This window comes from Gymnoscopelus braueri (assembly GCF_963280865.1).
Source record: "Gymnoscopelus braueri genome assembly, chromosome: 13".
NCBI lineage: Eukaryota > Metazoa > Chordata > Actinopteri > Myctophiformes > Myctophidae > Gymnoscopelus > Gymnoscopelus braueri.
In genome coordinates, this window is record NC_137615.1 from 43908181 (window position 1) to 43979116 (window position 70936).

At 40.6% G+C, this 70936-nt stretch overlaps 8 protein-coding genes across 13 annotated transcripts in view; 2 read left to right on the forward strand and 6 right to left on the reverse strand.

Annotated features, from left to right (window-relative positions):
* Positions 1-3184, forward strand: part of ift70 (intraflagellar transport 70) — a 34514-nt gene extending 31330 nt beyond the window's left edge. Inside the window, exon 19 of the mRNA XM_080448349.1 lies at positions 3041-3184. Within this exon, the coding sequence (XP_080304475.1) occupies positions 3041-3177 (137 nt within the window). The 3' untranslated portion in view covers positions 3178-3184. The remainder of the gene's footprint in view (positions 1-3040) is intronic.
* The window catches only part of cUnh16orf89 (chromosome Un C16orf89 homolog), a 30786-nt gene extending 9104 nt beyond the window's left edge, over positions 1-21682 (reverse strand). Inside the window, exons 1-8 of the mRNA XM_080447977.1 lie at positions 21407-21682; positions 19337-19489; positions 17837-17987; positions 11044-11161; positions 9785-9947; positions 8277-8381; positions 7689-7778; positions 6740-6873 (exon numbers count right to left, since the gene is read on the reverse strand). Of these exons, the coding sequence (XP_080304103.1) occupies positions 6770-6873; positions 7689-7778; positions 8277-8381; positions 9785-9947; positions 11044-11161; positions 17837-17987; positions 19337-19489; positions 21407-21593 (1071 nt within the window). The 5' untranslated portion in view covers positions 21594-21682 and the 3' untranslated portion in view covers positions 6740-6769. The remainder of the gene's footprint in view (positions 1-6739; positions 6874-7688; positions 7779-8276; positions 8382-9784; positions 9948-11043; positions 11162-17836; positions 17988-19336; positions 19490-21406) is intronic.
* On the reverse strand, positions 445-1339 carry LOC308098627 (beta-1,3-galactosyltransferase 2-like; the record flags this gene model as incomplete). Its single annotated transcript, XM_080447036.1, has 1 exon — positions 445-1339. One exon carries the CDS (start codon positions 1337-1339, stop codon positions 554-556), a length of 786 nt encoding a protein of 261 aa, XP_080303162.1. The 3' UTR covers positions 445-553.
* An 8142-nt stretch (positions 21683-29824) lies between the features above and the next one.
* On the reverse strand, positions 29825-34851 carry LOC308098186 (uncharacterized protein). Its single transcript, XM_080446438.1, has 2 exons — positions 34606-34851; positions 29825-33692 (listed from the first exon to the last, which is right to left on the reverse strand). The coding sequence occupies exons 1-2, from the start codon at positions 34799-34801 to the stop codon at positions 31741-31743; spliced, it is 2148 nt and encodes a 715-aa protein (XP_080302564.1). The 5' UTR covers positions 34802-34851; the 3' UTR covers positions 29825-31740.
* Positions 34852-36825: 1974 nt separating this feature from the next.
* LOC308098047 (uncharacterized protein) lies at positions 36826-41414 on the reverse strand. Its single transcript, XM_080446268.1, has 2 exons — positions 41170-41414; positions 36826-39094 (listed from the first exon to the last, which is right to left on the reverse strand). Exons 1-2 carry the CDS (start codon positions 41342-41344, stop codon positions 38196-38198), a joined length of 1074 nt encoding a protein of 357 aa, XP_080302394.1. The 5' UTR covers positions 41345-41414; the 3' UTR covers positions 36826-38195.
* An 11264-nt stretch (positions 41415-52678) lies between these two features.
* On the reverse strand, positions 52679-59913 carry LOC308099614 (uncharacterized protein; the record flags this gene model as incomplete). Its single annotated transcript, XM_080448352.1, has 3 exons — positions 52679-54372; positions 56349-56630; positions 59736-59913. 3 exons carry the CDS (start codon positions 59911-59913, stop codon positions 52736-52738), a joined length of 2097 nt encoding a protein of 698 aa, XP_080304478.1. The 3' UTR covers positions 52679-52735.
* A 3151-nt stretch (positions 59914-63064) lies between these two features.
* On the reverse strand, positions 63065-67758 carry LOC308098246 (uncharacterized protein). Of its 6 annotated transcripts, XM_080446531.1 has the most exons (4): positions 67522-67758; positions 66421-66702; positions 64384-64668; positions 63065-64353 (listed from the first exon to the last, which is right to left on the reverse strand). In XM_080446531.1, exons 1-4 carry the CDS (start codon positions 67703-67705, stop codon positions 63245-63247), a joined length of 1860 nt encoding a protein of 619 aa, XP_080302657.1. In that variant the 5' UTR covers positions 67706-67758; the 3' UTR covers positions 63065-63244. The 6 variants fall into 6 exon arrangements, with proteins under 6 accessions (XP_080302657.1, XP_080302659.1, XP_080302656.1 ...); XM_080446533.1 differs by having other exon boundaries at positions 63065-64470; positions 66427-66702; XM_080446530.1 differs by having other exon boundaries at positions 63065-64668; positions 66427-66702.
* Positions 67759-70467: 2709 nt separating this feature from the next.
* Positions 70468-70936, forward strand: part of LOC308098901 (uncharacterized protein) — a 4564-nt gene continuing 4095 nt past the window's right edge. Inside the window, exon 1 of the mRNA XM_080447367.1 lies at positions 70468-70599. The gene's annotated coding sequence lies outside the window, so the exon portion shown is untranslated. The remainder of the gene's footprint in view (positions 70600-70936) is intronic.

Below are 70936 nucleotides of genomic sequence, written 5' to 3' on the forward strand. Positions count from 1 at the left end.
AATCACCGGGCAGGGATCCACCACTCCACCACATATATAAGGAAATCGCTTCAAAAGTCCCCTCCCAAAATCTGACTAGTGAGTTGCACGACCAAAACATGTGACCCAGCGTGGCTGGTCTGTGCTGACATCTCGGACACCCAGCATCAAAGCCAGGGTAAACCTTGGCTAACTTATCATTAGAATAGTGAAGTCTATGTGTACTCAGAGATTTTAAATTCTTCAGAAAACATTACAAATGTCTAGCAGATCTACAAGCTCACAACGCCTCGCGTTGCGAGGCATTGTGCATTGATGAAAATCTTTGCTAAATCCGGTGTATTTACGTTCATGTGACGTTCATTAATATGCTCTGTCCTGTCTAAATAAACAAATAAAGTAAAGTGAGCTTGCTATTTTCACAATGTTTATCTCTGGAACAGAGTCAAACTAAATTGAATGCCTCAGCAACTCCTACAACTCCAAGTGCTTGTCAGGGTGGGGGGTCCCCAGTTCAAATATGATTATTGTGGGGGGTCGCAGCTACTGGTGGAATTGCAGTCTTCCTGCAGGTCTAACCTTCATGCTGCAGGCGGGTCCAGAACTCCAGCATGTCGTTGGGAGAAACCCCGTGGGAGGTGACCAGGCGACTGTACCTGTCGACTGACCAGGGCACTCGTGCATCGTTGAACTCGTTTGGCAGGGGCGTCGTGGGCTCGATCCCCAGCTTGGCCAGGCACATGCCCACGTACACGTCCTCGAAGCGGAAGCGCGGAACGCTCAGAGAGGCGCCGTAGATCTTCACCGCCAGGTCTCCAGAGAACACATAACCGGTCCCTGAGGGGTAGGCAGGGTACGCGTGGCCCGGGTACTCCTCTTTGGAAACGTAGTGTTTGTATCTTTTGTCTCGTAACGGCCCTGTGCCCCTGCGGAGGCGGCCCGTGTAGGTCATCTCCCCGGGCTTCAGACTGCGCAGCTTGTGGACGAGGTACTCGGTGTTGACAAACACGTCGCTGTCGGTCTTCATGACGAAGCTGGCCCGCGGGCAACGCGTGGCCACCCAGTGCAGGCCCAACAGGGTCTTTATGCTCAGGTTGTTGTAGGTGTCCAAAAAGTCCTGCTGAAGGATATCGTGGTGCCTCAGGCTCTCGGACTCCAGGGCCTTCTGCTGCTCGCCTGCCTTCGCCCCCAGCAGGAATAGCCGGACGACTCCCTCCTTGTTGCCCCATGTCCGTCGTATGGCGTCCCGGCGATCCACCTGATGAGCCTCGGCGGTTATCAGAAACACCAGGAACGGCGCCGCTTTCCCCGCCGGGCATTTGTTCGCCTCGTCAATGATGTAAGGGAACGCTGGAGCCATCATTGAGCCCTCTTCACCTTGGCCCGGCGATGGGGCGAAGATCGCCAGCAGCGAGAGGAGACACGCGAGTGAAGCGCCAAGCGTACAGTGCCGGCGGGGTCTTCCCCACCCCGGGGGCGCGGCGGCTGGACCGCGAGTCACGTTGTTGAGGTCTGCCAATTTCAAAGGAGTGGCTTAAGTTCGAGCAGCTGCAGCTTGATGTATGGATCTATCTGGCTGGAAAAGTGTTGAGAAGATATTCTAGGATCTACAGGACCCTACAATATATATCTTTAATGGCAGAATCTCTGAGAATCTTAATATATAAAGACTCTCATGCACTCATCACACACTCGTCAAGAAAGACCGTATATAATAATATATATATACTATATAATATATACGGTCTTTCTTGACAAGTGTTCTTATCATCCTGATGACGTCACTATGAGTCGACCATATTAGGGTTGCAACTATCGATTATTTTCCTTATCCTATTGATATAATTATGATTTGATCATTTGGTTTATATCTCTATATTAAAAAGGCTTTAATTGTCCGAGTTTGTTCCAGTGCCTTCCTTCTTCATACTTGCCAGTCCCGCTGCTGAGATGCACCGGACCAGCCTGAATTTGGCTTGAGGCCGCGGTGGAACCCCCTTTGTTCTCCACTCAGAATGTTGGATTTGTAAAATAGTGTTTGGGGAAGATCGCAGAACTCAAAAGTAAAACCAAAGCCAGCCAAACCATTGTTTTCCTATGGCGTCCGCTCCTCTCTTCTGTCATCATCATGTTTTACTGGCCGTTTTCTAGACATGCATAAGAGTTCAAATATTCTCAACTTTTCAGCTCAAGGAGCGGATTCGCACCGCATGACTCTATGGGAGAATGGCAAATATTTGGTATTAGACTCAAGACTCAGTGCTTTAATCCATCTTTTTCCCCTTACTTAATGATTTGCTCTGGTGACGCTAGAGGAAAGACTATTGACTGGAGTCACTAAAACCAGTAGGGCTCATCGTGCAGGCTACCTAATAGATGATTAGATAATCGGATAGTTCTTGATATTGGCTGTAAAGTTTACATTTTGACCTGAGGATGGCGCTAAAGGAAAGGTCACTGGGTAACTCAAACGGTTGGGTTTCATTCTCTAGGGAAATTGATTGAACTCATCACACAGCACATTTCTTGGCAATCTGCCTATTAGTATTATTTGGGGAATTGGATGTTTAAGACCCATTTTGACTCAGGTATTCAGTTTATTATATATATATATATCATTTTAATGGCTGCAACTGCTTTACTATGGCAGTGTTGTTTACATAATTCTAATGCCAGCAATTCTTTTTAAATTAATTGAGAATTGAACATTGGGTAGGGTGTCTGACTCTGTAGTCTGTAGTATATGATACGTTGATTTTATGTTGATTGATTGATATCAATCAATATTGGTCTTGAAAAAACATACTGTATGTAACAGTAACATATACATGACCCACCATAATCAAAAGGATAAAAACGCAAAATAAAAAAGCCATTGTGGTCCTTTAAAATTTGGTGTGTGTGAAGTTATGCAGTAAGGGGTGAGTGAGTGTGTAAAGTGTAAAGTGTAAAGTGTAAAACATATGAATGTTTAAAGGCTTTGAGTCAATGTGCATGCGTGCCTCTCTCTCTCGCTCTCTGTAGTGTATGTTAAGGTGTCTCTCTCTCTTCCTCTCTATAGTGTATGGTAAGGAGGAACCGGCCATCATTGAACAGCCTTTGGAAGAAGACCGCATCCACATCGGTAAGAACACGGTCACCTACGAGGCACGCCTGCTCAAAGCCCTCTTCTACGAGGTGATTGGCTGGAACCAGTGATGATGTCGTCCCATGAGATCGCATGAAGGACACTGTGACGTTGTTGGCCGGACTCAGTGACCACATCAGACTGACATCGTTGAGTTGACCACCAGTGATGTCACTTATTGGGTCACCTCCAGGGAAGGCAGTGACCTTCACATTGTCATTCCGTCCCTGTCGGGCGGAAATCTTGTATCTCCATATTTCATCTTTTTACGTGTTTTCATAAATGAATGCCTATTTTGTACTTCATTGTATGACAGTGTCACATGCAAAAGTTAGGAAAATAGCCAATCTACAAGCTCAGAAAGTTTTGTAATATATGTATATGTATATGTATATGTATATGTATATGTATATGTATATGTATATGTATATGTATATGTGTGTATGTATGCTAGGATGAAAGTGGTTAAGTCTTTCTGCTGGATTCCATAAATATTTAACCAATGAAAGGTATTACGAGCCTGTAATAATAAATAATAACTACAGGTTATTTTTTGCATTCCCTGAAAAGTAACGGTTTTGGATATACAATGTTTCCGCCCGACAGCGATTAATTTCAAACGTGATTATTTACACTTTTTATTTATTAAAACCCTGAAACATCTTATGCTGGCCTTGACGGCTTTCAAGCATATTTTCGGACACGCACACACGCTGGGAGCTCGTTATTTTGAATCTTAGTACAGCTGGGGAGCGGTTTTGGCAGAGTCATACTGTAATTGCATGTGTTCCAAAATAAATTATATAACGTTGTTTCCTTTTGCTTTTGGGAGAGGATATGGCCATACTGTTGCATTCCAACCCCGGAACATTTCACGTGTTTGTTAGTTTGCATGTTTACAGGAATTGTTTAAGTTTTTAATGAGCCTGTCTGTTTTCTCTCGAGTCTGCCCCAAAAGCCATTCATGCTGTGCTTTGAGTGTGTGGTGTTGGAAACGGAAATTGTGAGCATTCTTAAAGGACGACTTCACCCATTTTCAACCTATCTTTATACAGTTGGTCCTCACTAATGCTCATTATACTGTAATATGGTAACATTTTTGTATAACCCTTCTGTGTCTCAGAGGAGGGCTGTGGACAGTTCAGAAACCTGCCTACCAGTGACATCATCAATGGGGAATCCAAGCTGCAGGCTTTCTATTCTTGGAAAGTTAGCATGCTATAATGGAAGCCATTGTTCTCGCGTTAATAAAAATACAAATTGAAATCTTGTTTTTTTTTTACCATTTTATCATGAGCATTAGTGAGGACCATTTATATGAAGATTGGTTGAGAATGGGTGAAATCGTCCTTTAAGTAGGGCTGGGCAATATATCGATATTATATTGATAGGATTTTGTGACATGACATAAGTGTTGTTTTTCTGTCTTTTCCTTGATTATTCATTTTATACTTTGAAAAATATTAAAACAATTGTGAAAATAGCTAATCTACAAGCTCACAAGGCATCGCATTGCAACACATTGAGAGCTTGTAGGTCAGCTAGTTTAGCTATTGGAAACCTTTGGGGAAAGAATTATACAATATCGTCACAATATTGATATCGAGGTGTTGATAAATTATTGATTGATTTTGCCCATATTGCCCAGCACAATTCTCTAGTGATACTTGTTTACTTACTTATTTCACCCCACTGACTTCAACTATCATTAATGATAAAGGTCAACATTCTCTGCTTCCAATATCTTGAAAACCTAAATGCTAGGGTTCCTTGGATGGGTGTTCAAAGAAACTGAACTCTGTTCCTGTTTTTGGTATTTCTAGAACCCATGTTTCTTTGTCTATTTTATTGACATAATTTATTTTTCTACAAAATAAAAAAACTCCAATATACAATAGTACATATTGAGTTTGAGTCGTGTGTACATCTTCAAACCATTGCTTTGATTTGTCATGCAAATATTGCTTGTTCAGTACAGGGTGTATAGAGGATGGGAACAGATTATGACCAAGCAGAATGCAAAACAAAAACACATTTATAACCATTTAAGGCACAAAAATCAAGCCTGGAAGAACTATGTGAATACTAGGGCTGCAACTTAGTGATTATTCTATCGATGACTTTTTAGATGAATCGAATAATTGAGAAGTACAGTCTTTATAAACAAAAAACGTTATTTGATATTAATGTATAGTATTATACTGTATATATATATATATATACATACACATACGTAAATATACATATACATATATACTGTATAATACTATACATTAATATATCAAAGAAATATATTTTTTTATTATCTACTAATTGATTAGTCTATTAACCTCTTAAAGTGGCACTATGTAACTTTTTTTCATGAATAAAATATAATTTTGTCCAATCTGTATGGAAGGGTATGTTGGTTTATTTTTTTTAATATATTTCTGCCTATTGGACAGTACAGTGAAGAGTGACAGGAAATGGGGAGAGAGAGACAGGGAGAGACGCAGCAAAGGCTGTCAGGCTTTAGAGCCTATGTGGTATGTGCTTTAACCACTAGTTAATACAATATAACTTTACAATTGGGTTGGTTGTATTTTGTCTCCCTGCTCTTCTATTGAGATATTTAGATTGTGTCAAAGGTCATGTCTCACCTAGACACAGGATCTGACACAAATTTTGACCTGATGGTCAAGATTCAATTCATCCCCTGAGCAAGCAGGCAGGCTCTATTATCTCTGTGGTAAAAATGTCAGCACTTGTGCAGGAAACCGTGTTTAAATCCGGGGTAGAAGATGAAGTTACATAGTGCAGCTTTAAGCCCTATTTTGTCCATAAAAACAGTGAATCTACACGCTCACAATTAACGGTTGCACCCCTATGAATTTCACACGTTCACAGTTTTGCCACTGATATCCTACTTTAAGCACTGTTGTTTCTAAGATAATAGCCCCGATAACTTTCAAGGGTTGGATTCAGTTGGAAAGAAACTTCAAATGTAAATATAAATACACATTCCTATTTCAACGGATGTTTGGGATTCTGAAAAAAAAAACTTCAGAATTGTACCCAAGTACAGCACTTGAGTAAATATACTTAGTTACTTTCCACCACTGCTACTAACGTACTACATACTACACAGTATGCTATTTTCAGCCTACTATTTAGTATCTACTGAGCAGTAGAGTTTCACTTCGGACATACTAAAAAGTAATTTGGCGTGCAAAATAGTATGTTCGTATGTCCAAAATCACATACTATTTAGTATGCCAAATAACTTTTTAGTATGTTCAAAGTGAAATCCTTGGACGGGGGCCGTTGTGTCCGAAATCACATACTAACATACTATTTAGTTTGCCAAATGACTCTTTAGTATGTCCGAAGTGACATTACGAGTATATTTATAGCGCATTATAGACATACGATGCATACAGTAGCAAGTGTTACCGACTTTTTGATTGGGTAGAAGGTGGTGGAGCACATTGGCCAATCAACCACAACAACTCAAATGAGAAAATGTGTGATTTGTCTTTGAGGGTCACTTTTTTTGTACCTACAGTAGCACAACACAATTCAGCATTTTCAAGTGTCCAACGTGTTATTAATCACTGTGTTCATGAAGTAACCTTGTGTGTCGGAAATAATCACCGGTACAGTTGCAAAAGCGCGAGCAAACATTCAGGAGAGTGGTCTCTTGGTGATGTCCTGTTCCGTTAGGTAGTAGTTGAGGTAGCCTCCCAACGCACTCACCGCCACACCGGTCATGTGGCTGGAGCAGCCGTCTGGAAGAAGACCACAGAATAGAATAAGGTTATTATGATTGAAGGGGAACTTTGGTAATGTTTAACCTATTAAGACCGTGAACGCATCTGTGTCATTCTAGATTTCTTTGGCTATTCAAAAATAGCAGATCTAAAAGCTCATAGCGCGGCACCGAGTGCCGCGCTACGAGCTTGTAGATCTGCTATTTTGGAAAAATCGTGAACATTTGTGCAAATCTTTGAATATATATATATTTTTAAGCGAACATTTGTAACTCAAATCTTTGCTTCTGGGGGTCCCTGGAACAAATTGTTTTGAGATGGGGGTCCGCGGCCAAATACATATCATTTTGGGGGTCCTTGACATGAAAAAGTTTGAGCACCACTGATATAGAAACATGAGTATTTTCAGAAAACTGTGGATTTAGAAGACATTTGTAGAATCGGTCTCAGGCCTTAATGGGTTAACGTGAATCCTATCATTTTATTATGCTGGCTGAAAGATGTTATGTCAGAGTTGCACATGTCGTCACAAGGGAATGTTAAGAGCCATGTTAGATTCTGTACTAGCAGAGTTCCCCTGAAGCTAAAGTTAAATGGTGAATTGTTTAGCCTACATCCAAAGTGTTTCACAATGTAAATCGGGTGCTGTTGTTATTACCGTATTATTATTAGTATCGCAACACACACACGCACGCACGCACGCACACGCGTGTGTGTGTGCGCGCACACACACACACACACACACACACACACACACACACACACACACACACACACACACACACACACACACACACACACACACACACACACACACACACACACACACAGACCTCGCAGAGTCTTCTCCTTCCTCTTCACTCTCCGGTGGGGCTGCAGTTGTTCCAGCAGCTCATCTCCAATGATCTGAGAGATGACTCTCTCTAAATAAGAAAATAATAATAAGAATCTCTCTGCAGGGAGACCAGCAGGAGAGATCAGTACAATACACTACTACTGCATGCATACTCAACATGTTCACAAGCACTGTTTCACTGTCTTCTATGGTGCTTCCTATGGTGCTTCCCTGTCTTCTATGGTGCTTCCTATGGCGCTTCCCTGTCTTCTATGGTGCTTCCTATGGTGCTTCCCTGTCTTCTATGGTGCTTCCCTGTCTTCTATGGTGCTTCCTATGGAGCTTTCCTGTGTTCTATGGTGCTTCCTATGGTGCTTCCCTGTCTTCTATGGTGCTTCCTATGGCGCTTCCCTGTCTTCTATGGTGCTTCCTATGGTGCTTTCCTGTGTTCTATGTTGCTTCCTATGGTGCTTCCTTGTCTCCTATGGTGCTTCCTATGGTGCTTCCCCGTCTTCTATGGTGCTTCCCTGTCTTTTATGGTGCTTCCTGTGGTGCTTACACTTGGACTCTTTATTACAACACTCACCATCTCTCCCGAAACATCCAACCTCCCGGTCCTGTGACCGCAGAATGTGCTGCAGCCAATCGGATTTGTAGAAGTCAGAGAAGCCAGCCAATCCACACAGAAGTACTGTCAACGCAGAGGGGACAGGTCTTTCATTAAGTCATATATATTTCATATCGTTTTCAGTAGGGCTGGGCAATATGGACAAAATCAAATACCTCGATATTGATATTGTGACGATATTGTGAGGATGACTACTGGTGCTTTCACAATTCATTTGATAAATAATCATCAGTAACTAAGTAGTCTCGTTTAGCCAGGCAATCAGAGCTCTCTGCCCACTGATATGTCTGGTGACATCTCAGTGGGTAAAGGCCAGTGTTGTGTATGAGCACTCGTTTGCTATCAAACGTTTGCAAATTGTTGCTGTCGGGCAGACACCTCCTATTCTAACTTTTTGTGTTATTTCGTAAATTAATGCCCAAGTTGATCATACTACAGCGTTACACAAAAGCATCAAAAGTAGCAGATCTACAAGCTCAAAACGCGAAGCTTTGCGTCACATTTTGAGCTTGTAGATCTGCTACTCTTGATATTTTTTTATTTTAATCCTGAAAAGTAACAGTTTTGGACATGAAGTTTCCACCCGACAGCAACGAAATAATGAAAGTACGCGAGTGTCATAAAACCCCCACGAGAGTTAGCGATGCTTGTATAAAGACAGATTGTGATTGTTTCTCACTACCAAGAATGCAAAGAACAAACTTGCGTCCTTGGAAAGTAATGTAATCATCATGTGACCAGAGAATGTCTCTTTCTAGTTTGAGACAGACTTGTCCTTGAGGTCACGTGACCACACACTGTCTGCAGCTCTGTTCTCTTATCAGCTGGGTTTCTTCCAGTCAAAACAGAAGGATCTCACATCTGGAAACCTTGTCCACAGCCGTTCATTTTGTATTATTGCTTTTAAAACATTTTAAAATGTGTGAAAATAGATAACCAACAAGCACGTTGCAAGCTTGTAGATCGGCTATTTTCACAAGTTTTATGTGACACTCTTGTATGATGAAGTAGGGCATTCATTTCAGAAAAAAATTAAGGTTGAAATATGGAGATATACGGTTTCTGCCCGACTACAACAAGGAAATGGTGATATATTGCCCAGCTCTGCCCCTTGAGTGATGTAAGAGCTAAATGGCCACAATATGGGAGTCAAGAGAGCCGCAAACTAGCAGTAACTACCAAAAGTGTTGCTCTGTAAAGTTTTTACCAGTGTCCCGAGATTCCCAGGAATGGAGTCACAGGTTCCAAGGTTAAGGGCACGCGTACGGTGACACCTACTCTAACTTTGTGTCTGCCTACAGTACGTATGTGGCCATGGTTTTCAATGGGAACGGAGAGTTTTGTTGGCATTGCACAGCTATCCACGTGTTGCCCACACCTTGCATTTATGCGTTCTATGCGCCAGGGCCTAATACCTGAATATTGCACATTGCCTGAACATTAACGATTGACAAAATACCACTAACCGTTTTCCACAAAGATGTCCTGCGTCTGTCCTGTGAAGCCGTTCTTGAACGCCTCCTGGTTGCTCTTCATCATGTTGGAACAGAAGATCTTCTGGTAGCTTCTCTCCGTCAGGTTGGAGCGCGACGCTCTCATGTCCCCCTTCAGCATGTTGGAACAGCCCTTCTGCAAACACCAGGAATATAAACATCAGGAGGTTTTCATGACCAAACCATCCACATGGTCCTACATGTGGAACTCAATGAGATTCCAGGACTGTTCGATATTGATTGAGTACAGTCTTCATTTGCTAAATGAAAGCAAAGGCAAATGTCCATGTGGGGACAACATTCTAGTTGTTGTCATACTGCAATACAGTCATGAAACCAACAACTGTATTTGATAGTGAAATGATTCTGAAGTAGCCCAGTGCATCTATGAAGTCCCAGAAGGACTTCGGAGTGCTGGCTATTACTTTCCTACAGTGAATCTTCGTGAGCCATGCACCCGGCAAACTGCATTATACTGAGTGTGCTTGTTTTTGTTTTCAACTGTACTTTCTTTTTCCACTGTACTTTAAAGTTAGCCTGCCATGTTTTTACCATGCTGTAATCTTTCAAACAAACTACAAAATTAGCCATCAAGCAATATATTATACTTTGGCTGACAATGCACACAACGCATTGCACTGCAATGTGTTGTGAGCTTGCACCCATACAGCTATTTGGCTATAAACATTTTTGGAAAAACAATTGTGAAAAGCTTGACAAGTTTAATCTATAATGACGTACCCCAAATAGTGACACCAGGGTTAATGTGGTTAACAGTTAGCCTACTTAGTGCAGTGGTTCCCAAAGTGGGGTTTGAGGACCCCCAGGGGTCCTTGGGGGTGTTATAGGGGGTCCCCAGCAAAAAATTGTTAATGTAGCATCACAATCATTTAAACCCCTTTATCCATTTATATGTTGGCTATTCAAAAATAGCAGACAGGTCAATCTCACAGCGCATCACTCCATGCCGCCCTGCGAGCTTGTACATCTACTATTTTTGAGCATTTTTGAAAGATTTTGAAAAAAATAATCTTTGTTCTTCTTTCCTTTTCTCCCCTTTTTTTCCCCAAAAATCTTGTTTTCTGGGGTCCCCTGGCAGGCTTGCACAAAGCATTTTCAGATGGGGGGGTTCCTCTAGCAAATACATATCAATTTGGGGGTCCTTGACTTGAGGTTTGAGAAGCACTGACTTAGTGCATCACTAGACAGATGCTTTCCATTGTGTGTCTCACCATGGTCCCAATCATGAAGTAGAGGAGCTGGTGGGACAGGGAGTAATGAGGACACCCGAAATGAGTCATGGTGTCCCTGCACGCCTTGGTCACAATGCAGGGTGTCCCGTTGTTCTTCCTACACGCACGCACACACACACACACACACACACACACACACACACACACACACACACACACACACACACACACACACACACACACAAAATCAGGCTATATGACTCTTTGTGTGTGTGTGTGTGTGTGTGTGTGTGTGTGTGTGTGTGTGTGTGTGTGTGTGTGTGTGTGTGTGTGTGTGTGTGTGTGTGTGTGTGTGTGTGTGTGTGTGTGTGTGTGTGTGAGCTGTATGTCATCCTCTTTCCCACCCAAATACAGTCACATATTCAATTCAATCTTTATTTCAGACCCAGGAAGACCCAGTTGCTTAGGTGTTCTTTAACCACTTAGCACTATTTAGTTATACTTAATCGTATGACAAAAGCTCTCAACATGTCAATATTTTAACCAATATGTTATACTTTGGCTCACAATGCAGAGCTTGTATGACTGTATACACTTTTTAATGTTCTCAAAAAAAGATTAACTGCAGTTAATAGCACTTCCTGTTTGAACATTTTAATGTTGTAGTCCATGGGCCTGACCAGAAGTCAGGGACACGAAAGGTGGCAAAATCTCTTTGGCACCATTTTGTTTGTAGGGTCCATATAAGTACTTTGAAACATGATAGCCTTTTCAAATTAGTAGCTTTAATACTTTTTTAGGATATTAATTTTTTTGCCATTATCTCCCCACATTATCTGCACAGTAGTCCTGTTTTTCGCCGATAAAGTATAGTTTTGGACCATGACGGAGGCGCGCCGACTCAGCAGACCTTGAGGCCGAGGAGTTGCTCCCGAGCGCCTCCAGGCGCGAGTGCCCGCGACGACCGGCCGATGGTCTGCTAGTCGACTAAAGCGCCGTCCGAGTTATGTACCGATAGGTACAGAATCGTAAATGATGTTGTGGGGACTGCGTTTGCCCCAACTGCCACTCACTGCACTAACATAGCCCCCCAGCACCGCCCCCTCGCCCCCTCGCCCCCTTGTGCTTCAATTGCATGGAATATGGCTGTGTGTGTGTGTGTGTGGGTGTATGTGTGTGTGTGCGCGCGCGCGTGTGCGTGTGTGCGCATGCGTGTGTGCGTTCTCGTTTGTACGCGTGCGTGGTGTGGGGTTCATGTCTGGCTTGCATTGCCCTCTAGCGTTGATTCTACAGAATTGCCTGGGGGGGGGGGGGGGGGGGGGGCGGTGAAAACAATCGCTTCTTTTCCAATTTACCTGGAATGCCAATTTACCTGTAACATATATACACATGCAATACCTCCATTTTGACTAATTGTGGTGTGGGGAATTAATTTCTGATATTTTTATGACCACTTTGGGTGATGTTGACTTTGAAAGGTCCTTGGCCATAACTTGGCCATTGTTAGGACTAAAAACAGGTGCAACTAGAAAAAGTGCTCCTCGGAGCACAGGTCTCCGCCGGGTCAGGTAGGTTATTGTGGCCTCCTGGTGGCGCTATAATAGGCCAATGTGAAAAGGGTTTCAATCGGACACTGCATTCATGATTTGAGGCATTTTGTTCCAAAAATGTGTTTTGCTAAATTAGACCTGCTGGTGCGCTATAACAGGCCAATGTGGATGTGAAAAGGGGGGCATTTCTTCCTCGGCCTAGTGGGAATCTGCATGCAAAAGTTCACAGAAATTGCACACTGCGTTCCTGTTTTGAGATATTTTGTTCAAAACTGACCAATCCTGCAAACTTTGGAAGCCACTGTAAGCCAAATAGGATGGAATATGAAATATCGGACAGATCCATCAGAATCACATGACTATGGAGATACTGTGTACCAATTTGCGTGTTTTTTGGACAGAATCTGAAGGAATAATCTCCAAAAATGTATTTTACATAAGTCGGCCTCCTGGTGGCTCTGTAAAAAGCAGATGTGAAAAATGCAGTGCAGATGTTTTTCCTTGCCCTCTAGGGAGTGTGCGTGCAAAGTTTCACGCAGATCGGTGCAGTTATAGTTAAAAATGAAAATCGGCCAGTTATAGCGCCACCATGAGGCTGATTTGAAAATTTTCAAGTGGCATTTCTTCCTCGGCCTAGTGGGAATGTGCGTGTGCAATTTTATGGAAATGGCATGCTGCGTTCATGATTGGAGGCAGTTTGTTCAAAACGGACCAATCCTGCAAACTTTGGAAGCCAACCTTAGCCAATGAGGATGCAATATGGGAAATCAGACAGATCCGGGTTGATCACATGACTATAGAGATACTGTGTACCGATTTGCATGACGTTTGGTTAACCCTGCAAGACCCGCTGTTGTAATAATACAACATTTATATTTTATAAAAAAAAGTGTATAAATCATTTGTTTTCCTGTTATTTTTTCACCTAAACATCATCATTGGTTCCTATTGTTTAGTCTTGCAATGTCATTGGCCAGGATATTTGCATATAAATACCCCCCACAGAGGCAGGAAATGTCACAACTTGAAAATCCTTGAAGGAAGAAAAATCTCCTTTTCACTGGACAGGATTCCTCACAAAAAAGTAAGTAAAATGTCTGTAATAATTTTTTTGGTGATCATTAGAATGTCTAGAACATGTACATATGTTGTTATTGTGAAAGATATCCCCCAAATGTAAATTAGAGCATGCTTTATACTTGTTGTATTTTTACAACATTGGGTCATGGTGGTAGCAAATAGCAATGCACCTGTTCATCTGGCAGAGTGGAGTGGAGTGGAATATTATTAGTTTTCACAATACATTTATACAGTTATATGTGTATTTCCCCCACATGCATTACTATATATCTATATCTATATCGATAGATAGATAGATAGATAGATAGATAGATAGATAGATAGATAGATAGATAGATAGATATACACGCATATACATACCAATTTGTATTTTGTAACCAATTGTACTCAAAGACAAATATACTGCATTAGCTTATAACATTTCATTGCCTATAATGTTTTAGCAAAACATTTTGGTAATGTTTGTGATTAGCAATCAGTGTATGGTAATTGTTCATATGGGAGTCGCCCAGTTAAGACTCTCTCATCATTGTTCATGTGATGGGTGTTGGGGAATGCCCACTTACAGCCATCCTCAATCCCTTTGTTAGGCTAAGCACCATCAGTGGTGATGGTGCTTAGCCTTTGTGAGGATAAGCAAAGCACAAAAGGCTGGCCAGACAGTATTGTGTGACTTGTGAAATGTGTACCTGCAGTGAGATGTGCTACTAATGTACTAAAGGTATGTCTTTATTTTCATTTCAGAATGCCACAAGCAAGGAGAGAGCCTCGCTTCACTGCAAGGGATGTGTTGGATATTGTAATGAATGGAGAGAGTGATGTGGACATCGACTAAAATACAATAAAATCTTAAAAATATGGCTTATTGATGTTATTATTCATAATGTACTGTTCTGAGGCCAAATATTATTCATAATGTATACTGTTCTGAGGCCAAATAATAAACCATAACCATATAAATGAACCCTTAAGTTGTTTTAGTGAAGTATATAGACATTTGCCATGTTATTCTGACAGTGAGTAAAATGGCCTATAGGAAATTCTGCTACCTGTTAGACCCAATTTCAATAAAACCTTACAAAAACATTTTTTTTCTAAAAACATTATATTTTCCTCTCCAAAGTACTCCTACAACACCATCTGAAAGGTTGCATTATTTTTTTTGCAAGAAAAAATAGATCCGGGTCTTGCAGGGTTAAAAGCTGTAGGTGTAATGGGAAAAAATGGGTTTTGCACAAATCAGCCTCCCGGTGGCGCTATGACAGGCCCATGTAAAAAATGTGGGGCAGAGGTTCTGAATTGGCATCCAGGGAGTGGGTGTGCAACGTTTCGCAGCGACCGGGCCAACGGTGCCGGAGATTAGCTGGTAACACACGGACAGGACACACAAACACACACGGACGGACGGACGGACGGATGGAGGGTAAAACATACTCTCCCGCCATGCCTTTCGGCCTGGCGGAGTCAATAAGACTAATTCAACTAATTCTGACATTTATAATTCCTTTCTGATATTGTTTTGACCATCTTGTCATTGAAATATCAAAGTCAATGTATTTTTTCAATAACTCAGTTACTCAATAATTGTGTTCTTCACAATCACTTTCATTGTATTTTTTTTCAATAATGATTTGTTTTATTTATAACAAAAGACATACACATGAGACATGGTCAGGTTATTATGGCCTCCTGGTAGCGCTATAACAGGCCAATGTGAAAAGGAGGGCATTTCTTCCTTGGCAAAGTAGGAATCTACGCGGAAAATGTAATGGAAATCGCATGCTGCGTTCAGGATTTGAGGCATTTTGTTCAAAACGAACCAATCCTGCAAACTTTGGCAGGTGTGTGTTTATGACGAGGAGCACCCACGGGATCGGTGTCTACGACATCATGTGTGTGTGTTGTGCCTTGGGATATTTAGCTATGCACACTTCTCTGGGGCATGACTAAAAAGAACAGGAGCACTCAAAAAATGGGGAGGAGAGGATAAAAAGTTAATACACAGATTATTATATAAAGCGCGAGAACTGAACCCGATCACTCCCTGATGAAGACCATGACACTTGTGTGACGGCATAAAGTCCACCTACCACACAGATGGACTTTTGGTCAAGTTGACCTTTTTTCCTGTGTTATCATTGGCCACTGTCTCCCCTCGGGGCTCCACACGTCCTAACACCTTCTTCCACGCAGCGGGGAAACCATAGTCTTTTAAATATTATTTCAATCCCACTCACATCTCACAGGTATACTACGCTTCATTTGGCTTAGAGACAGAAAACTAAATCTGATATATAACTTAAGTTACAAGTATTAACTTTTCAAAAAAACTAAAAATACAAACATATACCACACACTGTAGGCCTACAGTAGTAGTCACTACAACACTCACTTCTACTGTACAGTATGTCACAGGAGCAATCCATATGAATTCAACAGTTAAAGCATTATTCCTTTTCACATTGGCAAAGTAATCACTGAAAATCATTATTCAATATACCAACAGTCACACAAAAGTTCAGTGCTTTTCTATTCCGTACATACAACATACCATCATGTCAACAAAATGTTTCCCTCAATACAACAGTCACAACAGGACTCCTAAAATAATGCTATACTATGGTATTATGAAAACATGGCATCTGTCTACCTATCATGCTATCTAAATGACATTTTAGCCTTTGCATAATCCTGCAAGGTCGTCAAGGCTAGGGCAAGTGCTACGGGCTTTTTAGACAAGTATACGTACAACCCATACAGTAAACAGATCATGCCCCAGAGAAGTGTACAAACTGTACATAGTTAATATCACAAGGTACAACACACACCTGAGGTCATACGCACCGATGCTGTGGGTGCTGCTTGTCATAAACACACACCTGAGGTGGTGATCAGGGGTGCACTGGGCGCTTCGCATGACACCACGGCGTTCCGCCAGTTTTCTGAACAAACATATGTTGCTACCAGTGGTGTAAAGTAACTAAGTACATTTACTCAAGTACTGTACTTAAATACACTTTTGAGGATTTTTTACTTTACTGGAGTATTTCCAATTTGCAGTACTTTTACTTCTACTCTACATCTCAGGGGCAAATGTTGTACTTTTACTCTACAAGTTTTTTGAAAACTTGAGTTACAAGTTACTTTGTAGATTTTGATTATTATTACAAAACTGATTATGATGATGATAATGATGACGATGACGAATACTGAATAATTGATATTGGTATGACAGTTATGATGATGTTCATTGATTAAAGTGAATGAAAGAGAGAACATTCTTATTTTTTTCCCTCTGTATGACATGTCCTCTATAAAAGAAAAGTGGCGCGCTTTCTTGATTATTTGAATATATGGTTGCTGTCTTTAAAGACTGATAACTGTGGCTAAGCTACCACTTGGGGAAGTCTATCATGATTAAATATAGTCTAGGGATATAGACCTATTCAAAAATACAAAACTAGAATTAGCAAATGTTGCACTTGAGTGACCCCGATGAGTGAAAATGCGGTTCACATCGTATCACAACGTGAGGTGTTGTGAGATTGTAGACATGCCATTTGCTGAATGTTCGCCCCAGAATAGGCATGCTAGGGTTCATGTGGTTAAATAAGTGAATGAAAGAGATTGAATAATGTTTTTTTCCCCTCTATATGACATGTTCTATTCAAAAAAAGTTAGAGAATTGTTTCATTCTTTGGATCTATGGTTAGTGTCATTGAAGGCTGATAACTGGGACTAAGCTACTACTTGGGAAGGGCTATCATGTTGAAATATTATCTAGATATATAGACCTTTTCAAAATACCAAACTAGAGTTTGCCACCTTGAGTGTCCCTGATTAGTGAAAATTCTGGCCTGGGCCCATGGACTATTGGGATTGTCACAGCAGCACATGATAAAACAAATGCCATGTATGTGCTTCTACCTCATGTTTGGCAATAAAGTATTTATAGATACATGCATACATACATACGTACGTACGTACGTACATACATACATACATACATACATACATACATACATACATACATACATACATACATACATACATACATACATACATACATACATACATACATACATACATACATACATACATACATACATACATACATACATACATACATACATACATACATACATACATACATAGGCTACATATTACACGCACGCACACTATAATTATTATAGTCTCCTTACCAGGTGCCCAGTAGCAGGGTCATGCACTTGTCACTGAGCTGCTCGTCATAGCACTCCATGGAGCTGGTGGAGGAGTACACCAGACTGGGGTCTGTGGAGCTCCACTGTTGAGGCACCATCCAGAACATCCACGTCAACAAGGGCTCAAACTCTGCATGGATGCATGGATGGATGGATGGTACATATAGGGATAGGAGGAAAAAAGTAAGCACTGTTAGACAATCTTAACTGCTCAATCTCAGAGGAAATCAGAACACACACTCACTGAAATTCAAATGACCAAACAGTCCATTCATATTCCCTTCCCCTACTACATTACATTACATTACATTACATTACATTACAGTCATTTAGCAGACGCTTTTATCCAAAGCGACTTACAATAAGTGCATTCAACATAGGTAGGGAACGAAACTACTAATCACCAGAAGTCTTAAGTGCATTTCCTGCAAAAACAAGCAACCAAGAGTATACCTAGCGCTAAGGTAAAAGTGCAATATATCAGCTACCTATTTCCTTAAACAGATGAGACAAAATAGCTAAATCAAATGAGCACGAGCTAAAACAAATAAGTGTATCGACTAAACAAGATCCAATAAAACAATACAAAAATAAAACAAGAGTTCGTACAACTAGTTAACAACAAGTAGGCCAGGCAAAGAGGAAGGGTAGTGTTTCCTGAAGAGGTGGGTTTTCAGCCTGCGGCGAAAGATGGGCAGTGACTCTGCTGTCCTGACATCAGTGGGAAGTTCATTCCACCATTGGTTCTTAAAGTGGGGTCCTTGCAGGGGGTCCCCAGCAAAATTAGTTAATATAGCGTCACAATCATTTTAACCACTTTACTTTTACCACATTTTATACTTTGGATATTCAAAAATAGCAGATTGAATATATATATTCTTTTACTCAACCTTTACTCACCTTACCATAAGCTTAACCTACACCAAAGCCTTACCGTAACCTTAACCCTACACCAAGCGAGACTAGCAATGTGACGTATGTCACTGAATTGGTTAGCATAATCTTAACCAAAACAACTATGCCAAACCTTAAAGTCAGAACTACACATTTGAGTTGACATGATCTGTACCTGACAACTTGTGTGAAAATATGATCAGTATGCTATGAGAAACCAGTTTGTTGTAATGTACTTTGCATAATCTCATACAGAAACCTGTCATGAGTTTGACCCTAAATAGCTTTGTTTGAAAATCAACAGTCAATAAATTTTACCTCAATACATGGTACATTTTCTGCACTTCCGTCTCCTGAGTAGTTAATGTTGTCATCAATATAATTTCATTCCTCCATTTTCACCTTCTGACTGCAGTGTACTTGTCCAATACTATATATATACATTGTATACTCACTATAAGCATATGCCACAAAAGCGTTGTGAATTACACCTACATATTTTTGTGTGCGTACACACTGTCCGTCCGTCCCTCCGTGCATGCGTGTACTATTCTAGACATTCTTTAGAAGCCCAGGGTCATTCACCTCTGTAATACTTGGGGTCGCTCTCCTCCAGGGCGGCCATGGCCTTATGCAGACTCTGGTCCAGCCGTTTGGTGAGGCCCACCGCGGTGGTCCGCTGGGCCCAGCTGACGAGGTCCGTGTGGGGCCATGTCCTCACCGCCTCCTTCAGCTCAGCTGAATGGGACACACAGCAACACCGTCAAATCCTCTGCTGTAACTTTAACCCTGGTGTCATAATTTTTGGCAACTCATTATAGGTGGAAAAAAACTAAAATCTAATGCAGTGGTTCTCAACCTTTTCAGGCCGCGACCCCCAAAAAGAATCCTATTTGAACTGGGGACCACCCCACCCTGACAAGCACTTGGAATTGTAGGACTCGAGGCATTACATACAATGGTTCCACAGATAAATATTGTGAAAATAGCCGATCTACAAGCTCACAACGCCTCGCAACGCTTGTAGATCTGCTATTTTCACAATGTTTGCCTCTTTCTGGTATTTTTTCATTTATTTTCTAAAATTATACCCTGCACCAATAGAGGGCGCTGCAGCTTCTGAGTTGTTTGATTCATGATATTGAAATATAGGCTGCTAAAATATCATTGGAATACAAATAACCTCATTGTGACATTCTTCTCCATTCATGTATTATGTCTAGTCCCTTTGTGCTTAATGTGGGTCTGTTTTAGGAAAATGGTGCTAAAGTAGTAGGCATATTAATAGCCTACTAATAAGCCTACACTACTTGGCACTGCAAGAAATTATTATTGTAATGTAGCTAATTGTAATGTCTGTAAACAATAGCTATTATTCCATATAGTTTAGATCATTATATTGTATTTAGTTTTGTATTATGTCTCAAGACTTCTAAACCTGCATAACCATATGCCTACAATTATTAATCAAAGATGACAGCAAAGTAAGGTTAAAGCATTAACTTCATATAAATAATGAGTTAAGTTAAGGTTATATAGGGATAGTATACAGACTGGTCTATTGATTATCATGAGCTCCAAATTGAGTTTAGGCAGCTCTAAATAGTAGTAGGCTAGCCTAATTTTGTTTTAATAGGCTTCCAGTTCCTTATTTCAACTACACAATGTACACATTTCAACAAATGGAAAAGATCTAAGATCTATAAGTTCAATACAGGGACAAAATGATTCTTTCTCAGTTCATGGTGTTCTATGAGACGACCCAAAATGATCAAGGCTGCATAACTGCTCATGTTTAGCCTATCATAGTCTAATACAGCAGCTTACTAATAACGTTAATACACCACAACAGATGGGTCTGAATTGTTGCCTATATAGATAGATCTAATCATAAATAATAAATGAGGCACTTGCTCTAACGGGACACCGCATCCTATAGCCTACGGTGCAGAAGTGAGACAGCAAAAAATGAGAGGAGAGAAAAAAGAAAACGTAGGCCTACGTGCAGTTGCATTGTGATATAGCTGCTGTAGGCTAAATTATATATAAATGGTGCACACACCCTCATCATCATCATCATCATCATCATCCTACCTTGTAGCCCTGAAACAAACTGTCATATATTATAAGACAGTCATGGAGAAACTTCAACGTATTGTTTTCACTTTCTCCCCTTTTGGTCCGTACATCTACATAAACGTTCAGATTTCAAATATAAAGTGCTTACCCCATGGCCACAGATGTTTTAATTCTGTTCGGGCCCTCAAAAGTATCCGTATCATCCGTGTTGTTAAATATAAAGCATTTTAATCCGATTGGTGGCCATTTTCTCCGTATTTTCACCAAATGCTTTCAATTACGCGACCCTATCGGTTGGGAGGTGTATTGCACTCTGATACATTATAACTTTATGAGAAAATGGCCACCAATCGGATTAAAATGCTTTTTTATTGAACAATACGGAAGATAAGGGTACTTCTGAGGGCCCGTACACAATTGTAACATCCGTGGCCATAGACTACGCGCTTTATACTTGAACTTTGAACGTGCATGTAGATGTAAAGACCAAAAAGGGAGACAGTGCAAACACCAGGTTGAAGTTCATCCATGACGGTCGAGACAGAGGACCGTCGTGTGATCCATGGCTAAACCTACCCTGCAGAATGAAGAATCCCACCACTCCGTCCAGGTTGATGTGTTCGTGCTCGTTCTCCAGGAAAGTGGCGCTCCTGGACAGGCTGCTGAGGATGTCATCAATCACCTCTTCTTGGGACGCGGTGACCGACGCCAGAGCCAGGATCACAGCCACGTACAACCTGATCATGTTCACTTTCTCCTCCATCAACTAAGAATACTAATGACAGTCAGTGTGGGGTTTGTTTAAAGCCGCTTCTCCGAGAGGGAAGCGGAGGTGCGCAGAATGGAGGCGGTGAGTTGATCTGTTCAGTGGGAGAAAAGTGAGGAGGCTAAAGAATGTCGTGGGACGGGATGCTTGTTCTGTGTAGGACAGTGCAGTGGTCACGTGGGTTAGGCCAGTGGAGGAAGAAGTAGGTAGGTACTCGGATTGTTTACTTAAAGGACCACTTCAACCATTTTGAACCTATCTTCATATAATTGGTCCTCAAGCTCACTGTTCATGATAAAATGGTACCATTTTTTTCTACTTGGTCTGTTAGTCCATGGGCCCAGGCCAGAATTTTCACTTATCAGGGACACTCAAGGTGGCAAACTCTAGGTTGGTATTTTGAAAAGGTCTATATATCTAGATAATATTTCAACATGATAGCCCTTCCCAAGTAGTAGCTTAGTCCCAGTTATCAGCCTTCAATGACACCAACCATAGTTCCAAAGAATGAAACAATTCTCTAACTTTTTTCGAATAGAACATCTCATACAGAGGGGGAAAAAAACATTATTCAATCTCTTTCATTCACTTATTTAACCACATGAACCCTAGCATGCCTATTCTGGGGCGAACATTCAGCAAATGGCATGTCTACAATCTCACAACACCTTACGTTGTGATACGATGTGAACAGCATTTTCACTAATCGGGGTCACTCAAGTGCAACATTTGCTAATTCTAGTTTTGTATTTTTGAATAGGTCTATATCCCTAGATTATATTTAATCATGATAGCCTTCCCCAAGTGGTAGCTTAGTCACAGTTATCAGTCTTCAAAGACAGCAACCATATATTCAAATAATCAAGAAAGCGCGCCACTTTTCTTTAATAGAGGACATGTCATACAGAGGGAAAAAAAAGAATTTTCTCTCTTTCATTCACTTTAATCAATGAACATCATCATAACTGTCATACCAATATCAATTATTCAGTATTCGTCATCGTCATCATTATCATCATCATAATCAGTTTTGTAATAATAATCAAAATCTACAAAGTAACTAGTAACTCAAGTTTTCAAAAACTTGTAGTAGAGTAAAAGTACAACATTTGCCCCTGAGATGTAGAGTAGAAGTAAAAGTACTGCAATTTGGAAATACTCCAGTAAAGTAAAAAATCCTCAAAAGTGTATTTAAGTACAGTACAGTACATGAGTAAATGTACTTAGTTACTTTACACCACTGGTAGCAACATATGTTTGTTAAAAAAACTGGCGGAACGCCGTGGTGTCACGCGAAGCGCCCAGTGCACCCCTGATCACCACCTCAGGTGTGTGTTTATGACAAGGAGCACCCACAGCATCGGTGCGTATGACCTCAGGTGTGTGTTGTACCTTGTGATATTAACTATGTACAGTTTGTACACTTCTCTGGGGCATGATCTGTTTACTGTATGGGTTGTACGTATACTTGTCTAAAAAGCCCGTAGCACTTGCCCTAGCCTTGACGACCTTGCAGGATTATGCAAAGGCTAAAATGTAATTTAGATAGCATGTTAGGTAGACAGATGCCATGTTTTCATAATACCATAGTATAGCATTATTTTAGTCCTGTTGTGACTGTTGTATTGAGGGAAACATTTTGTTGACATGATGGTATGTTGTATGTACGGAATAGAAAAGCACTGGACTGGATGTAGAACTTTTGTGTAACAGTTGGTATATTGAATAATGATTTTCAGTGATTACTTTGCCAATGTGAAAAGGAATAATGCTTTAACTGTTGAATTCATATGGATTGCTCCTGTGACATACTGTACAGTAGAAGTGAGTGTTGTAGTGACTACTACTGTAGGCCTACAGTGTGTGGTATATGTTTGTATTTTTTGTTTTGTTTTTAAAGTTAATACGTGTAACTTAAGTTATATATCAGATTTAGTTTTCTGTCTCTAAGCCAAATGAAGCGTAGTATACCTGTGAGATGTGAGTGGGATTGAAATAATATTTAAAAGACTATGGTATCCCCGCTGCGTGGAAGAAGGTGTTAGGACGTGTGGAGCCCCGAGGGGAGACAGTGGCCAATGATAACACAGGAAAAAAAGGTCAATTTGACCAAAAGTCCATCTGTGTGGTAGGTGGACTTTATGCCGTCACACAAGTGTCATGGTCTTCATCAGGGAGTGATCGGGTTCAGTTCTCGCGCTTTATATAATAATCTGTGTATTAACTTTTTATCCTCTCCTCCCCATTTTTTGAGTGCTCCTGTTCTTTTTAGACATAGTACGTACAACCCAGTTTACAGATCATGTCATGCCCCAGAGAAGTGTGCATAGCTAAATATCCCAAGGCACAACACACACACACATGATGTCGTAGACACCGATCCCGTGGGTCCTCGTCATAAACACACACCTGCCAAAGTTTGCAGGATTGGTTCGTTTTGAACAAAATGCCTCAAATCCTGAACGCAGCATGCTATTTCCATAAAATTTTCCGCATAGATTCCTACTTTGCCAAGGAAGAAATGCCCTCCTTTTCACATTGGCCTGTTATAGCGCTACCAGGAAGCCATAATAATCTACTTGACCATGTCTCATGTGTATGTCTTTTGTTATAAATAAAACAAATCATTATTGAAAAAAAATACAATGAAAGTGATTGTGAAGAACACAATTATTGAGTAACTGAGTTATTGAAAATTTACATTGACTTTGATATTTCAATGACAAGATGCTCCTTAATGGTCAAAACAATATCAGAAAGGAATTATAAATGTCAGAATTAGTTGAATTAGTCTTATTGTCTCCGCCAGGCCGAAAGGCATGGCGAGAGAGTATGTTTTACCCCCTGTCCGTCCGTCCGTCCGTGTGTCCATCTGTCTGTGAGCTGCTAATCTCCTAAACCGTTGGCCCGGTCGCTGCGGAACTGCGCACACACACTCCCTGGATGCCAATTCAGAACCTCTGCCCCAAATCTTTTGTACTATATTACTCCTACAGATTTTATCCAAACATCACGCAAATCAGTACACAGTATCTCTATAGTCATCAGGGCCGTTTTTATGCACAGGCAATGTAGGCAAATGCCTATGTCCTGTCGGGGGGGGGGACCAAAAATGCACCAATGAAAGACAATACTGAAAGACAAACTACAGTACAGAATTAACCAAATTAACCAAATTAATGTAACAAAAACACCCAAAGAAGCAATAAACCCGGTATAAAACCCCAAATTTTCGCGCGCGCGCACATGCACGGGGGGGGGGGTCTGAAAATTGGCCTTTGCCTAGGGCCCATTCTAACATTAACACGGCCCTGATAGTCATGTGATCAACACGGATCTGTCTGATTTAACATATTCCATCCTGATTGGCTAAGGTTGGCTTCCAAAGTTTGCAGGATTGGTCCATTTTGAACTAAATGCCTCAAATCATGAACGCAGCTTGCGATTTCCGTGAAATTTCACACGCACATTCCCACTAGGCCGAGGAAGAAATGCCATTTGGAAATTTTCAAATCAGCCTCATGGTGGCGCTATAAAAGGCCAAATTGCATTTTTAACTGTAACTGCACCGATCTGCGTGAAACTTTGCACGCATACTCCCTAGAGGCCAAGGAAAAACATCTGCCCTGCATTTTTTACATTGGCCTTTTATAGCGCCACCAGGAGGCCGACTTATGTAAAACACATATTTTGAGATTAAGCCTTCAGATTTCATCCAAATTTCACGCAAATCGGTACACATGATCTCTATAGTCATGTGATCACGAACTGTTTGATTTTTCATATTCCATCCTGATTGGCTAACATTGACATCTAAGGTTTGCAGGAGTGGCCTGTTTTGAACAAAATGCCGCAAATCATGAACGCAGCGTCCGATTGCGGTGGAACTTTGCACGTACATTTGCACTACGTTGAAGAACAAACGCCACCCTTTTAACATTTCCCTATTATAGCGCCACCAGGAGGCCGATTTTTCCTACAAATTTTGTCCAAAGATCATGCAAATCGGTACACATTATCTCTATAGTCAAGTGATCAAGATGGTTCCGTCCAATTTTTTATATTCCATCCTGATTGGCAAATTCTGAACATTGCTGGCCCACAATAACCTACCTGACCTGGCGGAGACCTGTGCTCCGAGGAGCACTTTTTCTAGTTGCACCTGTTTTTAGTCCTAACAATGGCCAAGTTATGGCCAAGGACCTTTCAAAGTCAACATCACCCAAAGTGGTCATAACCATATCAGAAATGAATTCCCCACCCCACAATTAGTCAAAATGGAGGTATTGCATGTGTATATACACTCAGAAACAAAGAAGTTGGATTTTCATCATGGCCGATGGCAGCCATATTTGATTTGACCATTGGCATTGCGCCATTCGTGGCACTATGGCGGACGAGCACCTCTGTGTTTTTTCATGTCTAGGTACCCCTTGTTCAAGTGAGAAATTCTCCTACCACCAAATTGCGAACGGGTCTATAGGCCAGGTACCGGACTACTGTGCAGATAATGTGGGGAGATAATGGCAAAAAAAATGAATATCCTAAAAAAGTATTAAAGCTACTCATTTGAAAAGGCTATCATGTTTCAAAGTACTTATATGGACCCTACAAACAAAATGGTGCCAAAGAGATTTTGCCACCTTTCGTGTCCCTGACTTCTGGTCTGGCCCATGGACTATGTCTCATAGGAGGGCTGTGGACACATCAGAAACCTGCCTACCAGTGACATCATCGTTAAGCAATTAAAAAAAATGTTTATACCTAATTTCTTTGTGTCATCACTTCCAATTTCACTAGATCTGCTATTTTCAAGATTGTTATACTTTTTATAAATTTGAAAACTTGTGAAATGGGACATTCTGCATAATGAGTACTTTCTACTTTTGGTACTTTAAGTACATTTGTATACGTTTGTACATTTACTCGAGTCAATTTTGTATTCCGGACTTTTCTACAATTCAGTATTGCTACTTTTATTTAAATAAAAAGAATGTAGTACTTTTTCCAGTTTTTATTGCAATTGTCAGACTGTTGAACAAAACAGGGGACCCCCTGGATCCCCCATGGAGAGAACCATACAGGACTGATACATTGGAGCATTGAGTTACAGTATGAGACATGGTCGCAGCACTGCTGCAGTCTGAAAATCACAATCTTGTTGTTTATTGGCCAAGTAGGTTATGTTCACATATTAGGAGTTCAAATTGCTCTCAGACACAGAAATAGCAAGGTAACATTGGACAGACCAGTGTCGTATATTAGACCAGTTAGAAAGGTGTCAATAATATTGCATGGATTACACGACACATATTGTTAGATATTGTACATATTTATAGACATTGCTCTTGGCAGGTGTGCAGATTACAAGCAACAAGCAATGTGTGCAAAGCTGGACACAGTAACATCCTCTGAGAGTGTACAAAAAACAGTGGTGTAAAGTAACTAAGTAGGCTACTCAAGTACTCTACTTTTTCAGTACTTTTACTTCTCCACTACATCTCAGAGGCAGACATTTTACTTTTTTACTCCACTACAATGATTTGAAAAGTTTAGTTTAGTTACTACAGTAGTTACTTTGTAGATTTTGATTATTATTACAAAACATACCACTTCAGCCCTATATACATTTCGGCCATTTGAAAATAGCAGATCTACAAGCTCACAATGAGTCGCGATGCAACACGTGAGCTTGTAGATCTGCTATTTTCAAAAGATTTTTATACATTTGAAAACTTGTGAAATGGGACATTCTGCATAATGAGTACTTTCTACTTTTGGTACTTTAAGTACATTTTGATGCCAATACTTTTGTACTTTTTCTAATTCTGAACTTTTACTTGTAACAGAGTATTTCTACATTGCAGTATTGATACTTTTACTTAAGGAAAACATGAGTACTTTTTCCACCACTGACAAAAAACACTGCCAGAGTTAAATTAAATGAAGGGTTCACACTGCAGTGTTAAGAAATCACCACCAGAGGGCCTCATTCACAAAGTGCTTAATCATAATGTTTGGATTGATCAATATGTTGTTCTAGTTGAATTAGTTCTTCTTACTCTACTAACACATTTAGAACTGCCTCAGTCATAAGTGAAAATCTTAGAACATCAATGACAATGTGTCAATTCAGCTTATAATACTGGAAATTGTTAAATATAAAATAATTAAAATTGTGAGTAACATTTACTACACAGTGAAATCCTGTGTTAATCTAACTGAAGAGTGTACTCATGGACCAGTAATACATGATAACATATTACATGATAAGATTAATTTATAATCAGTGTTGGTGAAGATAACTATTAGCTTTGTATTTATAGGAATTCAATATTTTAATGACATTATTGAAAACAGGGAACAGACATGTCTGCTGACTTTATGTCTTTAAACCAACATATTCAAGTCAAAGCCTGCAGTATTAACCTTGTTGTTATGAAATAACACTTCCTACGGACAGGCCACATAGACAGGTCCATGCAGACAGAAACATGACTGCTGGGCAGTGGTGTAAAGTAACTAAGTACATTTACTCAAGTACTGTACTTAAGTACAATTTTGAGGTATTTTTTACTTTACTGGAGTATTTCCAATGTTCAAATGTTCCAATGTTTTGAAAATAGACGATCTACAAGCTCACAATGCGACGCATTGTGAGCTTGTAGATCTGCTATTTTCAAAAGATTTGTATACATTTGAAAACTTGAAATGGGACATTAAGTACATTTTGATAGCAATACGTTTGTACCTTTACTCAAATACATTTTGAAGCTTGTAGATCTGCTATTTTTGAATAGCCAACGCAAAAATCTAAAATGACAAAGATGCTTTCCCGGTTTTAAGGGGTTAACAGATATTAAGTCAAATCATTTCTACTCGCATATTAGTGAATGAGGGCCACAGTGAACGGCAGAGATCTTATTTCATAGATACGTTTTTTCAAATGAAATTAACTATTTAAACCTTACTTTACTGTCGCGCGTCCTTGAATAACTTGAATAACCCATCAACAAGCTCACAACGCATCACAACACAACAAATTGTGGGCTTGTACATCCGTTATTTTTGGTCTTAAGAAGAACTATACTGTACATCACACTTTAGGCTAGAGCGGGGAGCCCCTCAAAATTAACTGACCGTGTTGTAGTATAAGATTGCCAGGGCAATCACTAACACACCACATCCCTGTAGTGTTATCATAGACTAGAGTAATGTTGTGCAGTACCATGTGCATAAAAAACAAGATAAATGAAACGTACCATAAAATATTAAGGGCATAGTCTATATGCTGAATGATAAAAAAAAAAAAAAAGGCATCCATAAATCAATATCAAATTGCATGGGTGCTGGATCAAGACATACCTAGTGAAGTTGAAATAGATATTCAGCCACCAAATAGCTCCTGCTATTTAATATCTGCTAGAGAGATATTTTGAGGAACAAGGTAGAGATAGGCCGATAAATATAGAATTTTTGGACGACAACTATGGAGCCATTGTGTCTCGATTCTTTATCACCTCTTTGGCATCCCTAATTTGGGCGTTAAATAAAAATCTAAAATAGTATATACAAGCTCACAACGCATCAATCAGCAATTCTTAAAAAATGGAATAGGGGTTAAATAAAATTAAGTGAATATTTTACATTTAAGTCTTTGTTCATTTGTATTTATTTTGTTTGCTCAGAAGTTCCAATATTCTCAAATACAAACTTTAATCAAATCAAAGTTTCTCAAATTGATCTCCGATTTAGCAGTTTGCAAAATATCATGTCAACATCAGTAATGGGTGGTTTAATCCATTAAGACCGGGAACGCATCTGTGTCATTTTAAGATTTCTTTGGGCTATTCAAAAATAGCAGATCTACAAGCTCATAGCGCTGCACCGAGTGCCGCGCTATGAGCTTGCAGATCTGCTATTTTTGAAAAATCTTGAAATTTCTGGCAAATCTTAATATATATTTTTTAAAGCAAACATTAGTAAAATATTTTGTTCCAGGGACCCCCAGAAGCAAAGATTTGAGTTACAAATGTCCGCTTTAAAAAGTATATATTCATAGATTTGCAAACATTTTCACGACTTTTCAAAAAATAGCAGATCTGCAAGCACATAGCACTCGGTGCTGCGCTATGAGCTTGTATATCTGCAATTTTTAAAAAGCCAAATAAATCTAAAATGACACAGATGCGTTCCCGAATTGAATAGGTTAAAAATCTGGATCAGCATCAGGCTCAAAGATCTGCCATCGGTCTGGCTTTACAACAAGGCTCTACAGACATACAGGCACCATCTGAAAACACACAGTCCCCATTACAAAACCACATGATATAACATTGTGATATAATACATCTTCATCGTCATTAGTCAAATTATAGCAAACAATGCATCTCATATTTAACACAGGCACAAGTTCATATTCATCATCATAACATATATATATATATATTATAAAAGGTGCAACCTCCAAAAGTTACTACTCCCCAACAGACTCAGGCTAGATAGCTGTCATATACAGTATATACGACCTATTACAGGCACCTCTGTCTACTTATAAAAGTCTACTATGTTGACAAAAAGGAAAATGTAACACTGTATGCAAAGAAGAAAATAAAGAAGGCAACCTATAAAATATAGAACAGCAGTGTTAATATTAGAGACATGACAAAGGTTATTCATTCACAGGAATTGTCTAATATCAGAATGATTATCGCCTTAAGGGCTCAAAGTGCCCAATGTGAAGTACAGATTAAACAAAAATAGTGCTTATTTGCACTAAAAGTGGTTCTTTGGCTCATAATCACAGGGTGACCTACAGTATTTTGGTGGTATATAGCACCTTTGTCAAACAGAGCTATATACAGCCATTAGAGGTGCCTAAACTAAGCTGAAGAGCAAGTAAAGATTTTGATGCTGTTTTAACCCATTAAAATCGGGAACGCATCTGTGTAACCACTTAAACCATTATTTCATACTTTGGCTATTCAAAAATAGCAGATATACAAGCTCATAGCGCCGCGCTATGAGCTTGTAGATCTGCTATTTTTGAAAAATCATGAAAATGTGCGCAAATCTTTGAATATACATTATTTTTAAAGCGAACATTTGTAACTCGAATCTTTGCTTCTGGGGGTCCCTGGAACAAAATATTTTCAGATGGGGGTCCACAGGCAAATTACATATAATTTTGGAGGTCCTTGACAATCATGAAAAAGTTTGGAGCACCACTGATATTATAGCAACATAATTTTTTTCTGAAAAAATATTATATGTTTTTTCTGAAAACATTTTGTCAGAATGGGAACCTCAGGCCTTAAAGGTTAACTAATTTTGCTGGAGTGGGGAACCCCTGGAACCCTGTCAAGGACAGGGTCCCCGGACCCAACTTAGAGAACCACAGCACTAAAGAACTACTGAAGAACCAAACCTTTATGTGTGTATGTATCCACAAGAGTTTGCGTTTTAGGAGCATAGAGTTCATCTCCCACTGTGTTGAAGTTGTATTCATCCAATTCCCACAATGTCTGAGAGTGGCGGTGGATATATTGTTTTGCCTTGGAAAATCGTACAGCCAAAGGACTAGATGTTACCTTGTTTCTGATAGCACAGCGGTGTTCAGCGATTCAAGTTTTTAAAGGTCTTGTGGTCTTTTCAAAATATACCAGTCCACATAAGCATATGACATTGGAGCAGTATAATATGTGAGGGGGGGCACTGCAGTTTACAGGCACATACTTTCAAAAAAACAAACATGAAAGCCTTCTGTATACAGTTCAAAACCGTGTTTGACCAAATGTCACTGCCAGGTGGACAGGGTTTTTTAGCAGCATATCTACAAACATAATGAACAGATTTGGATGTTGGGGAAAGGTTTGCCATGGGGCAAGGGAGATCTGATTCACTTTTCACACCAAGGAAACATTTGTCATGGCGCAATGGAGAACTGATTTATCTTTTCACACAGGTTGGAGGTCGACCACCGGTCACACCCACTTCTGGTATTTGTAATGCATTTTAAAGGGGGCCGTGTGGGGTGTCATCAGACTTGGCTCGGAGCTGCTGACTTGCTGGTCGACCCCCAACCATCCCCACTCCCTCGGCCCCATCGGGACGTGGCAGTGTGTGTGCATGGCACCCCAACCCTTTATGGACAAGCTGTCTTGTTAGTGGAGGTCTGCGCTTCGCTGAGCGCATTTCCTAGTTTATTTGTGTGACTCTTCATGTGAATTCTTACGTATGTTTTCCGGTGGAAGCCTTTGCCACAGATCTCGCAGCGGTGCGGTTTCAGCCCAGTGTGAGTGCTGGTGTGGTGTTTGAGCGTCGTATGGTCACAGAAACACCTGCCGCATACGTTGCAGAGGTAGGGTTTCTCCCCCGTGTGGGTCCTCTTGTGTCTGATCATGTTGTGGCGAAAGTTGAAGGACTTGCCACACTCGCTGCAGCTGAACGGCTTCTCTCCCGTGTGGATCCGCTTGTGCATTTCTAGACTTGCGTTGCTTTCAAAACACTTGCCGCAAATTTCGCACAGATTTCGGTTCTTGTGAGTTTTCAGGTGAAGCTTCAAGCTTTCCCCCGACTCAAATCGTGTCCCGCAGACCCCACAGAGGTCCTCGGTGTGCGTTTTGGCGTGATTCACGAGGGACACCATGGAGTGGAAATCCTTTCCGCACACTTTGCACACGTTCCGTACCTGTTGCTTACCATCCCCGTCGTCAGCTGCAGAAGTGTTTACAGAGCGTGCTTTGCCTTGTAAATGAGTCCTCATGTGCCGTTTTAATGTAGAGTAGTCATTGAAGCATTTGCTGCAGGTGGTGCAAGAGTACGGCTTCTCCCCGGTGTGGATCATGAGGTGTCTCGTCATATTTTGCCGACAATTGAAGGATTTACCACACATGCTGCAGCTGAACGGCTTCTCTCCGGTATGGATCCTCATGTGCACTTCAAGGTTTCCATGACCTTCGAAACACTTTCCACAAATTTCACACACTTTTCCATTCTCGTGAGTTTGCAGATGAAGCTTCAAACTTTCCTCCGAGTCACACTGCGTGCCGCAGACCCCACAGAGGTCCTCAGTGTGAGTTTTGGCGTGATTCACAAGGGGCGTTATTTTGTGGAAATCTTTCCCGCACACTTTACATATGGCTCGCAACAGCTGCTTTTTTGACGCTGTGTTGTCCTTAGCGTCTGCATTGCCATCCCCATCGTCAAACGCAGGAGCGGTTACGGAGAGTGTTTTGTGTTGGAAATGAGTCTGCACGTGTCGTTTTAGTGTAGTGTAGTCACTGAAGCATTTGCTGCAGTTGATGCAAGTGTATGGCTTCTCCCCAGTGTGGACCCTGAGGTGCCGTGTCATATTTTGGCGACAGTTGAAGGATTTACCACATTCATTGCAATTGAACGGTTTCTCTCCCGTGTGGATCCTCATGTGCGTCTCCAAAGCGCTAGAACTGACAAAGCATTTCCCACAAAAATCACAAACCTCTGCTTTGACATTTTCATGAGTTGTCAGGTGAAGTTTAAAATCCTCCTCAGTATTAAAGTGCATCCCACACAGCCCGCAGACATCTTTAGGGTGAATTTTCAGATGATTCACCAGTGAGGCTTTGGCATGAAAAGACTTCCCACACACTTTGCAAATGATGCCAGATCTTTGCTTTTTCTTTTTCCGTGGTGTCTTTGCAGTCAGCTTGCGATATTGTCCATGTTTCCTCCACTCTTCATCTCCGTCACTGTCTTCGTCTGGAGTAGTCGTATCGCTCAGCCTCCAATCCTCATCGTCATCTCCATTTTTGGTCTCAGCCTCAGAGAGTCCTGGAGATGGGACCTCTTCATCAGACTCTATAGTCATCTGCTCAGCTGCAGTGACAGGTAGAGGTTCTTCCTCTACTTTGTCTATTTCATGTTCATTTGTCTCACACTGAGGATTTAATGTGTCACGGATGGTGTCGTCCTCTGGTCTTCTGTCCTGGCTGCTGTTCAAAGGTTCCTTGTGGCTCCTCTCAGTCTGCAGGGACTCTGGGTTCTTCTGCCTCGGACTGGAGTTCCACTCCTGCTGCTCAGCGAAGATTTCCTCCCAGAGCATGAGCTGTGGTTCGTCTGAGGAGCAGGAAAGGAGAAGGGAACAACATCAGTGTCAATCCATGTTTATTGTCACATCGCGTTTACAAGTGGGTTAAAGTCATGTTGGTGCAGGCTCGTCAGTGTAAAATAAGTAAAATAATCAGAATAGAAAATAGAAAAGAAGAGGAGTCAAAGTACATAAAATATAGCTAACAACAGCTGTGTGTGTGTGTGTGTGTGTGTGTGTGTGTGTGTGTGTGTGTGTGTGTGTGTGTGTGTGTGTGACCGAAGTGGCGGGAGAAAGATTCAAGATCCCATAGGATCTAGAACGTTCATCTGGGCTATGGGATACTATAGTCACGCTGTGTATGGTTGGCTTAGTTGGCTGGTTCACAACTAATCTATTGGTTTAAGTCAATGGTCTATGTTAGTGTGGTTCTCATCGTGGGGTCTGGGGACCCCCAGTGGTTCTTGAAGGGGTTCCAGTGGGGCCCCAGTTAAATGACTGATAGTTAAGCATCACCATTGTTAAATGTACACGTTAATACAACTAAAGCAGGGGTCTTCAACAGGGGGTCCGGGGCCCCTAGGGGGTCCTCAGAGCTACTACAGGGGGGCCAACAAATCTTTGTGTGATAGGATAATTTTTAATAATATAAACATCCCTGGCCTCACATACTGTAGATGAGGTTACACGGCAGATAACTTAATAAATCACACTAGAACAACATTAGACAGTGTTTTCATCGTCATGTGACACCGTAGGCATCATCCTGAATTTCAATAAACGTTTGATCTGAACAGGGCGTTTTACATTAGGCTGCTTGTGTTGTCGTGTTGGTTGGTTCTGCAGGCTAGACTGAGGCGATATGTCACCGAGTCAACAACACACACACCTGATATTGAGCTGTGGTTTTATAAGAACATCGATCGACATTGTATCACATACCTCTTATTCTATTTAACCTGATCTCAGGTTTTATAAGCGCATCGAGCATCTTGCGTTGTCTACTGATCTCTCGTTTGGACTGGAACATTTCTTCCTCGTATCCTGAGATCATCTTCTCAACAGCTTCCACGATCTCATCAGCAGCTGCAGACAGAAACTGCTTCACAAGGACCCGCAGACCTTGAATTTTACTCATCTTGGTATCTAAACGGCTCTGATCACATTGATTGTTTATCGAAGCAATGATTCTCTTGTTCTGATCACAAACACTTGTGATGATGTAAAACTACACTGGGCGAGTCTCTGTTTACTTCCGCTGTCCAAGAGTTGCACTTCCAGGTAGCCCTGAAACATGACTGTCACATCATGACAGTCATGCATGAACTTCAACCTGCTGTTTGCACTTTCTCTATTTACGGCGCGTACATCTACATAAACGTTCGAATTTCAAATATAAAGTGCTTACCTTATGGCCATAATATTACAATTATGTTCGGGCCCTCAAAAGTACCCATATCTTCGGTATTGTTCAATAAAAAGTATTACAATCTAATTGGTGGCCATTTCTTTCATATTCTCCAGATGCTTTCAAATACGCGACCCTATTGGTTGGGAGGTGTACTGCACTCTGATACATTATAACTCTATGAGAAAATGGCCACCAATCGAATCAAAATGCCTTTTATTTAACAATACGGAAGATACGGGTACATCTGAGGGCCCGTACATAATTGTAACATCAGTGGCCATAGGGTAAGAACTTTATATTTGAAATCTGAACGTTTATGTAGATGTACGGGCCGTAAATGGAGAAAGTGCAAACACCAGGTTGAAGTTCATCCATGACTCTCGTGACAGACGACCGTCGCGGTCCTAGGGCCTAGGCTATGTTGCGCAAAATACATTTAGTAGAAGCTCTTATCCAGAGCGACTAACAACCTTTGTCTTTTGTCTTGTACAAGTAAAAGCCCAGCGGTATGAAATGTTGAGTAAAAGTGGGCTACAAAAGAGGAGGAGTCAGAGCGCGGTGGTAACGCGTTGATCTAAAATTCACTAAAATATAGGTGCAGACAATCATAAGCCAAGCAAGCCGCAAGAGGAGCTTATTCTGAAAGACACAAAAAGAAAAAAGGTCTGCAATCGTGATACATTGGATGGATAAGGAAGCACGTCGTCATGCATCGATTAGTGAATGGTTCAGCACCATCGCCCATGGACAGCGACACAGACCATGCGTGCTGGCTGTGATGCACTAATACCCAAGAGAGCAAAGCCATTATGTTTGTCTGTATGTAAAGCCAAGCAAAGAGACAGACAGTAGTGGGAAAAGTACTCATATCTTTTACTTGAGTAAAAGTATAAATACTATAATGTAGAAATACCCTGCTGCAAGTAAAAGTCCGGAATTCAAAATTGACTTAAGTAAAAGTACAAAAGTATTGTTAGCAAAATGTACTTGAAGTACAAAAGTAAAAGTATTCATTATGCAGAATGTCCTATTTCACAAGTTTTCAAATGTATAAAATGTATTAAAATCTTTTGAAAATAGCAGATATACGTGCTTACAATTGCAATTTGCGAGGCATTGTGAGCTTGTAGATCGGCTATTTTAAAATGGCCGAAAGGTAGCCTATAGGGCTGAAGTGGGTATGTTTTGTTATAATAATCAAAATCTACGAAGTAACTAAAGTTTTCAAATAATTGTAGTGGAGTAAAAGTATAATATTTGCCTCTGAGATGTATTGGAGTAGAGGTAAAAGTATTGCAAAATGGAAATACTCAATTGAAGTAAAAATGGTACTTAAGTACAGTACTTGAGTACATGTACTTAGTTACTTTACACCACTGGGAACAAGTATAGTCCCCGGGTGGACCTACCTCCTTTCTCTTGCATTCAGTAAATGTACTTTACTTATTGTGACTTATAAAGTGTTATATCAGAGTAATGATGAGAGCACTACAACCAACAGCGTGTTGCTGCCATCCAGTTTCCTTGAGGAATTACATAACTTATTTCAAATAAACTAATAATAAATAGATACACGCACTTCACAAATCCCCACTGATAGATCTACAAAATATTCTAAGTAAAGATCAAATTTTAAATAGTAAAAATGAACGTGGACGCCAAATGAGGAGGAAAACACCATCGAAAATCAATCCAGTGGTTTATTCTATGAGAATATTCTTTCTGCGGTTACACAGGAAATACAGGCGGTTGTAGCCCAATGTTATCTTGGAGAAACTCCCACTTCATAGCATCATTTCATTATCAGATTTCAGTCCAGTGGCCAGTTGGTGGGTACACGTGTACATGTCATGACTTGTCAAAAACATATTCATATCTTAATGTTTCACAAAGCAACAGTGCAGTTTTTAGGTAATGTCATCATGGGCATGAGGTAATTTGGTACAAGACGGACAGCACATCAGATAGCAATCAGATCGTGAGGGGTCCATGGGCTGTGATGTCATACAATCTAGTCGAAACTGGTTCTTGTGTCCATGAAGCTCTGACGTGGGTAAAAAGGCAAGCCCGACTATATTAACTGCATTACACAAAAATGGCAAAAGGAACAAATTTTTTTTAAAGCATGTAAAACTTGTAAGTAGAGTTTCAAACAGTTGACCAGATGTCAATGGAGGAGGACACGTTTTCCCCCCATTCCATTTATCAGTCTATCAGCACATCGTATCTACAAATGTTAGGAACAGATTTGCACTTGACAGAAAAGGAGGTAAGGAAGAACTTATTTACTTTTCACACCACATGGCCAAATGTAGACTGTCACAAAATCCTAACAGATTCATGCAACGTCACAAAACATTGAGCAAATATTGTCATGGAACAATGACGCGCAGTTTGGTGGTCGACCTCCACCGGTCACACACACTTCTGGTTTTTGTAATGTATTTTTAAGAGGCCGTGTGGGGTGTCATCAGACACGGCTCAAAGCTGCCAACTCCCTGGTTGACCGTCAGCCCAGTTTTTTGTGATGTTTCAGAATGGGACCATGCTACAGTATGTCTCTGGGCCCGACTTGAAGCCTGAGTGCATTTACCAGTTTAATACTGAATTCTGACAGATGATTTCTGGTAAAAGCCTTCACCACAGATCTCACAGTGGTGCGGTTTCTGCCCAGTGTGTGTGTGCTGGTGCTGGTGTGCTCTTTGAGATTAGAATTGTCACAAAAACAGTAGTAAGTATGGTTCCTCATGTCTCATTATCTCTGTGTGGCTGTCAAAAAAAACCACATATTTCACACATTTCTTGTGAGTTTTCAGATGCAGCTTATTATTTTTTTGTTGCAAACTACATTTATTATTTTTTAATAAACATACAAAACTCAAACGGGAAAAAAAGCTCAGGCACAACATGGCCCTCGGTAACCCCTAAAATACAAAGGAACCATATCAAATTTTATCCCCCTTAAAAAACCCAGACAAATAAGTTGGGAGAATAGAACATTAGGAGCGAGTGGCCACCATCATGTTGCCACCATCATGTTGTAGCAGAGTGGCTCAGGGCCTCTCCCTGACGACCAAAAAGCCTAATATCTCCACTGGCCAAAGGCGAATTCCCATTTTGACTAGTCGTTAAGATGTTGGCTTTCCACGCGGGAGACCCGGGATAGAATCCTGGACGTTACAATGTGATCCACCATGTGTTGTTTTAATAAATAATAACTACCGAAGCATTTACTGCAGGTGTTGCAAGAGTATGACTTCTCCCCAGTGTGGGTCCTGAGGTGTCTTGTCATATTCTGGTGTCGGCTGAAGTATCTACCGCACTCCTTGCATCTGAACGGCTTCGCCTTCACTCCCATGTGGCCCCTCATGTGTTCCTCCAAATAGAAAGGTTTGGCAAAGTATTTCCCACAAACATCACAAACCTTTCCTTTCACATTCACGTGAGTTTTCAGGTGAAGTTTAAAATCCTCCTCTGTCTTGAAGTGCATCCCACACAGCCCGCAGACATCTGGAGGGTGACTTTCCAGATGTTTTACCAATGAGAGTTCGGAGTGAAAAGATGTCCCACACACTTTGCAGATGATACAGGATCTTTGCCTTTTCTTCGTCCGTGGTGTCTTACCAGTCAGTGTGGGATGTTGTCCGCTCGGCGTCCACTCTTCACTTCTGTCACCGTCTCCATCTTGAGTAGCATTCCAGTCATCTCCGTTCTCAGGCTCACAGAGTCCTGGAGATGGGACCTCTTCATCAGTCTCTATGGGCATCTGCTCAGCTGAAGTGACGGGTTGAGGTTCTTCTTCTTCTTTGCATATTTCATGCTCATTTTTCTCACACTGAGTGAATATGTCATGGATGGTGTCGTCCTCTGGTCTTCTGTCCTGGCTGCTGCTCAAAGGTTCCTTGTGGCTCCTCTCAGACTGCAGGGACTCTGGGTTCTCCTGCCTCGGACTGGAATTCCACTCCTGCTGCTCAGTGAGGAAATCCTCCTCCCACACAGAGAGGTTGAGCTGGGCTTCCTCTGAGGAGAAGGAGAGGAGAAGAGAACATTTAGCAATGATTGGAAAATGGTCTATCTCTGGTCTGGAGGCGCTTTGGGAACGCCTCGGTTATGGAAACGCCTTCTGTTTTTTTCCCTTACTCATGCACAGACTAGTTACATAGTAGAGGTACTCGAGGCATATGACCACTTGATCACTTAATCCCTGTCTATGCCAATGCTCATAAGTGAAGTTTCAGATTCATTCATTAAAAAACCTCAACTACACTGTCATGTTATTAAATTATCTGTAAGAGAATCATATTTATTATAACTCATCAACACTCTGTTAATAAGTATACAAACTCTCCCATTTTTGTCTGCTCTACTTAAGGTTGAGTGAATTCTCTATTTTTATTACAATGATTAAATCCTTAAAAAAGTTGCTGTGAGTGATATTTGTTGTTAAAATAAAGTTAAATACTAAATAGATTACGGTCACACGTTACTTGAGCATGCAAATTCATACTCGTAATTAACGCTTAATTAATGATGAATTAATGATAAACTCATACATTAATTCATCATGAATTTATCATGAAATCATCATTAATTCCTGGTCCTCACCATTTAACTAGTGCTGAAGTCACTCACTATGACTTAACCAAGTGTAATATATCATTTGTTAAAGGACGACTTCACCCATTTTCAACCTATCTTCATATAATTGGTCCTCACTAATGCTCATGATAAAATGGTACAATTTTTTTCTACTCGGCCTGTGTCTCATAGGAGGGCTGTAAGAAACCCACCTTCCCGTGACATCATCATTTAGTTTTTTCAAACAAGATTTATTTTTATTTTTTTTAACGAGAGAAATGTGGCTTCTATAGCATGCTAACTTTTGAAGAATAGAAATCCTGCAGTTTCTATTAGCTTGGATGCCCAATTGATGATGTCACTGGTAGGCGGGTTTCTGAACTGTCCACAGCCCTCCTCTGAGAAACAGTCGTGGTATACAAAAAGGGTAACATTATAATGAGCATTAGTGAGGAGTGAGGACCAATGATATGAAGATAGGTTGAAAATGGGTGAAGTCGTCCTTTAAGGACATTATTCCACAGTTCCACTTTAAAGTGGCATGAATTCATGCCCTGGATGAGTGCTCATAGGAGTAGAGAGGAGGGTCGGTCTCTGCAACGACCACCAGAGACCGACCCTCCTCACAACTCCTACCCGCCTATGAGCACAAATCCTGGGCATAGAGAAGCATGTGGAACTGTGGAAAGATCCTCTTATCACTGCTATAGTGAAATTATTCAGTAACAGGGGTCTCTTCTGCTCTTTAGTAAACAGAAAATACATTTTCAGGTTGGGATAACAATTTGGTTTAATCAGGAGAGAGAACTATACAGGATAAACACTCATCCTGCATACCACCTGTTTCCAAATATGTTTTGCACATTGTCTATGCAGGACGTTGAGTGATTTAAAACGAGCGCTCTCCAAAAGAAACACTTTTGCTCAGTAACTTGCTCATAACAATGGTGGATTGTTTTTTTGTTTAGTTTTTACAAAGCTGGATAATCTTAGCCCTGAAACATGACTGTCACATCATGAACTTCAACCTGGTGTTTGCACTTTTTTTTATATATGGCCCGTACATCTACATAAACGTTCGGATTTCAAATGTAAAGTGCTTACCCCATGGCCACGGATGTTACAATTATTTACGGGCCCTCAGAAGTGCCCGTATCTTCCTCATTGTTCAACAAAAAGCATTTTATTCTGATCGGTCCATACTTTCAACTGCACGACCCTTTCGGTTGGGAGGCGTACTGAACTCTAAAACATGGCTCTGAATGGCCACCGATCGGATTAAAATGCTTTTTATTGAACAATATGGAAGATACGGGTACTTCTGATGGCCCGTAAATAATTGTAACATCCGTGGCCATGAGGTAAGCACTTTATATTTGAAATACGAACGTTTATGTAGATGTACGGGCCATATATATAAAAAAAAAAGTGCAAACACCAGGTTGAAGTTCATCCATGACGGTCGTGACAGACGACCGTCGTTTGATCCATGGCTAGATAATAATATGCATACATACCTGATATTCTATTTGATCTGATCTCATGCTTGCGTTGTCGACTGATCTCTCGTTTAGACTGGAACATTTCTTCCTCGTAGCCTGCGATTATTTTTTCAACAGCTTCCACGATCTCATCAGCAGCTGCAGACAGAAACTGCTTCACAAGGACCCGAAGACCTTGAATTTGACTCATCTTGGTATCTAGTTATGATCACACTGACCGTTAACCAAATAAATTATTCTCTTGTTCTGAGCCTCTGTTTACATCCGTTGTCCTACTTCTCCTTCTACTATTGGGGTTTATTGACGATTGGCAAACATTTCTAAGCATTACCGCCACCTACTGTTCTCTTCATTTGACCTGCTACCTTATCCTTCTGTGCAAACTATTTACAAGTGTCCATTCAATCATCCAGACTCTGAGTCTGGGTTGACGTGCATTCGTCCCTCAGTACACTATCCCCATTTCCCCCATAATCCACAACATTTAAGAATCTCCTGATCTGCTTCCAGTATCATCTTGATTCTTTCAGACTTCCATCGCAATGAATGCTAGGAATCTTATCTTGTCCATACATACAGATATTTTCGTGTACCTAAATGTTTTCCTCCTGTTCTTGTTGTTCAGCCACCCTATTGTTGTGCTTGTGCCCCTCCACTCTCTAAGAGCTTCTGCATACAGCATTCCCCTCCTTTCTGCTCTCATCCTGTTTACCTTCACGTCCTCATTTCTTTCTAGGACATTGTGCTGAACCTTCATAATGTTCTTCTCCACAATGCAGAAAGAAAAAAAAACAATATGAGTGAAACACTATTACTTGTTTTATACAGTTACATGATGCACAAAATAATATAGTATGGGAATAAAACTGTTTTAATCTACAGCCACAGAGGGAGAGATTTCAAAAGTCCGAACACCCAGGGTAGCAAGCTAAACATGTGTCCTGACCATAAAATAAATATTAAAGTAAATAAAAGAAAGAAAAGAAAACCACAAAAAACAGCAATCAATCTTACAGTTTACACTGCGGGAAACAGTCATTGTACTGGTACATATACCTTTAAAAAACTAATCATGTAAGATTTGTAAGAACAATTCATAACCGTTATTGACCAAATGTCACTGTCATTGGAGGTGGACAGGGTTTATGTTTGTACCCCATTCCATTTATCAGTCTGACAGTGACATATCTACAAACATTATGAAAAGATTTGCAATCAGTGGAAAGGTTTGTCATGGGGCAAGGAAGAACTGAATGACTTTTCACACGAAGTGGCCAACATGTGGCATGGCCTGATACAGACAGATTAATTTAACACTACAAAACATTGAGGAAATATTTGTAACGGGACAATGAAGCGCAGTTTGGTGGTCAACTTGTAACTTTGTAATGTATTTTGAAGGGTGTGGTGTCGGACTACCAAATAATGATTAAGGTAAAATCAAAATTGTATTAATTGGCCAATTATAAAAAGGATTATCATTGCCAATGCATTAGCAATTACTAAATGATTGTGTCGATGCAAGTTGAACATTTTATTTGTTTGTGTAATATGGGTATTTATAGAAGCATACATTAAAGAACAGATTAGGCCTTTAATGATTGTTTTGTTTGTCAAAACAAAGTTTGGCCTTGCAATTGTAAAAGTTTTAGTAACTGTATGTAGCTGCTTTTCTTAATGGAACATTTTGTAGCATATTATTTGGCCTACAACATTTATACTCTTCACTTAAATTTCTTGCTGGTGCTTCTGGACTAGCCTGGTAAACCCTCCCTCCGGAAATCTCATTTCCATTTGATTCCAGGAGTGAGTCTGGCATGAAGGCTTGTATGGGCGTTTCTAGTGCATTACCAAATAACCGAGCCAATCATCGTCCTCGCTCATTGTTTTGTGATTGACAGCGGGGGTAGGCCAATCAGGTGGAACCAGAGTGGTTCACACGTCATTAATCAATACACCTTTCATACAAGCTGCTCATTAACATCAAAGACAAACCAATTACTCCTGGTGATAATCACTGCAGCCTAAAGTGGCTTAATTGGACATCACAGGGCCACTTGGACATCAAAGCTACATTACTCCCGCCCAGCTCCAGCCCACAGCCAAATTGCCCATATAGGTCTGCAGGCCAGACTCACTCCTGAAATAAAATACAAATGAGATTTCTGGAGGGAGGGTTTACCAGGCTACTTCTGGACTACTGCAGTGATCAAACCTAGAAACAAACTGCCACTAGAGGGCACCAGTAACAAATAATTCAATAGTATGTACTATTTTCCTTGTAGAATACATGTATAAAGGGAAGCTTACTTCATTTAGGCAATACTTAAGCAATAACTGCACATGTTCAATGTTTTTTATCCACAATCTGATGCAACCCATATAATTGTAAGGTTTTGCTTTTCAGATAAACAAAATTTAAATTAGTTGGCAATTCACTTAGTAATTGATTCAATTGATTAATCATTGCAATACTACTGCCACTGCCAACTTGCTGGTATACTGGTATACCCCCCGGCTATGGCCACTTCCAGTTTTTGTAATGTCTTTGAATGGGACCATGTTATCTGTCTCTGGACTCGACTCAAAGCCACCAACTCTTCAGGTGACATCCTGGGCCACGGCCATATCCAATTTACAGGAGAATTTACACTTTTCACAAATAGTAAATTAATAAATTCAATGATATATTAGAGTCTTAATATAGGTACAACTTTGTATTTCAAAACCATGATGAAAATAATAATGATAAAGGAAATACAAATATTCAATTGAACCTTTTTTCCAAAGGGAACCATGGCAGTGTGCAAGCCAAGGCACCGTATCACTTTATGCACAAGATGTCACCGTGATGGAGGTCTGCTCTCCACAGAGCGCATTTCCTCGTCTAATTGTGTGACTCTTCATGTGAATCGTACCAGATGATTTCCGGTGAAGACCTTTACTACACAGTCATAATCTGACTCTGACTCTCTGACTCAAATCGTGTCCTGCAGTCCACACTGTGAGTTGTGGCATGATTCACAAGGGACGCCATAGATTGAAAATCCTTCCCGCACATGTGACATACGTTCTGCAGCTGTATGTCCATCGCCTGCTCTGTATGGTCCTTGTTGACCTCTGCATTACCACCGTCAACTGCAGGAGTGGTTACGGCGAGTGTATTTTCTTTTAAATGAGTCCGCATGTGTCGTTTCAATGTAGAGTAGTCATTGAAGCATTTGCTGCAGGTGATGCAAGAGTACGGCTTCTCCCCGGTGTGGACAATGAGGTGTCTTTTCAAATTTTGGCTTTGGTTGAAGACTTTGCCACACTCCTTGCATCTGAACAGCTTCCGCTTCTTTTCCGTTTTGACCGGTAAATGAGTCTGTATGTGTCGTTTTAATGTAGTGTAGTCACTGAAGCATTTGCTGCAGGTGGTGCAAGAGTATGGCTTCTCCCCAGTGTGGACCCTGAGGTGTCTTGTCATATTTTGGTGACAGTTGAAGGCTTTACCGCACTCATTGCATTTGAACGGCTTCTCTCCAGTGTGGACCCTCATGTGCACTTCCAGACTTCCATGGCCTGTAAAACACTTGCCACAAATCTTGCACACTTTTCCATTGTCTTGAGTTTGCAGATGAAGCTTCAAAACCTCCTCGGACTCAAATCGCGTCCCGCAGACCCCACAGAGGTCCTCAGTGTGAGTTTTGGCGTGATTCACAAGGGGCGTAATTTTGTTAAAATCCATCCCACAAACTTTACATACGGTTCGCAACAGCTGCTTTTTTGACATCTGCACTGTACTGTCTTTCACCTCAGCATTACCATCCCCATCGTCAAATGTTCCGTCTTGTAAATGAGTCTGCACATGTCGTTTTAATGTAGTGTAGTCACTGAAACATTTGCTGCAGGAGGTGCAAGAGTATGGCTTCTCCCCAGTGTGGACCCTGATGTGTCTTGTCATGTTTTGGTGCTGGTTGAAGGATTTCCCACATTCATTGCAATTGAACGGCTTCTCTCCCGTGTGGATCCTCTTGTGTATCTCCAAACTGCTAGGTTTGGCAAAGCATTTCCCACAAACATCACACACCTCTGCTTTTACATTCGTGTGAGTTTTCAGGTGAAATTTAAAATCCCCCTCTGTCTCAAAGTGCCTCCCACACAGCCCGCAGACATCTTTAGGGTGAATTTCCAGATGATTCGCAAGTGAGACTTCTGCAAGAAAAGATTTTCCACACACTTTGCAAATGATGCAGGATTTGAGCATTTTCTTCGTCCGTGGTGTCTTTAAAGTCAGCATGCAATGTCGTCCACTGTCCCTCCACTCTTCAATGCTGTCAAAGTCTCCATCTTGAGAAGCTTCACTTTTGTCACTGTCTTCATATTGAGTAGCATCGCTCAGCCTCCAGTTCTCATCGCCGTCTCCGTTTTCAGCCTCAGAGAGTCCTGGAGATGGGACCTCTTCATCAGTCTCTATGGGCATCTGCTCAGCTGAAGTGACAGGTAGAGGTTCTTCTTCTTCTTTGCACATTTCATGCTCATTTTTCACACACTGAGGAGTGAATGTGTCACGGATGGTGTCGTTCTCTGGTCTTCTGTCCTGGCTGCTGCTCAAAGGTTCCTTGTGGCTCCTCTCAGTCTGCAGGGACTTCTGCCTTGGACTGGAATTCCACTCCTGCTGCTCAGTGAGGAAATCCTCCTCCCACACAGAGAGGTTGAGCTGTGCTTCCTCTGAGGAGCAGAAGAGGAGAAGAGAACATTCAGCAATGATTGAACAACAGCAGTGTGCGTGTGCGTGTGCGTGCATCCACCCGAACATAAACAGCTGATTAAAGCCCAGGGAAGATCCATATAAATCCTTTGTTGTAGTAGCCTACGATCATGTCTCATTCAAAAGAGCGATGTACTGTTTATCTATCTGCACGTCGCAATCATTCTCCGTAGTAGTACGATTACGATACGACGTAGATACGATAGATTTGTATTTTATCGATTTTTATATCATAGATATCAAATGTCAAAATCTATAAAAAAAAATCTATGATAGTCTTGATCCAAGGCTATACAGTATATATTTTTTTTAAAACCAATACTTTTGTGACTGAAATATAAATTAATTATAAATAATATAAAATAACTATGAATTCTTTAATCATTTATTTTTTACTCAATTAATTAAGTTGATAGGCTAATAAAATATGTTTTGAATGATACGTTTTTGTTTGTTTTTTGATGGGCCCTAGTAACAAAAAAAAATATATATATATATATATATATATATATATATATATTTACAAATTACAAATTACAAATATATTTAAAGAATGTATTCAAAATATATTTTAATACCGTGAAATATCGTAAACCGCTGTATTTTGTTTGATACCGTACTGTAAAATGTCATACCGTTGCATGCCTAATCCTGACTCAACATACTGGTTCATTCTATTAAAAGGGATAGTACAGTTTTTTTCACCTTTTTGACATCACACATCTCCAGACAGGATGATTGCATAGGGTGTATACAGTATCTCTGTATACTTTTATTAGTATTTTGTTTGAGGGTATCTTTAATGTGATGTTACTCTTCTGTACCTAATGTACTTCGATGCCCTGTATCTGTAACTTTTACTGCTGTGTGCTGTCTCTGGAGCCTGAATTTCCCCTGCGGGACCAATAAAAGGTATCTATCTCAGGGAATGTTGCAAAACTCCTCAGTAACTGTAGTGCTAATTTAAGAACCGTTTTCAATTTGACAAGAACCTTTGGATGTGCAATAAAATATAAAACAACCGAACTATCCCTTTAATACCAGCATCTCTACTGATGCCACGGTAACCATGGGAGCTGTGACAAAATTGGTTAAAACAGCTGTGCATTAAACAGCTAGTCTCACAGTAGATAATTAGATTGAAATATATAAGGTTGAACAATTATAGCCCCATGTGTGACCTCTCCTTCACTGTAGCTCCAGCCTCCAGGACTCAGTCACATAACATTAAAAATATTATTTATATCACATAGTTCAGTGATTGGTGGAAAAAACTCATTATGAATTTCTAAAACTATATTCATCCTGAATTTCACCAGATTAAACATTTGATTTAAAGTGGGCGTTTTACATTAGAGGCTGATTGAGTTGATTCTGCAGGCTAGATTGAGGCAATCATCTAACTAACATATACCTGGCATTCTATTGTATTTATTCTGTGTTTTACAAACGCATCGATCATACATTGTATCGCATACCAGCTATTCTATTTAACCTGATCTCAGGTTGTAGAAGCGCATCGAGCATCTTGCGTTGTCGACTGATCTCTCGTTTGGACTGGAACATTTCTTCCTCGTATCCTGAGATCATCTTCTCAACAGCTTCCACGATCTCAGCAGCAGCTGCAGACAGAAACTGCTTCACAAGGACCCAAAGACCTTGAATTCTAATCATCTTGGTGTCTAGTTAAGCGGCTATTATCACATTGATTGACTGTTATGGAGTGCAATGGTTCTCTTTATGATCACAAACAGTTCTGATGCTCTAAAACTACAAGCCACTGGACGAGGCAATATTTACTTCCGTTGCCCTGTCGTTGCACTTCCAGGTAACCTATCTTTTTATAAATCCATTTATCAGAAGCTCTTATTATTTATCCAGAGCGCCTAACAGTGGTAAGAATAACATTTTCTGTAATAAAAGTGGCTTTGAATTAAAAAATGCATGTTCATAAATAAAGTATGTTCATAAATAAAAAACAGTAGGCAATAGGCATCAAGCCTAAAGACAAATTGTAAAAGTAAATGCAAAATGTCCAATATCATCATTGGATGATACCGCTTGAGAGCTAGACTGGATGGGTGGACTGGACTATCACATCCTGACACTCAGTGACGTACATTTACTCAAGTACTGTACTCCAATTTTCAGTACTTTCACGTCTACTCCACTACATTTCAGAGGCAAATATTGTACTTTTACTCCACTACAGTTATTTGCCGCAAGACAAGCGTGTTCTGAAGGACACAAAAAGAAAACAGGATAAAGCACGTCACGTCACTCCAGTCTCTACAACATGCATCGATTAGTGATGGTTCAGCACCACCACCGCTGGACAGCGACACAGACCATGTGTGCTGTGAGCAGCAGTGTTGGAAAAAGTATACTCCCATTTGTTACTTATTAGTAAAAGTATCAATACTGCAATATAGAAATACTCTGTTACAAGTAAAAGTCCGGAATACTACTTTAAAAAAAAAACTTAAAGTACAAATGTATTGGTATCAAAATGTACTTAAAGTACCAAAAGTAAAAGTACTCATTATGCAGAAAGCTCATTGTCCCCATTTCACAAGTTTTCAAATGTATAAAATTATTTTGAAAATAGCAGATCTACAAGCTCACAATGCGCATTGTGAGCTTGTAGATCGGCTATTTTCAAATGGCCAAAATGTATATATGGCTGAAGGGGTTAATGTATGTTTTGTAATAATCAAAATCTACAAAGTAAAGTAGAGTTAAAAGTACAATATTTGCCTCCGAGATGTAATGGAGTAAGAGTACAAGAACTTAAAATTGAAAATACTTCAGTAAAGTAAACAATACCTCAAAATTGTACTTAAATACAGTACTTGAGTGAATGTACTTAGTTACTTTACAGCACTGGTAAGCACCATCTATACTAACACTAATACCCAAGAGCACAAGCATCAGTCTGTAGGCTGATGGGAAAATATGGCACATTATTACCAAGCATCCATCTTAAATTACATTACCTTTTTTGGGCCTATATATATTCAAAAGTCAAGATGCAGAGGAAATTCCCATGGTGCAACATCTCACCATATGAGTGATCAAATCAACCTGATCAACTAAAGCGCTGAATTGGGTAAAAGACAGGTAAATGGAAGGTAAATGTCAAACTGTCTGAACTTTAACTGTCAACTGTTGAATCTTGCCACCTGCTTCCACATCCTGTCTGCACTGTATGCATAGTGGTGGTTTTTGCTAGAAAGTTGACATGCACCCCTTAACCCTTGCTGTCAGACTTGAGAACACCCATGGCAACCACAACAAGCCTTATGACACTGACGTGCACTACTAAACTATCCAATCCAAACGTAGAATGCCCACCCTTTTTGGGGGATCACTCCTTAGTTTCCTGTAGTATAAAGAATCCTGCACATCCTGTTAAGAGAATAATTCTCCACGAGCCTCACAGACATCAGTTCTTCTGACTCTGTGTCGTTCGTGCATTAGAGGTGCCTCTCAATCCTCTTCTCCTGTGGACTAATCGCTCTAGAGCCTTTACGAAGCACATCTCACTGACACGGTAAGTATTTGATTTCTACCTGTCTTTTTTTCTTTTTTTTTCTAAAAAGAATTATCCCACGATTTTGTAACCCTATTTTTTACACCCAGTGCCAATTGTATATGTAATCCTGGGCACTACCTTCCCTCTGCCAACCTGATTTCCACCTGTCTTGCATTATTGGTTCACATATCACACAGTGTTGTTCCTGTGTATTGCTGTATTGAAGATAATAAATATGCTGATCTTCAGCTGAATTTGATCTCTGTGTAAAGTCGTGCATGTAACCCTCTGGACAATAGGATAACTGAACAAAGGACACACTCCCCCTCTTGGAGTGTGGCCGCTGACCGCATCAAGGCCTAGTTTGTCTGTTTGTAAATCCAAGCAAAGAAACACATAATTCAATGATGTAATGACTAGCTATACGTATTGGTATTTGGTATTTTTTACACACTCTCTTAAGCAGTTGCAACTTAAAGCTACTAATTTCTCAGCAAACACCTTTAAACTCTAAACATTACAAGATTGCAACTATAAAAACTTGATGAGTGATTTGAAATAAACTTGAAATAAGTGATTATTTAAACCCATTAATAACTCATAAACATTGAGGGGAATTGTTAGCATTTGAGTACATTTACAACAAATGCATTTTGTTCTCCATAATGGTTCCTAAAAGATGCAGTGAAACAGACACACAGCTCAACCTACCGTACATCTGTGGAAAAAATGATTGATGTGATGTATTTACTGTACCTACCAAACAAATGAAGAATGGTGAATGTGGTACACCACATATATATACTCACTACCTTCTGGGAGAACTTCAGTTCCCCCTTCAACACAGCATAATCTCCTTTCACATCCATATTATCCAATATGTACACCTAGCCTCCATCATAGTTAACTAACAAAGTAAAGTCTTTTAATGCCAGTGAGGTTACGTTTTCTACCTGCTTCAGGGTGAATTAAATGCATGCATTTCTTTTGGGAAATCTAGAATGTCTGATATGTTTTATAATATCACAATTTAATAAAAAAAAACATCAACCCAAGCATCACTATTTTGGGGAAATTCTCAAAATCTATGAACATTTCTTTTTTAATTAAACAATCAGTGACATTTTCTCCTCTATTTCATCCAACCTTCCTAGCTGCTTTTAAATATGAAGTTAAATTTACTTGGATAATTTTCATCCTCTCTTTTCTTAACAAGACATTACATAGTTTGTTTTGTGACATCCACGGCGTCTAATCTCCCTCCTTAAACCACACACATCCGGATGGTACATCCGGCTTTGTCGAACATCTATACGAACACAGTTGGCCTGTGTTCGGAGAAGGGAAGCCGGGTGACGTATTGGGTGGGAGGGGTAGGATGAAGGCTCCCCTCTTCACTGACAGGTGAATCAGTAGGATACAACAGCAGTGACAACTGTGTGGGGAGGAATCAACTGGCATAACAACTAAACACACACACACGCTTCACTCGTCCTCCTGATGGTAACCGGAAGAGTGGGCACCTCAATGTTACAATGTTTCCAAAATGCAAAAAATTATAATATTTGGAAAATGGTCTTTAGTTAATGTAAAGTACACATTATTAGAGCATGCTTGAACATTCGACAATTAAGGCCTAATATCTTCTGCAATTGCTACAAAACCTGTAACTGTACCTCATCTGCACCAGTCATTCGGGGTATAAACAAGAAGTTGTAGGGTACATTTAGTTCAGATAATGATGCACTGTGCATGTTTATGTTCATGTTAATCACTTAATAGTCTTCATTGCCTTCCACCTTTATGTAGCATAAAAGCTTCCAACTATCATAGACTCCTGCAATTCCCTTGAAGTTCTTCACCTCCACCTCAAGAGAACCCCCACCTTTCACTGTATTGTAGAGCACTGATGATCCACTACAAGAAATATTAAAGAAATCTTAAGAAAACATGATAGAAAACATTATGTTTAACATACCATAAAGGGCCATCCACACCAAGCACAATAACTATAAAGATATTGTTTTAAAATTTGTTCTAATTCAAGTGGATGGAAGAGTGCAGTGCACACCACGACTAGAGCTAAATGATGTAGATATCATTGTAGTACTTGGTGTGGACGGCCCTTAACAGAATACAAAAAAACAATATGAGTGAAACACGGTTAATTGCCTTATAGAGCTACAGGTAATTGACATGCAAGAACCTGTGGTATGGGAATAAACTCTTTTTAATGTTATAGCCACGGAGGCAGATCTTTCAAAAGTCCAAACACCCAAGGTAGCAGGATCCATATGGGTTCTGAGCAAAGCTGCATGTTGATTTATAAAATAAGAAATTCAATTATAAACAATCTTCAGGTTTACACTGACAGAATACTCTTTTTCTTTTATATAAACGGGTAAGTACAGTTCAAAACCATTAATGACGGTTGTGTCACTGTCATCGGAGGTGGACAGGGTTTATGTTTTTGCCCCGTTCCATTTCTCTGTCTGTAACAGCATATCTGTGCTGTCGGGCAGAAACCAGCCAACTCCAAAATACAAGTGAGAATTACCATATTCTACACTTTTAACAGACAGTAAATTAGTAAATACAATGCTCTAATGTACAGCTTTGTTTCAAACCATGATGAAAACAAAATCAAATTAAATTGAAGAAAGAATTTCAACACGTTATGCACAAGCTGTCTCCTTGGTGAAGGTGATGCTCTCCACCATCCCCCAGAAGCAAAGTGTTGAGTTACAAATGTTTGCTTTAAAAATATAAATATATTCAAAGATTTGCAAAAATGTTCACGATTTTTCAAGAATAGCAGATCTACAAGCTTGTAATATATAACTGCTATTTTTGAATAGCCAAAGAAATCTTAAAATGACAGATTCTTTCCCGGTCTACATGGGTTAAATGAGTCTTCATGTTGTTGTTTTAATGTAGTGTAGTCACTGAAAAAATAAACTGAAAGAACGAGCCCAATCGATGGTCTTGAAGGGCGGATCCAAACCCAGCCGCCCGGATTCGTGCGGCGCTTCCTATTGCTTCACCAATCTATGTCCCCGCCTCCCCTCCCCCCCCGGCCTGTGCACGGAGCACGCCGATGTCACCAAATTTAGAGCGACGCCCCTCTTCACTCTGATTGGTTAGGAGATAACCATCGTTCCTGCATGGTTCGCCCAGCCTTTTTTTCTTTTGTAACAAAAAAAAAAGGCATGGGTTTCCGAGGCTAACGAAGCATTTGCTGCAGGTGGTGCAAGAGAATGTCTTCTCCCCAGTGTAGATCATGTGGTGTCTTGTCAAAGCGCAACGTACACTGAATGATTTATCACACACCTCGCATCTGAACGGCTGCTCTCTTCTGACGTCTGTGCTATACTGTCTTCAACCTCTGCATTAACGTACCCCTTGTCAAATACAGGAGTGGTTACAGGAGGAGTGGTCATCTTTTCAACAAGTCTGCATCTCTGCATGTGTTGTCTTAAATTACCGTTGGTTTTGAAGCATTTACTGCAGGTGGTGCACGAGTACGGCCTCTCCCAACTATGGATCTTGAGGTGAGTTGTCATTTGGCTGCGTTGTCTGAAGGTTTTATCACACACATTGCATTTGAACGGCTTCTCTCCTGTGTGGGTCGTCATGTGTTTCTCCAAATAGAAAGGTTTGGCAAAGCGTCTCCCACAAACATCACAAGCCAGTGCTTTCACATCCATGTGAGTTTTCAGGTGAAGTTCAAAATCCTCCTCAGTATTGAAGTGCTTCCCACACAGGCCGCAGTCATCTTTGGGGTGAATTCCCAGATGATTCACCAATGAGACTTTGGAGGGAAAATCCTTTCCACACACTTTACATATGATTCGCAACGGCTGCTCATTTGTCATCAGCGCTGTACTGTCTTCCACCTCTGTGTTAGCATCCCCATCCTCAAATACAGGAGTGTTTACAGTGATTTTCTTGTCTTTTAAATGAGTCCGCATGTGTTTTCTTAATGTAACGTACCTAATGAAATGTTTGCTGCAGATGGTGCATGAGTATAGCTTCTCCCCAGTATGGATCATGTGGTGTCTTGTCAAAGTGCAGGTTGTGCTGAATGATCTACCACACACCTCGCATATGAAAGGCTTCTCTCCAGTGTGGGTCTTGAGGTGTCTTGTCAAGATACCTTGTAACTTGAAGGATTTACCACATTCATTGCATCTGAACGGCTTCTCTGCCGTGTGGCTCCTCATGTGCATCCCCAAATGGCTGGAAGTGCCAAAGCATTTCCCACAAACATCACAAACCAGTACTTTCACAATCTTGTGAGTCTTCAGGTGAAGTTTAAAATCTTCCTCTGTCTTCAAGTGCATCCCACACAGCCCACAGACATCTTTAGGGTGACTTGCCACATGTTTCATCAATGAGACTTCGTAATGAAAAGATTTCCCACAGATCATACAGGAGGATTTTTGCTTTTTCTTCGTCTGTGGTGTCTTAGCTGTCCATGGTGTCTTAGCTGTCTGTGGTGTCTTAGCTGTCTGTGGTGTCTTAGCTGTCCGTGGTGTCTTAGCTGTCCGTGGTGTCTTAGCTGTCAGTGTGCGATGTTGTCTGCCTGGCCTCCACTCTTCACTTCCGTCACTGTGCTGTGCATCTTGAGAAGCTTCGATTCTGTCACCGTCTCCATCTTGAGAAGCATTCCAGTCATCGTCATCTCCGTTTTCAGGCTCAGAGAATCCTGGAGATGGGACCTCTTCATCAGCCTCTATGATCATCTGCTCAGCTGAAGTAACAGGTAGAGGTTCTTCTCCTACTTTGTCTATTTCATTTTTCACACACTGAGGAGTGAATATTTCATGGATGGTGTCCTCCTCTGGTCTTCTGTCCTGGCTGCTGCTCAAAGGTTCCTTGTGGCTCCTCTCAGTCTGCAGGGACACAGAGAGGTTGAGCTGTGCTTCCTCTGAGGAACAGGAAAGGAGAAGAGAACATTTAACAAGGATTAAACATCATCACTATATCGCACATCTCAAGGTTCTTGCTTCACAATGTTAAGCGTGTCCTGTGGACATTTCTCTGTAACAGTAGTGCCAATTAAAAAAAATTGTGTTCATCTAGCACACAAACACATCCAAGAACCTTTGGATTAAAAAGAACGGAATTATCCCTTTAATTATAGCATCTCTACTGATGCCATGGTAAAACAGCTGTGCAGTAAACAGGTAGTCTGACAGTAGCTAGATGATTAGATGAACAGGTAGTTCCGACCAAGCAATCTGATTGGTTGAAATAGCTATCTAGCCGTGCTTCAAACCAGCATGATAGCACGGGCCTAATCACATTAATAAATCACTCCGCACTGCAGTCCGCACCTGATTAGACCATATATGGCACAGCTGTGCTGTGACGTCACGCTGTCCCACAGTACAAAAACAAACAGACGAAAACAAACAGCACGGCGAAAATAGCCGATCTACAAGTTCACAACGCGTAGCCAGGTATCGCACGGCGAAAATAGCCGATCTACAAGTTCACAGTTGTCAGCTTGTAGATCAGTTATTTTGGCCACGTGACACGGTCGTACGACGGAGCATATAGCCTACTGGAATTCATTCCACTGCGCAAGCATTGATAGCTCAGCTGTGTTGATGAGACGGTGCCTCAAAGCGCTACAGGGACTATTTAATGTCTCAGTCAAAAACTCTTCTCTTTACAGGGAAACAGATAGTGAAACATTTTTATTATGAATTGCCCCACAATATGAATACATTTGGATGTGTTTTGTTGGTAACTGTTGTATAATCGCAATATTACACTCGAGGGTGTGCTTTACCTACATTATTGGCGGCAATAATGACGGTAAAGCACACCCTCTCGTGTAATATTGCTTAATCGAACATCTGAGGCACAACCATTGAAACATGTTTGAACACTAGCCCCATGTGTGACCTCTCCTTCACTGTAGCTCCAGGACTCAGTCACATAGCTTTGCCATTCAGAACTGGGGGTGCCGGACATTTATGACCCATTTCAAATGTCCTAAAAATATATAAAGGTAGTATGGGTGGCCATAGCTGAATGGATAGAGAACGTATGGGAATCACAAGGTCACCGGTCCTACCCCCAGCCCACCCATTCTACATCAAAGTGTCAAAGTATAATCCCTGAGTAAGATACTTAACCCATAACTGCTCCCAGGACATTGTATTAATAGCACCCACTGCTCCTAGTAGTTAGGATGGGTAAACAGAGGAGAAATGTCATGTTTTGCTAATGTACAGTGGAAACAATATTATTATGCACAGTTCCTACTGATGTCTGCCGTAAAGAAGACATCTGAAGAGATTATATTTCACTGTTAAACAACTGTTTACATTTATTTTTTACAGTTTGAGCTGAATTAAATACAGAAGCGTGTTCCTGTCCCGCTTTCCCCGTCTTTACAGACATCTGTACTGTAGAAATATTGGACAACCTTTAAATGTTTTATACAATGTTGGGAAAACATAGCCTGGTAATCCCCCCCTCCGGAAATCTAGGGAAAATAATGACACCCCCAATTCTAGATGGCAATAGATATATCGTAACTCTATGATGGCAATGCTATGTCACAGAGTCCCAGAGATACAGCGAAGGAGGAGGTCACAGGTTGGGCTAGTTAAGGACAGAATTATTAATTTAGAAACCACGGACCTCCTTAGACCAGCCTATCAGAGGCTTACCTGAGCTTTTCTCTGGTAACACAAGTTGTAATTCAGACCATTACTAGAATTGATGATGTAGACCATGTGAGACTAATATACAGAGATCCCGTTTGCTACCCGGGCGGGCATAGGAGTGATCTATGGCTGTGTAACTGGAATACGTGAAATGTATGTAATATCACAGCCGTTCTAGGGCTAATGTCACCACGTCAATCAGATACATTTGAACACATACCTGTACCTGGCATTCTATTTAACCTGATCTCAGGTTGTAGAAGCGCATCGAGCATCTTGCGTTGTCGACTGATCTCTCGTTTGGACAGGAACATTTCTCCCTCGTAGCCTGAGATCATCTTTTTAACAGCTTCCACGATCTCATCAGCAGTCACTGACAGAAAATGCTTCACAAGGACCTGAATGGGCTCTATGGTGATGCTCAAAGGTTCCTTGTGTCTCCTCTCAGTCTGCAGGGACTCTGGGTTCTTCTCCCACACAGAGAGGTTGAGCTGTGCGTCCTCTGAGGAGCAGGGAAGGAGAAGAGAACATTCAGCAATGACTGAACAACGTACGTGTGTGTGTGTGTGTGTGTGTGTGTGTGTGTGTGTGTGTGTGTGTGTGTGTGTGTGTGTGTGTGTGTGTGTGTGTGTGTGTGTGTGTGTGTGTGTGTGTGTGTGTGTGTGTGCTGTACTGACAAAACTTTGGAGCAACCAACAGTGCCACACAATAATTCTACATTACAAGAGCAGTTGGAACAATCTAGCCGCAAGCAACTCTTAGATTATTTAATGCTATATCTGGCATCTAGAGTTGCAATACCAACCCTTGACATCCCATACATCCAAACATCTGATTGTATCAAACAACGTTAAACTCACCAACATTGCAGCTGTATGGAAAGCTTAGATTATCCTCTTTGTATCTTTTTTTCTGTCAATAAATTCTGTGCAGGTGATCATTTTTCTATGTGTTGGAGTTTGGAAGCGTACATTGGAAATCACTCAACGGTCCTGCGTACCACCTGTTTCTAAATGAATTGCACAAAATGCAGGAGGCAGCTGGACGTTGCATTATTGAAAACGAGCGCGATACTTTTTAGATCTGTGGTTTTATAAGCACATCAATCAGATACATACATCGCATACTTTAACCCAGGGGTTCTCAAACTTTTTTGTCCCAGCCCAGGTACCCCTTGGAGGGGAGACTTTTTTTCCAGGTACCCCCTCATCCTTGCAGAACCGATAAGCATATACTTACAACCACATGTGTACATTTAGATGCCATTGGAACTATTTGTATTCAAAACGTTTCAATCAAAATCATTCAGACCCATTTCATAGTCATAAACAGAAACCACTACTACAATAGGAATCATGTGCCAATAGACATTTTATTAGTGTGGTTGCAACCAGACTATAGTACTCTTCCCACTTTATTCTTCTATCTAGATAAACTTTATTTTACCGTGATACTCCTCCCACAGTTTTTTTTCCCCCAATTTTGTGCCATATGTCAAATTGACCGGTCTCACCGGGAATCGATGGCTATCATTTTGCTAAGAGATTGGTTACATAGTTTAATTGATATTTATTTATTAGTGCATTAAATTTCCCCATCCACTTTAATGGGAAAATGAAAAAACTGCCATTCAAGTATTTTTTTCTCAGAAACCGTAAGGGCTAGAGTTACAAGACTTGGAGGGAAGGTTCATGATTTAGTGAGAAATTATCCAAAAAATAATTACACCAATCGGCCTAATGGTGGCGCTATAACAGTCCACTTTACGTTTTGGCTTATAACTCTTGAACCGTAGGTCGTAAAATAAAAAAAAATGTCCCTAGATTCCTTGGGTCATGCCGCAACTCCCCATATAGGCCACGCCCATTTGCGTCAGGATCGATTTTCCGCCATTTTGAATTTTCTTCAAAACACACTTTTAGCTCCTCCTCCCACATATTTTGTCCAAATTTTGATAGTCCTTACCGTTCGTCTGTAAATGGCTTCCAAAGTTAGCGGGAGAGGCCGGTTTTACAAAAAAGGCCAAAAATCACCAACGAAACGTCCGGTCAATCCCAAATTTGAATCATATGTCAAGGGTGGTTTACTCAACAAATCCCCAAAAGCATTTCCAATTTGATCCATAGGGGCGCCACAAATGCGCAAAATGTAACCGTTTGATGCAAAAACATTATTTCGGGGTGGATCAATCCTCTTTAAATGAAACGCAAGTGATCTCAAGAGTGACGTGACAATGTAATTGGCGCAGCCTCTGACGTAGCCCTAGAATGTCTGTGATCTTACATACATTTCAAATACACAGTCATAGATCACCCTCGTCGACGCACTGTGTAGTGACGATCTGCGCGGCCATAAAAGCTGCTCTAAACTCCGTCTGTACTCAGCCAATAATTAATTCCTAAGACTTGGAGTCATATTTTGTCCTCTAGTTTCATATCCATTTGAAAGTTCTGCCAGAAAACGTGTGTTTAGTCAAATATCTCCACTTTTCCACGAGCTGCACACAGACGACTTTCTGTACGGGCTAGGGGGGGCGCGACTTGAGTGATGGACCGAATTTACCAAACATCCTCTTGTCATCACAAACGTCATAACAAATTGACACAGGGAAGCACAAACGAATGGGGAACACAATTGACAGGTGCTTGTGATTGGTGCGGGGTAATGAATCACTCCATCTGCCAATTGTGTGTCCCAAACATTTGTGCGTCCTAAAGGAAGTTTACATATATCAGTCCTACACTCATTCCAGGCCCCCCCTAGCCCGTACAGAAAGTCGTCCGTGTGCAGCTCGTGGAAAAGTGGAGATATTTGACTAAACACACGTTTTCTGGCAGAACTTTCAAAAGGATATGAAACTAGAGGACAAAATATGACTCTAAGTCTTAGGAATAAATTATTGGGTGAGTACAGACGGAGTTTAGAGCACTTTTATGGCCGCGCAGATCGTCACTACACAGTGCGTCGACGAGGGTGATCTATGACTGTGTATTTGAAATACATTAAATGTATGTAAGATCACAGACATTCTAGGGCTACCTCCGACTGTATTCCTCCAAGCTTATTCCCGATTTATTCCTAGAGTCCCGGCAGCCGCGACCCACGACTCGCGTCTGCGCAACCACACTTTGCAATTTCCCAGAATTGCGAAAATTCTAGTTCAAATTGCTTTTGTGCAAAACCTGACAGCACACTTTTCAAGTTACTGATCTTAATGGGTCAGACTTCAGAAACACTTCTATAGTCCTAATAAAAACGGACATGTAAAATGACCAATCTAAAGGTGACTTTTAGTGGTGCTTCAATTTTAAAATAAACTTGTTAGGGATGTTCGATATTGACTTTTTTGCCAATATCCAATATTCCGATATTGCCCAACTCTTCATTTTCCGATTATATCAACCGATACCTGCAATATCTTTTCACCAAAAGTCAACTAATTGTCAGGGATCAACATCACATATCTAATCACAACAAAATAATAATAAAAAAAACTAAATAAAAAAAGTATTTAAAATAATAATACTCTTGGATTATTTCGCGGACCCCCTGGCTATGCCCCCAGGGGTCCGCGGACCCCACTTTGAGAACCGTGGCTTTAGCCTACCTATTCTTAACCTGATCTCAGGTTGTAGAAGCGCATCGAGCATCTTGCGTTGTCGACTGATCTCTCGTTTGGACTGGAACGTTTCTTCCTCGTATCCTGAGATCATCTTCTCAACAACTTCCACGATCTCAGCAGCAGCTGCAGACAGAAACTGCTTCACGGTCTGAATTTGACTCATCTTGGTATCTTGTTAAACGGCTCTGATCAACACTGACTCAAGAGCAATGATTGTCCTCCTAACAGATGCAGTAAAAAAAACTACATTTGTTTACTTTCGCAGCTGTGTTCCGTGAGCAGAAAGGTTACTTGTCTTCCGCTGTCCCGGCGTTGCACTTCCGGCCGGGTAACTTACTTCTCGTTTCAGGCTGTACACTGACAAGTGTAATGCTGCCCTCCACAGGCGAGGGGTTTTGTGTTTAACCCATAGAGTTAAAAATAAGGTTTAACCCTACACTTTCGAATAGATCAGTTGTTAGAGAGACTTTGAGACCCTGATCTGTCAATTCCCCTACATCTCCTGCCTCTCATTTCTGTACTTCTCAGATACAGTGGTGGAAAAGGGCCAGAATTCAAAATTTACTTGAGTGAAAGTACAACAGTATTGGTATCAAAATGTACTTAAAGTGCCAAAAGTAAAAGTACTCATTATGCAGAATGTCCATTGTCCCCATTTCACAAGTTTTCAAATGTATACAATTATTTTGAAAATAGCAGATCTACAAGCTCACAATGCGCATTGTGAGCTTGTAGCTTTGTAGTAATAATCAAAATCTACAAAGTAATTAGTAGCTAAAGTTGTAGTGGAGTAAAAAGTGTAATATTTGCCTCCGAGATGTAATGGAGTACGAGTACAAGTACTGAAAATTGGAAATACTTCAGTAAAGTAAAAAATACCTCATAATTGTACTTAAGTACAGTACTTCAGTAAATGTACTTAGTTACTTTACACCACTGGTAAGCAGCATCTACACTGCACTAATACCCAAGAGAGCAAGCATCAGTCTGTAGGCCTAGTTTGTCTGTTTGTAAAGCCAAGCAAAGAGACACATATCTAGAATTCAATGATGTAATGACTAGCTATACATGGATATAATGAGTTGTAATGACTATCTATAGCTGGATAATAATACATTTAGAGTACAACACACACTCTCTTAAGCAGTTGCAACTGAACACAACTTAAGGCTACTAATTTGTATAATTGCTCAGCAAACACCTTAAAGTTATCTTTAAACTCTAAACATAAAAACTTTAAGTGATTATTTAAACCCATTATTAACTCAAACGATGAGGTGAATTGTTAGCATTTGAGTACATTAACAACAAATGCATTTTGCTCTCCATAATGGTTCCTAAAAGATGCAGTGAAACAGACACACAGCTCAACCTACTGTACATCTGTGGAAACAATGATTAATTGATGTGATGTATTTACTGTACCTACCAAACAAATGAAGAATGGTGAATGTGGTACACCACATATATATACTCACTACCTTCTGGGAGAACTTCAGTTCCTCCTTCAACACAGCATAATCTCCTTTCACATCCATATTATCCAATATGTACACCTAGCCTCCATCATACAGTTAACTAACATGGCAAAGTAATATCAAGTTTTAATGTTTAAGTTTTGTACCTGCTTCAGGGTGAATTAAATGCATGCATTTCTTTTGGGAAATCTAGAATGTCTGATGTTTGATAATATCACAATTTAACAAAAAACATTAACCCAAGCATCACTACTTTGGGGGATCGCGCGCGCACACACACACACACACACACACACACACACACACACGGAGTGGGCACCAAGGAAGAGTGGGCACCTCAATGTTACAATGTTTCCAAAATGCAAAAAAATATATTTGGAAAATGGTCTTTAGTCAATGTAAAGTACACATTATTAGAGCATGCTTGAACATTCCACAATTAAGGCCTAATATCTTCTGCCGTTGCTACAAAACCTGTAACTGTACCTCATCTGCACCAGTCATTCAGGGTATAAACAATAAGTTGTAGGGTACATTTAGTCCAGATAATGATGTACTGTGCATGTTCATGTTCATGTTAATCACTTAATAGTCTTCATTGCCTTCCACCTTCTATGTAGCATAAAAGCTTCCAACTATCAAAGACTCCTACAATTCCCTTGAAGTTCTTCACCTCCACCTCAAGAGAAACCCCACCTTTCATCCCCTATCACAAACAGGGAAACATCATTTTATATTTTGAGTACTGTAGAGCACTGATGATCCACTACAAGTAATCTTAAAGAAAACGTGATAGAAAACATTGTTTACCATAAAGGGCCATCCACACCAAGCACTAGAACTATAAAGATATTGTTTTTAAAATGGTTCTAATTCAAGTGGATGGAAGAGTGCACACCACGACTACAAAGCTGACAGAGTTAAATGATGTAGATGTCGTTGTAGTGCTTGGTGTGGACAGGCCTTAACAAAATACAAAAACCAATATGAGTGAAACAATGTTAATTAGGGAAGGAGGGGAAGTCCGCACACACAAGCTCCCGGTAGAACATTTTTATTATAGTTAGGCAACGTTTCGACCGCAAATGGTCTTCATCAGGTCTCAGAGACCTGATGAAGACCATTGAGAACCACTGATTTAAGAAGAAATAATGATGCAGTCATAGTACTACCCAGTTGCTCTCTCCAGCGTCCCCGCACAGAACCATATGGACCGGTGGTCCTGTAGCATTTCGCCCGTGGAGTTACAAATCGCTGTTGGAGGCGGCACTGTGTGTGTGTGTATGAGGAGTCAAGTCAATAGTTTGTTTGGTGGCGACAACCACACAGTTTTTTTTTTATAGTTTATTTGGTGGCGACGACCAAACTTTTTTTTGTTCTGGGCTATGATCCCATAGCAAGGGAGGACGCCCGTTGTTCAAAGTATGGGGAAGTCTCGGGGAAGGACAGCCAGTCTCCCCATTGGCTTAAAGGACAGCCAATGATTAAAAGGTCGCCTGAGAAAGTGTTTACTAGTTGATCAGTCTCTTCCTAGACCAGGCTGCAAGCAACCTGGTAAAAAAAACAGTAGGATTTAAAGACATTTGTAGAATCCCCCAGAAGCAAATATTTGAGTTACAAATGTTTGCTTTAATATGAACCTTTTCTGATATTGGGATTGCTAGACAGCATTTATTTTGTATTTTGTTTTTATTTCTTGGGATGGCTGTATTGTTTTATGCTGTATGCTGCTTTGTACCACTGGAGTTACATTTTGTACCATATTGAAAAACAAAAAAACATTTGAATTACAAAAAATATATATATTATATATAAATATTTTCAAAGATTTGCACACATTTTCACGATTTTCCAAAAATTGCAGATCAACAAGCTCATAGCGCGGCACCTGAGCTTGTGTATCTGCTATTTTTGAAAAGCCAAAGAAATCTAAAAATGACACAGATAATTTCCCGGTCTTAATGGGTTAACATGTCCCTTGTCAAATACAGGAGTGGTTACAGAAGTGATCATCTTTTAAACAAGTCTGCATCTCTGCATGTGTTGTCTTAAATTAGAGCTGGTTCTGAAGCATTTACTGCAGGTGGTGCACGAGTACGGCCTCTCCCCACTATGGATCCTGAAGTGACTTGTCATACCACTGCGTTGTCTGAAGGTTTTATCACACACATTGCATTTGAACGGCTTCTCTCCCGTGTGGGTCATCATGTGTTTCTCCAAATAGAAAAGTTTGTCAAAGCGTCTCCCACAAACATCACAAGCCTGTGCTTTCACATCCATGTGAGTTTTCAGGTGAAGTTCAAAATCCTCCTCAGTATTGAAATGTATCCCACACAGGCCGCAGTCATCTTTGGGGTGAATTCCCAGATGATTCACCAATGAGACTTTGGAGGGAAAATCCTTTCCACACACTTTACATATGTTTCGCAACGGCTGCTCATTTGTCATCAGTGCTATACTGTCTTCCACCTCTGTGTTAGCATCCCCATCGTCAAATACAGGAGTGTTTACAGTGATTTTCTTGTCTTTTAAATGAGTCCGCATGTGTTTTCTTAATGTAACGTACCTAATAAAATGTTTGCTGCAGATGGTGCATGAGTATAGCTTCTCCCCAGTATGGATCATGTGGTGTCTTGTCAAAGTGCTGTGTCTGCTGAATGTTCTACCACACACCTCGCATATGAAAGGCTTCTCTCCAGTGTGGGTCTTGAGGTGGCTTATCAAGTTCTGACGCAAGTTGAAGGATTTACCACATTCATTGCATCTGAACGGCTTCTCTCCCGTGTGGATCCTCATGTGCATCTCCAAAATGCTAGAAACAAAGCATTTCCCACAAACATCACAAACTACTTTCACAATCTTGTGAGTCTTCAGGTGAAGTTTAAAATCCTCCTCTGTCTTCAAATGCATCCCACACAGCCCACAGACATCTTTAGGGTGACTTGCCAAATGTTTCATCAATGAGCCTTCGTAATGAAAAGATTTCCCACAGATCAAACAGGACTTTTTCTTTTTCTTCGTCCCTGGTGTCTTAGCTGTCCGTGGTGTCTTTGCTGTCCGTGGTGTCTTAGCTGTCAGTGTGCGATGTTGTCTGCCTGGCCTCCACTCTTCACTTCCGTCATGGTCTCCATCTTGAGTAGTTTCGATTCTGTCACCGTCTCCATCTTGAGTAGCATTCCAGTCATCGTCATCTCCGTTTTCAGGCTCAGAGAATCCTGGAGATGGGACCTCTTCATCAGCCTCTATGATCATCTGGTCAGCTGAAGTGACAGGTAGAGGAACTTCTATGTTGTCTATTTCATGTTCATTTTTCACACTCTGAGGAGTGAATGTGTCATGGATGGTGTCCTCCTCTGGTCTTCTGTCCTGGCTGCTGCTCAAAGGTTCCTTGTGGCTCCTCTCAGTCTGCAGGGACACAGAGAGGTTGAGCTGTGCTTCCTCTGAGGAGCAGGAAAGAGGAAAGGAGAAGAGAACATTTAACAAGAATTAAACAACATCAGTATATCGCACATTTCAAAGTTCTTGCTTCACAATGCTAAAAGTGTCCTGTGGACATTTCTCTTTAACAGTAGTGCGTAGTGATTTAAAAGAAAAGAGTTTTCATCTAGCACACAAACACATCCAAGAACCTTTGGATTAAAAAGAACGGAACTATCCCTTTAATTATGGCATCTCTACTGATGCCATGGTAACCAAGGGAGCTGTGACTTAATTGGTTAAAACAGCTGTGCAGTAAACAGGTAGTCTGACAGTAGCTAGATGATTAGATATCGAACATCTGAGGCACAAATTTTGAAACATGTTTCAATGTGTGACCTCTCCTTCACTGTAGCTCCAGGACTCAGTCACATAGCTTTGCCATTCAGAACTGGGGGTGCCGGACATTTATGACCCATTTCACAATGTCCTAGAAATATGTAAAGGTAGTATGGGTGGCCATAGCTGAATGGATGGAGAACGTGTGGTAATCACAAGGTCACCGGTTCTACCCCCAGCCCACCCATTCTACATCAAAGTGTCAAAGTATAATCCCTGAGTAAGATACTTAACCCATAACTGCTCCCAGGACATTGTGTTAATAGCACCCACTGCTCCTAATAGTTAGGATGGGTAAACAGAGGAGAAATGTCATGTTTTGCTAATGTACAGTGAGAAACAATATTATTATGCACAGTTCCTACTGATGTCTGCCGTAAAGAAGACATCAAAATAAATTATATTTCACTGTTTACATACATTTTTTACAGTTTGAGCTGAATTAAATACAGAAGCGTGTTCCTGTCCCGCTTTCCCCGTCTTCACAGACATCTGTACTGTAGAAATATTGGACTACCTTTACATTTTTTATACAATGTTGGAAAAACATAGCTTGGTAACCCCCCCCCCCCCCCCCGGAAATCTAGGGGAAATAATGACAACCCCAAATCTGGATTGCAATAGATATATCGTAACTCTACGATGGCAATGCTATGTCACAGAGTCCCAGAGATACAGCGAAGGGGGAGGTCACAGGTTGGGCTAGTTAAGGACCAAAAAGAAAAAACTAAAGACAGAATTATTAATTTAGAAACCACAGACCTCCTTAGACCAGCCTATCAGAGGCTTACCTGAGCTTTACTCTGGTAACACAAGTTGTAATTCAGACCATTACTAGAATTGATGATGTAGACCATGTGAGACTAATATACAGAGATCCTGTTAGCTACCCAGACGGGCATAGGAGTGATCTATGGCTGTGTATCTGGAATACGTGAAATCTATGTAATATGACAACTAGGGATGTCAAGATTACAAATTTAAGTTGACGATTAATTGTCACTCCAATAATTGCGATTAACGATTTAATTGTTGTGTTTGGCCATTGAACATTGGAACATATGAATAAATCTGTTTGCCTTTTAGGCTTCGTAATCAAAACTTGCAAAGGGCAGAAATGGCAAATAACTTAAATATACAAAGAAATGATTGACATATTTAATAATTTTATGCATGTAAAATCACGTCACGGAGTAAGCTTGTATATCTGCTATTTCAGATTGTTTTTGTATTTGACATTTTTCAACATGGAAACGATTATGACGATTATCTCAAATAATTTCTATTAGACGATTATGTAATAATTGTGACAGGCCTAATCACAGCCGTTCTAGGGCTAATGTCACCACGTCAATCAGATACATTTGAACACATACCTGTACCTGGTATTCTAGTTAACCTGATCTCAGGTTGTAGAAGCGCATCGAGGATCTTGCGTTGTCGACTGATCTCTCGTTTGGACAGGAACATTTCTCCCTCGTAGCCTGCAATCATCTTTTTAACAGCTTCCACGATCTCATCAGCAGTCACTGACAGAAAATGCTTCACAAGGACCTGAATGGGCTCTATGGTGATGCTCAAAGGTTCCTTGTGTCTCCTCTCAGTCTGCAGGGACTCTGGGTTCTTCTCCCACACAGAGAGGTTGAGCTGTGCTTCCTCTGAGGAGCAGGGAAGGAGAAGAGAACATTCAGCAATGACTGAACAACGTGTGTGTGTGTGTGTGTGTGTGTGTTACTGCTGTACTGAAAAAGCTTAGATTATCCTCTGTGTATCTTTTTTTCTGTCAATCAATTCTGTGCCGGTTATCATTTTTCTACATGTTGGAGTTTGGAAGTGCAAGTTGGAAATCACTCAACTGTCCTGTGTACTATAATATAGTACAGAAACATATTATGTTTCTAAATGAATTGCACATAATGCACGAGGCGGCAGGACGTTGCGTTCCAAATTCTGACACTTAGAAAAATAATCACCTGCTCAGAATGTATTGGCAGAAAGTAGCCCATAACATGTGTATGCTGTATTTTTTATGAAACAAAGACTTCACAGATACAAAGAGGATAATTGAAGCTTTCCGTACAGCTGCACTGTTGGTGAGATTATTGTCGTTTAATACATTCAGATTGGATGAATGTGCTGTCAAGGGCATTGGGCTATACTAGGAACAACCACTTCTAACTTAATACATTAAAAGAGCAGTTTGAAAGGCTGGTGACACCACACACACACACACACACACACACACACACACACACACACACACACACACACACACACACACACACACACACACACACACACACACACACACACACACACACACACACACACACACACACACACACACACACACACACACACACACACACACACACACACACACACACACACACACACACACACACACACACACACTTTTAGATCCGTGGTTTTATAATCACATCAATCAATCAGATACATCGCATACTTTAGCCTACCTGGTATTCTATTTAACCTGATCTCAGGTTGTAGAAGCGCATCGAGCATCTTGCGTTGTTGACTGATCTCTCGTTTGGACTGGAACATTTCTTCCTCGTATCCTGAGATCATCTTCTCAACAGCTTCCACGATCTCAGCAGCAGCTGCAGACAGAAACTGCTTCACGGTCTGAATTTGACTCATCTTGGTATCTTGTTAAACGGCTCTGATCAACACTGACCGTTAACGAGAGCAATGATTGTATCTGATGCACAGCTGCTGTAAAAAAAAAACTACATTTGTTTACTTCCGCTGTCCCGGCGTTGCACTTCCGGCCGGGTAACTTACTTCTCGTTCCAGGCTGTACACTGACAAATGTAATGCTGCCCTCCACAGGCGAGGGGTTTTGTGTTTAACCCTACACTTTCGAATAGATCAGTTAGAGAGAAGACTGAGACCATGATCTGTCAATTCCCCAAACATATCCTGCCTCTCATTTCTGTACTTCTCAGATACAGTGGTGGAAAAAGGCCAGAATCCAAAATGTACTTGAATAAAAGTACAACAGTATTGGTATCAAAATGTACTTAAAGTGCCAAAAGTAAAAGTACTCATTATGCAGAATGTCCATTGTCCCCATTTCACAAGTTTTCAAATGTATACAATTATTTTGAAAATAGCAGATCTACAAGCTCACAATGCGTATTGTGAGCTTGTAGATCGGCTATTTTCAAAGGTCACCAGAGATTTCGACCCAGGACAACTCGCCCAACCGCGAATTCGAGTCAGTTCGACCCAAATTTACCGGGTCGAATTATCTTTATTATTATCGAATTATTAACCCCTAGAGGGTAGTAGAGTACAAGGTGACGGTGGTGAGGTCCTGGAGGTACAAGGTGCGTGCATTCAGACCCAGTTCTTCATCTCATAAGCTAGCTGTCCTGACTGAGTACATTACTCTGCATGTACTTCATCACTTTAACTGACACAACAAACTTTATATACAGGGGGCTGGCGGGCTATGTTAGTGCAGTGAGTGGCAGTTGGGGCAAACCATAGCGGGGCACCCTGCTGAAAAAACCAGCACAAACCAGCTTATGGTGGTTGCTGGTTTTAGCTGGTTTTAGCTGGTATTAGCTGGTCTTAGCTGGTCTTAAGCTGGTTTAGATGGCATACCAGGCTGGACAAGCTGGTCAGGCTGGTCAGGCTGGTTTGCCAGTGTAGTTGGTTAGCTGGTCACTAAGCTGGATTCTGCTGGTCTTTGCTGGTCAGCCAGCTGGCTGGCTGGACTGACCAGCAAAGCCAAGCTGGTAGCTGGTCTTTGCTGGTCAAATGGGTGGACTGCCCAGCAAAGACCAGCTTACCAGCTAGACTTAGCTGGTCAGATGGCTGGACACTGGACAGACCAGCAAAGACCAGCTTAGCAGCTGGTCAAGTTTGGTTAGATCAGTGGTTCTCAACATGTGGATCGGGACTCCCAGGGGGGTCCCCACGTGATTTGGGGGTGGTCCCCAGATGACAGTGAAGTGATAATTTAAGGACCTTAAGACCTTTTTAGTACCTAAAAAAAACACCATTACTGCATCAAAAGTAATCAACAAACTATACTATAAAAAAATGTCAAACATTGGCCAAATTGTCTAACAATAATAATAATATAAGAAAACATTTTGAAAATAGCAGATCTACAAGCTCACAACACCTTCCTTGCGAGGCGTTGTGAGCTTGAAGATCTGCTATTTTCACAATAGAGTCAAACTAAACGTAATGCATCAACTCCTACATTCCAAGTGCTTTAAGGGTGGGGGGTCCCCAGTTCAAATATGATTATTTTGTGACGTCGCGGCCTGAAAGGGTTGAGGACCACTGGGTTAGATCACGTGTGTGTTTCCCAAAACAGTGGGTCGGGGCCCATTTGTGGGTCATGTACACATCACGAGGAAAGATCCTTTTTTTTGTTTCCTACAAAAATATATTACTATATTATTTCAAAACATTTCCCACCCAAAAATCTAAAATCTTCATCAATAAAAAAACAAATAAATACAAAATCTAAGAAATTCCATCAATTAATAAAAAAAAGCATGCAGTGAAAATAGCAGATCTACAAGCGTTGTGAGCTTGCAGATCTGCTATTTTAACTAGTTTGGATCCCGGGGAGACATCATACCTGCCATTAGACTGTGAAGATTTTCTTCTGTTACAATTGCCCCCCCCCCAGTATATACAGTATATTGTATTGTATTGTATTGTATTGTATTGTATTGTATTGTATTGTATTGTATTGTATTGCATTGTATTTTACTTTACATTTCTTGTCCTTTGCTTGTGATGTGACATAAATATTATATTTAATAATAATAATAATAATAATAATAATAATAATAATAATAATAATAATAATAATAATGTATTATTATTATCATGACAACATTCATCCAAACTTATTTACTTAATTTCGCAATTGGCAAATAACATGCTAGTTTGATTCTAAATAACACTTTTTTTTGCTATGGTTACCAAAATGAACAGATCTACAGATCTACATCTTGTCGCAATTTGACGTGTTGTGAGCTTGTACATCTGTTTTTACAGAGAAGTGGGCCCTTTATGGGCCCTGAGCAGTGTTGCCATATCTGCTTATTATAAGTGACTTTGGTCTTGTTTTTCTGTAAAGTTGCTTGTAAATATTAGTGAAATATTTCACTTATTATTTTTGAAAATAGCAGATCTACAAGCTCACAATGTGTTGCAAATGCGACGCACTGTGAGCTTGTAGATCGGCTATTTTCAAATAGGTTTAAAGTGCAAATGTCGCTTCTTTTGGGCTTAATTTTTTTCACAGACCTGGCTGCTTATTTCTCTCACAAAATCTGGCAACACTGTCTCAGCAGGCTCGCGACTCTTGAACTCTATGCTCGCGACCGCTCGAGATGCGCGGGGAGAACGAATGCTGTCTGACTCGAGCTGCCTGCAGGCTGGAGCTCTCACTTCAATAGAAAGTTAGATAAATTGCGTTGCTTTGGATTCATCAAAAATAATTATAAACCGGCTTCAGAGAAGATAAAAGAAAGAAGAAGAAGTGGCGGACATTTTAGGTGAGTGTTGACAGTCACACACAGAAATACTATTTATGTAGGCTTTTTAGCCTACTATTACTGTATTGATAATTAAGTGCGTAGGCTGCTGTGTTCGAAGTCAATCACAAGTGACTCATGTCATGACCCAACTCTACACATTGTTTAGTTATTTAATTTGTCTTGATAAAGGGATTATGACAATAATTACAATAAATTATAGTGGGAATATACAATATAATTTATACTATAGGCCACTACTGCTTGCCTGTGTGCCGCTCAAAACTAAATTCAGAATATGACGTCTGTGTGTGTGTGTGTGTGTGTGTGTGTGTGTGTGTGTGTGTGTGTGTGTGTG

What these genes read in the sequence shown, in the direction of transcription:
- LOC308098186 (XM_080446438.1), bottom strand. Translation starts at nt 34,801, where the DNA reads ATGAGTAAAATTCAAGGTCTGCGGGTCCTTGTGAAGCAGTTTCTGTCT. An exon ending in CAGGTTAAATAGAATAAGAG is followed by an intron (nt 33,693 to 34,605) that starts GTATGTGATACA and finishes CCTGCTCCTCAG; the next exon opens with ACGAACCACAGCTCATGCTC.
- LOC308098047 (XM_080446268.1), bottom strand. Translation starts at nt 41,344, where the DNA reads ATGAGTCAAATTCAAGGTCTTCGGGTCCTTGTGAAGCAGTTTCTGTCT. An exon ending in CAGATCAAATAGAATATCAG is followed by an intron (nt 39,095 to 41,169) that starts GTATGTATGCAT and finishes CCTTCTCCTCAG; the next exon opens with AGGAAGCCCAGCTCAACCTC.
- LOC308098246 (XM_080446529.1), bottom strand. Translation starts at nt 67,705, where the DNA reads ATGAGTCAAATTCAGACCGTGAAGCAGTTTCTGTCTGCAGCTGCTGCT. An exon ending in CAGGTTAAATAGAATACCAG is followed by an intron (nt 66,703 to 67,521) that starts GTAGGCTAAAGT and finishes CCTGCTCCTCAG; the next exon opens with AGGAAGCACAGCTCAACCTC. An exon ending in AACTAGAATACCAGGTACAG is followed by an intron (nt 64,669 to 66,420) that starts GTATGTGTTCAA and finishes CCTGCTCCTCAG; the next exon opens with AGGAAGCACAGCTCAACCTC.